General features: G+C 46.0%; 2 protein-coding genes across 3 annotated transcripts; both read right to left on the bottom strand.

The window, feature by feature from the left end:
- Positions 1-7,641: 7,641 nt before the first annotated feature.
- PRND (prion like protein doppel) lies at positions 7,642-8,178 on the bottom strand (the record flags this gene model as incomplete). The annotated part of the gene is made up of 1 exon (XM_080814493.1): positions 7,642-8,178. One exon carries the CDS (start codon positions 8,176-8,178, stop codon positions 7,642-7,644), a length of 537 nt encoding a protein of 178 aa, XP_080670619.1.
- An 18,981-nt stretch (positions 8,179-27,159) lies between these two features.
- On the bottom strand, positions 27,160-43,633 carry PRNP (prion protein (Kanno blood group)). 2 transcript variants are annotated; one of them, XM_080814454.1, is made up of 3 exons: positions 43,599-43,633; positions 41,194-41,291; positions 27,166-29,539 (listed from the first exon to the last, which is right to left on the bottom strand). In XM_080814454.1, exon 3 carries the CDS (start codon positions 29,527-29,529, stop codon positions 28,756-28,758), a length of 774 nt encoding a protein of 257 aa, XP_080670580.1. In that variant the 5' UTR covers positions 29,530-29,539; positions 41,194-41,291; positions 43,599-43,633; the 3' UTR covers positions 27,166-28,755. The 2 variants fall into 2 exon arrangements, with proteins under 2 accessions (XP_080670581.1, XP_080670580.1); XM_080814455.1 differs by lacking the exon at positions 41,194-41,291 and having other exon boundaries at positions 27,160-29,539.
- Between the last annotated feature and the right edge of the window lie 27,979 nt (positions 43,634-71,612).

Below are 71,612 nucleotides of genomic sequence, written 5' to 3'. Positions count from 1 at the left end.
ACCTCAAACTCACTCCGCGCCAGAATTAACCTCTTCGTGCTCCGGGGGGTTCCCGCAGCTCTGGCTGTTGGTGCCCGCTCCCCACCCCGCAGCTACAGCCGGCTTTCTAAAGACTGGCCCGCTGTGGCAGTCACCTTCCCAACACCCTTCAGTCAGTCGGAGCTCTCTCTCACCTTCACCCTCGCCCCTTAAGAGTGCTCCACCAGCGAGCAGTGCCGGCATCACCTGTGAGCTCGTTTCAATGGCACCATCTCTGGCCACCCCAAAACTGCTGAAGAAACATCTGCACTTGCCCAAGATCTCTGAGGAACTCATGTGCCCGCTTGAGACATGCTGTTCTATAGGACACAAGACAGGACACAAGACACAAGGAGGAACTGCTACTGATCTTTCCCCTGACGGTCTCCAGCCTGGCATCACTCCCCCCACACCCCACATCCCTGCAGACTGAATGCCTTGCAGCCCCTGGAATATGCCAAAGTCTTCCCCCCTTCCCTAACATTGCCCCTTCCCACTCTTCTCCCCTGGGGACCCATAACCATCCTTTCAGACTAGCCCTTTCTGGAAAACTGTCTTGCCGGCACTCCTTCATCGCACCCGGCAGGATCAGCAACCTGAAGGAACGACAGTGGCTCATTCACTCATTATGTCCCTGCAGAGTCGCGTGCATGGTCACACACACGTGATAGCATGTCAGTGATGATTTACTGCCACATGATCCTGAACTCCAGCGGCTGCTCCAGGGGCCACAGGTGGGGAGAGAGATCTGGAGGGCAATCTTCAACCTATCTAGAGCCCCCTCCCCCTGCCACTTGAAATGATCTTAGCTGTGATTTGGTAGGTCTATCAACACTGTCGGGGGGATGAATGAATCGTGTAAAGGGACACGGGAAACAACTGAGTTTGCTGTGTGGGGAGTCAGTCACACAGGCTCCCCAGAAGCGACTGCCCACATGTCTTCCACTTCTGGCAGCAACTATGCTGCACAAGCTGCTCAGAATTAGCAAGGTGCGTTAATCATGTTTATTTTCTGGATATCGTGATGTTTTGATATTTGAAAACAAAAACAAACCAACAAACAAAAAACCAAAAAAACCTTTCTGATGGGGGAGAGACTGGAGTCCCAGGGCCTGCCAATTCTTAGATACAGCAAAGGACTCAGCTGGGAGCTTGTCATCAAGATGCGAGGTACTCCATCCAGAGCCATGCTCCTCTGTCCAGGCACTCCTGGAGACAGTTCTCCTCTACTTTTACCTGCCAGTCCAGATACCAGAGACTAGACACCACCACGATAGCCCAAAGCCCAGTGAAACGATTCACTCTAGCTTCACTCTGCCTTGCCTTTCTTGAGGAAACTGCAGGCAAGACTTCTGACCTAGGCTCTCCCTTGTTCCTGCCTCTGCCTCTTGACCGGTCAAGCCACCGAGCTTGACAGGAGGACCCACCGAGCCACCCAGGTGCCCAAAATCCTTTAACTTTGGGTGGGTGGAGGTCCTTCCACCCTTTGGCTATGCCATGTGGGTAAAGTTCTGAGGAAAACCCACCAACCCTTTGCCTCCTGCTCCCCTTTGTTTTTTTTTCCCCCAGGGGAGCAGAGTTGATGGTGGGGTTTTGCTTAGGCACAGGGAGAGATAAAAGACATTTAAGAGATGCTAAAAGGGTTGTGGACACAATTCCAATGTGAGTCTGTGTGTGTGTGTGTGTGTGTGTTTTCCCCGCACGTCCAAGCAATTCTCCAACACCAGCTGGGTGTCCTATAATTCTCTTTTTTCCCAAGTTTTTATTTAAATTCTGGATGTCCTATAATTCAACTCAGTTCTGATACTAGTAATGTCAGACCCCACAGGCTAAGGGCTCAGTCCTCTGAGACTCCCCCCCACCCCCACTCAGACACCCATTCCAAGTCTAGGGTGTCACCTGTGTTTCTGACTGGCTAGCTATAGACAGGAGGTTCCAGTAACCCCTTCTTGGGCTCGATTAATTTATTAGAGTAGCTCACAAAAATCACAGAAACATTTTATTTAATAGATTGTTGGTTTATCATAAAAGAACATAATTCAGGAACAGACAGAGAGAAAAGATGCATAGGACAAGGTATGGGAAAAGGACACGGAGCCTCCATCCTCTTGGAATGCACAACTCTCCCCGAATCTCCACGTGTTCACCAATCTGGAAGCTTCCAGAAGCTTTTTTTGTTTTTTTATGGAGGCTTCATTACCTGGGTGCAACTGATGACTCATTGGCCATTGGTAATTAGTTCAGCTTCTAGTCCCTCTCCTCTCCCCAGAAATCGGGGGAGGCAGTGCTGAAAGCTCCAACCCTCTGGTCTTGGTTGGTTCCCCCAGCAACCAGCCCCCATCCTTAGGTGTGCTCCAGGCCACCTCATTAACATAAACTCATGAAGGGACTGGTGATGAATAACAAGACACCCATTTCACCTTTATGGCTGTGAACCGATTTCAGGAACTGAGGACAAGAGATCTGAGTGTGAGGACAAAAGACGCTACTGCTCGTTTTATTGCTCAGCAAATTCCAGAGTTTGCGGAGTCGTGAGCTAAGAACCACAGATGAAGATCAAACACATAAAAGAAATGTATTTTGCTCATCTAGATGTCTAAATACGTATTTCTTATAAATCACCATGTTGTGGATGCTGTAACTCTGTCATTTTGTTCTTGTCTGCTAAGTGGCCCTGAGTCAAAACACCCGTTAAAACAATTAGAAATCCTATTTATGGATTTGAAAATTCAAGTACAACAGCTGATAGGGGAATTGGCTAACCAGGACCCTATCCTGGACCCTTCCCTCTGCTTAGTCCTTGACACTCACTCCCTTTGGTGTTGAAGGTTGTTTCTTTTTTCTTTTTTCTCTTTTTTTATTTGAAGGTTGTTTCTTGAGCCTGGAGGTCTGGGGAAAACGCCTCACCCTGTTGAATGCTGATGGCATCTCCGATGAACCCGTGTGTAATTCTCTCTCCCAGGCCCCTGCCCTCTCCCGCCTAACCTCCTCCCCCGCCCCTTCCCTCCATCCCGGGAAACCAGCTGTGTTAGGTCTGACTTGTTTCTAACTTCCTCAAGTTCCTCTCTGGCTTTTTGTCAACTTCCTTCCACTCTTGAAAGCTAAGCCCTCTGGAGTTAAAGCAATATGTATTGTTTAAGAAAGGAGTGCTTTCCCACAAAAAGGTTTCCATTCAAATAAGATCTGGAAATTCCAAGGGCTGTCCAGGTGGGGGTGGAGATAAGAAATTCAGACCAGAGTAGGGGAAGCATCTTGAGGAGGCAGTGACACTTAAGCATTCAAAGACAAGCTCTTTGTGGTGGTGATGGGGGGGCGGTGGTCAGCTCTGGACTGGGCGCAGTCACCAGGAAGGTCCCTTTAAAAGGAGAATGGTCACGTACAGGGGATATCTTTCCGTCTGGAGCCTCCCACTTGCCAAGGGAGACCGCTGAGTCTGTTGAGTTGGCTTTGAGTGGTCTGGGATGGGCTTAGAAATGTCCCCCAAACAGAGTACCTTATTCCCATTTTGCTGGCAATGTTAGATTTATTCTCATTGTGCAGGTGTCTGTCATTCCCAGCCACATGTGAGGTTGGTTCCCTTCCCTTACACTGGGGAAGCTGGGTGACCAGCTGTAAGGGGTCTGCTGCCAGCCTGAGGATAGGAGAAGAAGGAGTCATGTGCTGGGTGCGAGGGCATGGTCTCGAGGCAGAATGAGAGACACCCTGCCACTGGCACCCAGCTGGGTCTCCCAGGGGCTTCTGCTCGTCAACGGAGCACTGTCTGAGCTTCCAGCTAGGGCGGCTGGAACTTGTCAGACACCTTAGGGTGTCCCTGACCAGCCATACACAACACATGAAGAAAACATGGTGGAAATGCAAGATGTGACCAAACCGCAAGGTAGGAAGTGGTTCCGGGGGGCGCCTGACCCTGTGGGCCAGCGCCCCAAGCCCATCACTTGTTATCGGGAAGCGTGAGGTAGAGAGTGTAAGTGGTTCAAGACAAGCTCAGGGCCACGCCCCGGGACGAACGTCGCTAGGACCACAAGGTGGGGTTCTAAATGTTGCCAAGTGCATCCTAAGCAAGAAGGGGTGTGAAGGCTCCGGGGAGAGGCTGGCTGGCTGCCGGAACCCTGAAGGGAAGAGCCGGGGGCTACTTGAACACTGCACCTGACGCCCCTGCTCTGGGGCGTGCCCTCCTGGAGCGCATGCGCAGTGGAATACGGGGCATTTACTACGGCTTGATGAAAACGGATAAAAAGGAGAGGAACCGTACCTCACCCCACGCCTCCCTGACTCTCAGGAAGTGCGGAGTTGTGCACATACCCACCCTCCGAAGCCCCAACATACACGGCCCACTTTCCAGGCTTCTCAGCTGGATCTTCTGGGACCCCAAGCCAGGTTTAGGATGGGAATTACCAACAGTTTGGGGATTTTTCAAATGGTCCTGTGGTCAGAAATTACTGGGGAGGATTTGGGTGTGCTGTGTGAGAAGGTGTTCGAGCAGCATTTACAGAAGTGGTGACTTCTTACACTCAAAAGACATAATAAAACCCCTTATAGGTTAGCACCCTCCATGGCAGGTGGGAATGAGCATGGCTCCAGCGATGCGGAAACGTAATATAGTCCCATCCAGAAAAATTTAAATTATTTAAATTTAAACCAGTCCACAGAAACAAAAGACACACATTGCAAGGCTGTATGTATGCGGATGTTTATTGTTTGCAGTGGTGAAAAACTGAGGCACCTGAAGGTGCATCAACAGAGAGTGATGAAATCAACCAGTGTCTGTCTGGACTACGGAGTATTAATTATACAGCAATCTAAAAGGACAAGTTTGCTAACCAGCTAGCTGTTGAGCTGGAAAGAGTTTCATGATGCAGCATTAAGCCACAGAAGCAAATTGCTGAGGGATAAATGTGATATGTACAACAACAATTAAGGTATTTTTAAAAGAAGTAATCAAATTAAAAAAAAAAAAAAAAACAACCACCAACCCTCCCTTATATACCTAAGCACAGTGAAAACATGGAGACTACAGATCAGGCAGGAAGGAGGAGGTGGGTTGGGGGAGGCAAGAATTAAAACATCATAGAAAAATGAAAGCATCGAATAAAGTTCTGTAAAATAAAGAGAATATTTGAAATATAAAAGCAGATCTATAGTATCATTGCTGATATGTACATCTATATATGCAAATGGAGAAGGCCTAGGAGGTAAGAGGGCAGATTGAAAACACTGACTTGATCAGATACTGGGTTGTGGGGGGAATGTGGTGTTCTGGATTTCTATTATAATTTGAATGTCACTTTTACAACAATTACATTTTCAAAAGTCAGCACTTGGAGGGGACAAGAAAGCAGTAGTTGGTGAAGTATTCACCTTTAAAACGACCGTATCTAGAATAATTCAGGCGTCCCTCACAATGTCTTACACGTGGCAGGCACCCAACAACCTTTGGCTAAAGTGAAAAACCAGACTTGAAAAGCCTTCCCTGGACCTCATCGTTCGTAAACAGCAGCCAGGATGTTCAAGCACGTGTAGCCTCAGTTAAAAGCTTCATGAATAAACTTGGCATTTGAATCATCATACACAAATGCCCTTCACACCCCATTTAAATCTGGTTTCTGGAAATGTTAATGAAATGAGAAAAGACAGCAATTACAGAACATGTATTATATCTCGGCCTGTGTTTGCCTAAGAAATGAAGTCATTTTGCTTCTGTGGCTCTGTGTGCTCTTTTGGTTAAACTCAGCAGAGCTGGACTGAAAATTTCAACACCAGCTTACTAGTAAGTCGCTTTTCTTTCTTTTCTTCCTCACTCTCCCTCCCTCCCTTCCTCCCTTCCTTCCTTTCTTTCTCTCTCTCTCTCTCTCTTTCTTTCCCCCCTGTCTTTCTTGCTATTGTTATTGTTTAAGAATTAAAAATAAAAAACTGACATGCAAGAAATAGCCTGTACATAGTCTGTACTTTTATCCTGTGCTCTGCTCAAGAATTCAGCAGGACTGTGGAAGTGGATGGTGAGGGCAGTGCTGGCAGCTGGAGGACTAAAGCCCTCTGGCATCCTCCATCCCACCCTCCTCCAGCACTGATCCCCCAGGCCCCTCGGGTAAGGCCACTTGCTATCCTGGGCTGCCCTGCCCCCAAGTTCTCCACTGACTTTCTCTGTTAAAACCTTCCACAAGTATCCTTGAGAAGAACACTGATAGCAGTGGAGGCTCAGAGTGAGAGGTACCATTATCAACATTCATGCTTTAAAATACTTAGGATACACTGAGAATGCACATCCCTGCCCCCTCTGCAGACTCTCTTTATTTTTTAATTTTTTAAAATTTATTTTTGTTTTTATTTTTTTAGACTCTCTTTAAAGGAGAATTGATAATAGTTGGTAACCGGTGAGTCCAAATATGGTTCAACAATTCCTGGGGGTCCCCAAGAGCACCCCAGAGGGCCTGTGGGGACATCTTAGAGCATTAGATTCATTTTTTGTATTTAAGCCATATATATTTTGCACTATATATTTAACTAATAAGAGGTAGATACCAAGGACCACATCTCTTGCTGATGGTAAGAGTGAATTCTTTGCTAGGTCTCCCTAAAGATACAGTTTCTCTTGAAACTTTTTGGCAAGGAATTATTTTTTTTATAGTGACAAGTGGCTCATAGAAATGACCGCCCTACCCCCAACAGCTGTTAAAAGAACAGCTGGTGATTGGCCAGCGGACCGTGTGAAGGGAGTAGAGTTAAGGATTCTCCCACGCAGGTACAGAAAAAGAGGCACCTAGCGCTAGGGGAACGTTACAAAGCAAATGTGTCCTTTAAAAATATTTTCTCAAATCCAGGTGCTATTTCAGAGAGAGGAACAGCAAACACTTATCCTTCTTGTGAAAGAAATCTTTGAGTAGACACATCCCGCTGTGGAAATGATCTGCTCTGGGAATTTAGCCAGGCAAGATCGCCTTACGCCATGATTTCTGGCCTTTCTCTCTCGCTTTACCTCTATGTTCGTCTTATCCCTTTACTGTGTCTTAGTTTAATTAGAAGAATTAAATACAACCTGCCTGGAGCCAGGTAGCAGGATCCATGGCCATCATCTCAGGTGGAAATCTGGGTTTGGGTTCGGGTTGGGTGAGCCCTAAAGGAATCACAGGGCAGCTCTGGGATTGCACTGAGTGGAAGATCTGGGGTTGGACAAACCAGGATCGCATTCTGGCTCTGCTACTTTCTAGCCTCTTCAACTTTTGGAGCCTCAGTTTCCTTGTCTACACAGTGGGAAGAACCCCTGTCTCTAGGAGGGGTTGGGGATGCTGGGAAGTGTATGGCCCCGTCCCTGGCACGTTCTCTTCTCTGTTCAGCGAACATTTTTCTACTGCAGAATGCGATGTACCAGACACTCCCTGGGGAGCCGAGGAGGCAGGCACTGCCAGGTCGCCCTCGGGAGAGCCCACAGGGGCTCGGTACACACACATTTACCCGATACAGACAGATTCCCCAGGGGAGACTTGCCAGTGTGCCTTGAGGGACTGAAGAATCACAGCTCTTGGGTACCTTTGGGACACACGGGGTTTGGGGCTTAGAGGAGAACTGGGATACCCCAGCCGATGGCTCCCCCTCTCATCCCCGTGGCCAGCCGGCCCACCTGCAAGCTTATTTCACAATAAGCCAAATGAAAACCAGCAGGCAGAGCAGCACAGGCTGGTCCACGCTGACCCGAAGTCCCGCTCCCCTCTCCAACCAAAAATCGCAGTGCTTGATGGAGCAGAGCTCCCTGATCAGCCGCCACAGGACCCGCTGGTAAAGTTTGTTGTCCTGTTTCTCTCGGGACAGCTCCTCCTGGTTCGCCACCTGGGTGGCGTTGATGCAGCCACTCACGAACTTCTCCCTGGTCACGTTGGCCTCTGAGCAGCCGTTGTAGTGGATCCCGTCGGGGAACTGCCAGTAGTTGGCCTCGTAGTACCTGTTGCCCTCTGCTCCCAGGTCGACATCCAGCTTCCGGCCTTGCTTGATGAAGGCTCCGGGGCGGGTCTCCGCCTTGCGCGCCTCGGTGACCTGCGAGGTACTGGGCACGGCCTTCCGGTTCCACTTGATTCGGTGCTTGATGCCTCTGGCCTTGACTGCTGAGAGCTGGCTGAACAGCAGGACACAGACAATGGCCCACCAGCATCCGCCCAGATGCTTCCTCATTGTGCCAGGATCTGCAGGAGCAAAAACCCAGGTGGTTACCTTCCCCCAGGGGGTGGAGGTTGGTGGGGAGGGTTTGAGGGCTCCCCTGCCTCCCTCTCCCGTGCAGGCGATTTTAAGCAAGGAATGCATCCTTGCACCATTCACGTGTTTCCAAAAGTGGAATAGTTTCACTGTGCTCACGTTGCATAGGCTACGTCAATACCCAGGTTCTTGCTTTTGCCTGGAATTACATGCATTCAGGGTGGAGATTTGATTTTCTCTGACAGATAAGATGCTCCAGCTGGCAATTACAAAGCCTTTGAATATGCATGGGAAAATGAGGGAGTAATGACATAATACATATAGGTTTTCTTTGGTGCACCCAAGTCTTTCCAATCAGAGGATCTCTGGAGGAAAATACACAGAAGAGTTGAAACCACAGGCTTCTGAGCACAGACTGTATTGTTAATCTTCCCTCTTTATTCTGTAGCTCTAAGCTAGCTCTGACTCTGGCACATTCTGCAATCCATTCTAAGAAAGCCCCTAGGGGCTTTAGGGTAATGATGAAGAGAGATGGAAACATGGTCAGGAGACCCCTGCCTCCTTCTGTGTCAGGGGTCAAGATGTGCTAGAGAGGTGACTCCCAGTCTCACCCTGGGGACAGAGTGACCCCACCGTCTCCATCACCCAGCACTTACTATGACCAGCCACTGACATTGACTGCCTTAATTCTCACATGGGGTGGTACGTTATTATTTCTCTGGGATGAAAGTTGTCCTGGGGGGGCGGTGCCTGGGTGGCTCAGTTGGTTAAGCTTCTGCCTTCGGCTCAGGTCAAGATCCCAGGGTCCTGGCATAGAGTCCCGCATAGAGATGCTTGCTCAGCGAGGATCTGCTTCTCCCTCTGCCCCTCCTCCCTGCTCACTCTCAAAAAATAAATAAAATCTTAAAAAAAAAAAAAAAGGTGTCCTGGGATTCAGAATGGGGAAGAGCTTTGCCCAAGGCTGCAAAATAGCGGCTGGCAAAGTTGCAACCAGTCTGTCTGACTTGTTCCCATATGCCTACTCGCCATATCCCAAGGCCCTTCTGTTCTTCAGGAGGGGATGGTGCCCGAGTTTTGTGCTTTTTACTCTCTGGGCATGAAGGGCAGCACCAATGGGCCCTAAGCTAAGCAAAGAACAGGCTCCATGAGGAATTTCAGAGGAGATGGGAGGCTGGGGAAGACCGGAGGGTCTGGGGGAGCACAGAGCCTCCTGGGTCAAGGTGGTGCCTGGGCACTCGAAGGGCTGCTGATGACATCAGGGATATCCCCCCTTCCCCCAACCCCCCAGTCTGGTTGTTTGTCACATCTGTCTCCTGAAACCACAATAGCTATTGTGGAAATACATTTCCCAAGGTCAACTGTTCAGGGCATTCCGGCACCTGGAGCTTGGTCGGCATGGATGAGAAACCCCAGTACCACAGTCAGGCTCTGTCCTAGATGAAGTTCCACTGTGAGCCCATCAGTGCCAGGGCTGAAGGGGGTTCAAAAGTCGGCTTGCTTAGTCCCTAACATCCCTTCCCTGCAGAATTCCCAAAGTGATGGGTCCACCTCTGTTAATATGTTCAATTGCGGTGTGACTCTGGTCCTTATGTTGGAAAAAAAGCAAAACACAACCTCCGTGCATGTCCAGTGACCTCTGGATGTCTACAAAGCGGCTTCTGTTGACCTTTCTTTACCTGCAGGCATGGTCTAGTCTCTCACTCAGGGAGGCCATGAGTGTGTCCGGCAGCACCCTGAGCACCCACCTTACACCCCCCCCCTCAGTGACCTCAGACCAGCTTTCGCCAAAGAGATCCAAGCATGAAGCCAATGTTCATTTGTCTCTTAAATAGGGGGCCACCTCTCCATGCCATCAACCCATACTCTTTTAGTAGGGGAAATGTTAAATAAGAATAATAACACAAATTACAGGTGTGTCAAGTTAAAAGAAAAACATAAAAGCATAGTGATCTTGGAAAGTCGTCTTCATAGTCAAGGGCTTGAAAGCAAAAAGAAAATCCCAACCAGCTAACCCTAAAGTAGCATCTTATTGCAAGCACCAAAGCCAGTGGTGCAACACCAGGCTCATGTGTCCCCTGACTCGGGACCCACTCCAGGAGATGGGAGACAGGAAACCGCTGCACGGTTTGCAGCCTGATTAGAAATGAACGACCCTGACCACAGAAAAGGAATCCAGCACGAACTCGGCCTCCCCACGTACCTTGGGCTCTCTCTGGAAGCTTGCCTCTGGAGCTTCAGCAGCACTGTCCGCCAGCACTGCCCTCCCACCTATGTAGGAGCTGCGGGGGAGGGGGCTTTCCTGCTGCTCTCCAAATAGGGCAGCCCTCCCCGCTGGGCAGGACCAATCACGGGTTCCCAGGCACTCCTCTGCCTTGTGGAGAGACCTCATCCCTCTTCACAAATAAACACTGTGTGGAGATCTTGACGAAGTTCAGAGAGTTGCCTTTGATTTCACTTTTTTTCTTTTATGTATGGACGTGTGCATTTACTTATTTACTTCCTACTGACTAGTTTATCACAAAGGACATGACAAAGGAAACAAAGGAACAGCCAGATGAAGAAGTACATTAGGGCAAGGTCTGGAGGGGTCCAGCTGCAGGAGTGCTCAGGGAGTCTGGGGTCACAACCTGCCCCATTGCTCATGAGTTCACCAGCCTGGAAGCTCTCCGGACCCCTCTGTTGCCAGAAACTGGGGACAAGAACCAAATACTCTAACCAAAGATACTCCTATCACCCCTAACACTCAGGAATTTGCAAGGTTTTAGAATCTCTGTGCCGGACACTGGGGACGTTATTATACCACAATGTCACAGCTGGACACATGGATGGAGGCATCTGTCCAGAGTCTGGTTAAGTCTGTTTTAAAGACTGGTGTTTTGAGAGGTGCCTTGTAGAATGGAAATGAGCAGTGTTTGAAGGAAAACGCTTTCCCATCCGTATCCGCAACAGAGGGTGTTGCTGGTATGTGTGCCGTCTGGCACCCACAGACCAGCCTCCACCAGCAAAGGGGCTTTGGCCAGGCAGCCTCTGTGGGAAGGGTTTGGTCCAGAATAGGGTGAGACAGCAGCTGAGCCATGTAGGGGGGTCCCCTCCCAGCAGGGACCCTCAGAGAGCAAGGTACCCCACCTTCTTTGGGGAGGTGGAAAAGCAGGTTCATGTTGTCTAGAGGGACACATGTTGTCTAGAGGGACAGGCTTGGCTGGCACTTTAGGCTGTTGGGTCATGCAGGAATGCTTGAGATGCTGAATTAGTCCAAGTTCAGGAAGTTAAGATCTATGGACACCCACAGGACAGACGCAGATGGAGATGAAACTGACCTGGTTCAAACATGGTGGGGACTGGGAGCGAGGTTCCTCGGACAGGTGGGGGTGCAGGGGTGGAGGGTCTGGGGATGGGGTGTTGGGGTGGGGGAGGCAGCTGGAGAACCAGCCTCTCCTGGCAGGAGGGGCTGTGCATAATTACTCCTTGTACAGAACGGACCTACTCAGATGTCTCTGTTTCAGTTGTTACTGCAATGCGAAATCAAAAGTGAATTCTGGAGGAAAGTACGGAGTGAGATTAGCATGTAAATGGAATGTGATCTTTATCCTGATTGTGAACCTTCGATGTTGGCTGGATTCGCTTCAAGGCCCTTTTGCGAACCAAGCTGAAGTGTCCTCTCCCATAATGACCAGCAGATGGCGCCACGGGTACACAAAGACCTCTCACCCTGGAGGTGGGCACTTCCCCCCTCCACCCCCACCGCTAACCCCTGCAGGAATTTAGGGCCTCCAGTTGGGCCTTTCTGTCTCTTCTGCCTTTACTTTTAAAACGTATTTCCCTTTTTTTTTTTTTAAGTTTCATTTTCTTCTAGAATCAGAGTCTTTTGGTCCTGTGAACACGTAACACACACACACTTCAGCAGTGCAAGCTCCCTATAAACTATTTGCAAAATGCAGAAGAAAAGAAACAAAACAAAAAACAAAAACTGGGGCGCCTGGGTGGCTCAGTGGGTTAAAACCTCTGCCTTCGGCTCAGGTCATGATCTCAGGGTCCTGGGATGGAGCCCCACATTGGGCTCTCTGCTCAGCAGGGAGCCTGCTTCCCTCTCTCTCTGCCTGCCTCTCTGCCTACTTGTGATCTCTCTTTCTGTCAAATAAATAAATAAAATCTTAAACAAAAACAAAAAACAAAATCACCTTCCTATTTCACTATCCAGAGACAAGCATCAGTACAAGGTTCTTAATTAGGCTTGGGGCTGTTTAAGAGCTGGAAAGGGCTTGGAATCCTCTAGGAACTCCTTCACACCATGAGGTCATGGGGCCAGATAGGCTCAAGGTCACCCCACCAGGCGGGCTGTGCTGCCCGTCCTCCCCCACCCCCACCAGTACAGGCCCATTGCCCTGTCCTGAACTCTGTGTACTGTCCACCCTGCCCGTCCACATCTGGTGTGAGCACCACCAGGCCCCTTCATCCTTCTTCTTTCTGTTCTCTTGCCGAGGAGGACTTGGCGCAGAAGGCGGTGGGAGGTTGGTGCAGAGCTGATGAGACTGCAGATTCCTCTTGGCAGCGAACAAAGAGGCACAGAGAAGCATAGAAGACGATGGAAATGTTTAAGAAGATGGGAGGAACTCTGAAAGCTGCAAACAAGGCAAGAAAACGGCTACCCAGCTGCAGAGAGTCCAGAACTCCCCAATTCTGCTGGGCACCGTCTCCCTGCCTACAAACATGAACAAACAAACAGCCAAGGAATCAGTGAGAGAGCCCCAGTCTTTCCAGGAGCTGAGACACCAGGGCCCGGTGAATCGTGTCTTCTGGCGTCGACCGTTACTCGAGGAATATCACTGAGTGTGGATCATCCTTGATCAAACAGAGAGACCGAGACGGATCCCACTGGGCTGGGTGCTCCGTGATGCAAGGGAAGGGACTCCGGAGGATTTTTCTAGAATGAATGAGTGGTAGAAAATTATGTGAATTAAAAAATAAAAAAAAAATTGGCCAGGAAAAGCTGAGGTCTAGCATGCCTGAGTGGGTCATTGTTCTATCAGTTCTTACTTTAATTAGATCTGGAAACTTTGGATAGCATCTATAAATACAGTGGGCATTAAGAGACAAGATGCCAGGCTGAACTGTTCCCAGAAGGGCTAGTGTGTAGGAAGATCCCCCACCGTTTCTTGGCTTCCTGAAGATTTATCAAGTGTCAGTCATGTGTTTGGACCATGCTGTGTCAAAGGAGGGACAGCATAAGCTTGGGGAAGGCAACGAAGGCAGCTCACGGCTTGCCTTAGCTTAGAGAAATAATTGAACTGTGTTTTGGAAAATAATACTAACAAGATAGTTGCGTAGCAGTCTAAAGAGCTGTACTCAGTTGTTTAGTGAAGCCTTCTGTTCACAGGAAGCGGTATCCTGATGGTACAGCATTATGCATTTTTAAAAGCTGGACGCACCCGTGTAACCTGCAACAGAATGAGAAGTCGATCAATGACAGCATGCTCAAAGCCTCTCTGTCTCCCCATTGCATCACTGCCCTCTCGCCTGACTCAGGACACCCTCGCTTACCTTTGCCTGTTGGCATTTCATAGAAACAGAATTATGGAGAACATAGTCTTTTGTGTCTGTCCTGTCCAAATCGGGTCGTGTAGATTCACCCACATTGTGCGGAGCTGTCAATGGCTCATTCCATCATGAGACAACTCCATGATCTTCTTCTTGGTTCCCCTCGTGGTAGGAGTGTGGGTGGTTTCCAGTTTGGGGGTTTTCTGGTTTGGGTTGCTGTGAACATTCAGACATGTGCCTCTTGGTGGAATGTGATCACTTTTCTGTTGGCTGTACACTCTCGGGGGGGCTTGCTGGGTCATAGACTATGTTCAGCTTTTATATTCTTAGAATTTGGATTATGGCTTTGAACAAATTTTAAATAGCACCTTCCTCTATAGCTTGCCCACTATTTTCTTAAGCGCAGTGGGGGGCTCTTCCTTTGGGGGTCCCAGAGCACTGGACATGTAGCGGAATAGTTGCACAGGGCACCCTTGCTGTTCATGTGTTCATTTGAGCTCACAGAAGTCAAAGGACCATGTTCCACTTGCCCCACACATAGCATGGTGCCTAGAATCTAGAAGGAACTGAATTCCCTTTATCCCTTCTTATCTGAGACTTGGTTGCGCAAGGATCACAGCTGCTGGGGTGGGCTGCATGCCAGGTGGCAGGTCCAACCCTCCAAGTCACAGCAGGTCATGATATATAGAGGAAGCAAGAGGAAACCTATTAGGCATAAAGGCAACAGTTTTAGAATTCGCTTTTAAAAAATCAAGGGCAGCACGTGAAGACCTATCATGATGGTAACTGAAAGTCCGCTGGGGTATAATTGTCTAGAAGGGAACAGGAGGTCCCAGAGGAAGCAAATGCTTCTCTTATCAAAGGGTCATTTCCCCTGCAGTTTGCTGCCCTTTCCTGCTCACACCACAGCAGGTGCCAGGTGCTGGGTTGTGTGGAGCTGATGCTGGGGAGGGAGATGTGATGGGAAGGGATGCGTAAGGGTTGGGAGGTGGGGAATCTCGTGGCATACTGGGGACCACTGAAGGGGGTTATTCATCTTGTGTCCCCAAATGTTCGTGGAGTAGGATGTTTGTAAGTGAGAAGAGAGAGTGCCACCAAAGCTTTAGGGCACAGGGAATAGGGTGAGGTCTGTGGTTTAAGGTGGTCCAGAAAGGGGCACCCAAGGAAGGGGGAGAAACTCCAGCCTGGAGACCGCAAGGATGGCAGAGAGTGCCAGCCTTGGCCACCATGTTGAAGTTCCTCACTTGGCTGCCCACCACTTTTCTCACTTGTCTCTGGCGGTTTTTTAGAAGAATAATTAACCGGATAATATGATGTGCCATTTGTCCTCTCTCCACAATACGCAAGAAAGTGTCCAAAACGAGAAAGGCCTGCCCCAGGTGAAAGGGGTTAGCTATTGTGGGGGCGCCTGGGTGGCAGAGTCGGCTGAGTGTCTGACTCTTGGTTTTGGTTCAGGTCTTGATCTCAGGGTGGTGGAATCGAGCCCTGAGTCGGGCTCTGTGTTCTGCATGGAGTCTGCTGTCACGTAAGCTGCCCTCTGTCTTAGAGGATAAATGGTGTATTTAGCAGACAGGGTTCGGGCAGGCAGAAGTTCAGCTGAGAATGGGTTTCCATGTTTCCAAGTATGTGTAAGAGGTATCACGCCTCCCCATCACCACCACTGTTGACGCTTATCACACGTTGCTTGCCAGTGTTGGAAGCACAGAATCCAATAAAAAATCCTTTGCCCTGAAATAGTATAAAGGGCAGTAAGCTAAGATCTAAAAGCTTTGTTGACATCTGGGCGTGTGTTAACATGTTTGCTACCGGCCTGCCAGAAATACTAATGAAGCATTTACTATTGTGAAGGTCACTAGCAGGGGCTGAAGAGGTTCATGCCAGAGCCTGGGTCTGTGACAGAGGAAGGGGAAGGACTGGAGCACTGTCAAGTAGGTTGCACTGGATGGAGAAAAGGAGTGTCTGAGCCATGGAGCCAACCAAACTGGAAGATGTAGGCTGAAGTCACTTCTTGGTACCAATGGCTATAGATCTGGCAGAAAATAGGAATGCAGGAGCTAACATTTTTTTAAAAACGCTATTATCGGAGTATAACATGCATGTAGAAAAGTGCACAACTCAATAAATGTTCACAAACTGAACAATGTTATGTAACCAGCAGGATATTCCAAACCCTCATGGCTCCCCCTGCCTGAAGGGGGCGTCTTGACTTGTCTTGACTTCTAATGACCAGGCTGGTTTCACCCACTTTTGTATTTTATACAAATGAAATCATGCCGTGTGTGGTTGTTTGTAGCTGACTTCTTTCATTCACCATTGTATTTGTGAGATTTCTCAGTACTGTTGTCTGGAGGTGTTAGTTTTCACTTCTCATTCCTGCATGATAGATGGTTGTTATAAATAGACCATAATTTATTTACCTATTTACCTCTCGATGGACACTGGGGTACTCTCTGTTTGAGACTATTATGAATGCAGTTGCTCTAAAAATTCGCCTGTACCTCTGGTGGTGAGCATAAGCTCTCATTTCTGTTGGGCAGATGCTCAGGAGTGGAGATGCTATGCTATGGGCTAGGTGTCTGCTCAGTTTTAGCAGAAACTGGCAGTTCCCCAGAGTTGTTCAACCAACGTAGATTCAGCTGTGGAAGAGGGCTCTGGTGTTCCCCAGACACCTGCTGTATGGTGGCCCTTCTATTGGACACTTCTTTTAATTTTTAAATAAACTGTGACGACAGTTGGGTGACCAGCTGTCTCAATTTGCCAAGGACTAAGGGGCTCCCAGGGCATAGGATTTTTCAGTGCTAACTGCGGCAGTATGTTCTGAGCCAGGACAAAGTGGTCACCTTCCTTCAGATGTGTTGGGATAGCAGATCTTGAAATATCCCTTACACTTACCATCATGAAATTTTGGTCGTTATGAGGTCCACCAGTAGATTTTATTTAGCAAGTCTGAAAAAAACCCTTTTAATTTAATCAGGATTATATTTCAGCATCATTGGTTTCCTCTGTGACCTCTGTAGTTTTACTTTATGTATTTAAAAACATTATTTCGTGCAGGGTCCATAGATTTTGTCAGACTCACAGAAGGATCCATGGGAGGGATAAAGGTTTCAGTTGGGTCTTAATGTGTAAATAAGAATTTGTGTGAAGAGTGGAGAGAGGGAAGGGAAGACATTCTAGGTGGAGGGAGCAGCATGAGAAAAGGGGACAATATGGCAAGGATTTGTGCTGCATATGAATACGCCTTGTAAAATCAGGCTTGGGGAAATGATAGTTGTAAGTCGTGATTGCTGGTGTTTGTGATCATGAAACAGTCTGTTGGCTCAGTGTTTGCAGTGGTATGTACGAGGCAGGGGTTATCAGAATATAGAGGAGGTAGCGATCTTGAGCTGGAAGTCTGTAGAGGTGACTTCCTGGGAGGAAGAGATGAACCCAGTTCTTGAAGGGACACGAAGATGGCTGGAGGTAGCATCCTATTACAGGTATGCAAATGGAAGACTGGCTTGCCATCAAGAGGGCTGGGATGGGAGAAGGGATCAAGGGGGACAGTTGACATCTCTGGTGTTCTGTTGGATTTCTTTCAAAACCCTTTCTTCCCTGCAGGTTTTCCCACGTGACTCAGCTTTATGGTTCAGAGGAAGGGCTAATACTTCCTGAACGATGCATGGACATCCTTGATGTCAAGGGATGGCTGGGGCCTCTTGTCCCTTCACTTTAGCTGCCATAGGGAAGGATTTCAGATTTTCCAAATGGACACAAACCAATGTTCCTCTTCCATCTTTTCTGATTTCCTGACCCCAAGTGGAAGTGACACATAGGTGTGCAATGTCTCACAGAAGAGAAGAATCTGGTAGACATGTGGGAGGGAAAACCAAATGGAAGGGGAGCCAATGGAGGGAAAACCAAAACATCACGTGTGTGATCCAGATGGATTATCTGGTTCATAAAGGCTCTAGTGAGGCCTTTGAACGGACCAAGCAGGTCAATGTAAGTAAGACAGGGATGTAATGTGGACATTCAGAAGCTAAGGTTCACATGAGGGCTTTCATTTCTCAAAACCTAGTCTTGCCAAAGAGTTAGCACACAGCATGGAAAGGCACGTCCTTACTCATCTACATGACTTCCCTTTGTAGTGGAGAAGGATTAGTGGGGGCTATCTCCACTGGGCAGATGCAAAAGTGAGGAGAAAAGTTTCCATTTGGTGGAAGCAAGGTTTTGAAATAGTCTGTATGGGGAGTCATCTGTAATCTGGTAGAAAAGGCAGTCACTAGGCTCATTGCAAAAACCGGTGCGTGAAGCCATTCCCCAGGTCCCTTACTCATTGACTGACTGATTCATTCATTCGTTCATCAAAGATCCATAGCTTTTTCTTGAGGAAAATTTAGTATTTACCACTAAGTAGAGGGTTTGAGTTGATTTTTGTCCATGCACAGTGTCAGCAGGTCTTTTAGGGTAATATATCAAGGAGAGGAAAACAGGTTATAAACTCAAGCACTCTGGCTAAATATTGCTGGGTTCACTTTTTTTTTTTTTTTTAAATAAAAAAGCTCCTTCTTCCGTGAACACTGTTTGGTACTTCATTAGGACACTACTGTTCAAAAGGTCTTGGCCAAATAATTCCCAAACAAAACACCCCAAGGTTGTTTTCAGGCCACTGGTAGCAAAGCTGTATGCAGAACACTGGCCTCTGTGCTCACCTTGGTGAAGGCCAAGAAGATCATATGACATTTTTCAGCTTTCGATGATGAAGGCTTTGATTTTATAGCCAGAAAAGGCTTCAGGCCAAGTATTTATAAGCATGGTGGACCCAAGGCCAGTAGTGCTTCTGTACAGACTGTTTTCCGGAACACCTGTGAGAAAAATGAGTGGGCTGAAATGTTATTAGATTAAATCTCAAAAAAGTGCCTAACCTGCCCCCTACCCTCTCACTGCGTTTTTTATTGTGTGTGTGTGTGTGTGTGTGTGTGTGTGTGTGTGTTTGTGGTAGTAAAATTTATTGAGCAATAGTACAAAGCTCCCAAAGAGGGAGGAGACTAGAGAGGGTTGCCCAAACCACTTCTTAGGCAAGTCATTTGTGCTTAAAAAACAAACCTAAAGAAAAACAGCTTCATTGAGATGTAATTCACATACCATATAATTCGTCATTTCACAGTGTAAATTCAGTGATATTCAGCACAGAGCTGTTCATCAAGTACCTCTCTCTAATTCTAGAATATTTTTATCAAACCAGAGAGAAAACCCGTACCCATCAGCTCTCCCTTCTCAATTCCCCAGCTCTCTCCAACCCCCGGCAACCAATAATCTACTTTCTGTCCCTATAGATTTGCCTATTCCAGAATCATACAATAAAGAGACAGAAAGGGAATCATCATCTTTCCCTTGACATCATGTTTTCAAAGTTCATCCACATGGCAGCATGGATCAGCACTTCATGTAGCCTTTTTATGGTGAATAATATGGTAGGTTCTATACCCTTCACCCTGTAGGATACAAATGCTTTCCCATATGATAGTGTGGTTTTACTAGGGCAGACTAGGAGGTGTGGGATAAAACAGTGTTTCTGTTGTCCAGTTACTCTTCAGGTGAGTATGTCAAAAACAAGATGGCAGCTTTCACTAAGCTTTTCCCATAAGTTGCCCAGACAGACCCAACAGCCCATCCTGGTGTATTCCACGAGTTCATCTCCTGGTGGACTGTGGGGAATGTGGCAGTCTGATCTGGTGGAAATCAGGTGTTTAGCAGAACCACAGTGGACTTCTTCCACGGGTGGCAGGGCAAGATCTTCCTCCTAAAATTCTCAAAGGCAAGAAGGGTCTCTGACAGACTTTATGGGGACAAATCTGGGCTTTACTGCTCCTGTAATCATTCACTCATTCATTATTTTCTTCATTCTTCAAAGGTCCAGAGATGTTTCTTGAAGAAATATTAGCCCTGCCTAATGGCCCTAACGGGAAGCACAAACCCTCCTTCTGGGCCATTCTACAACAGCCTCAGTGTCTGCGTGACACTGTGGAGATAACAAACCCAGTGTGTGTGTGTGTGTGTGAGAGAGAGAGAGAGAGAGAGAGAGAGAGAGAGATTTGCCTCCTGGAAGCAATGTAGAGAAACGGGTCTGCAGAGTGACTGGAGAGGAAGGGCCTCCTCAGAGGGCTGAAATAAAAGGAGATCCAGAGACATGCAGGGGAATGGGGGAAATGTGACATTGGCTAGAAAAAGGAAATACAGTCTCCTTCCTCACTGGGTTCTCTGGTCTGTGAGTCCAGCAACGCAAGGCCAACCAGGACTCAACTGGGAGGGCCTGGAATCTGTGGCATTCTCTTGTGTTAGGGCCCTGGGAGGATGAACTTGGGCCAAACCTGAACGGATGCATTCCATGTGTGGGCAGCCATTGTGAGCAGGGCGATGGGCATGCCTCACATTCTGAATTTGGCGGCACAAGGGGATAACTCTTGCCAGCTATCCCAGGTATCAGTCTCAGTTAATTAACTCGTAATCAGCATAACCCGAAGCCAGGTGTGTTCACAGTGCACTGGTGTGTGGGAGGAACATTACTGGGCTTAGAGTTTTAGATCTTCCTTAAGTAGGAGCCAAATAAACAAATTTGGGTGACCATGAAAGTCTTCATTCTGTGCCAGTCCCGGGGGTGTAGTGGCTGGCTTTCAGGGGCTGTCTCTGGAACAGAAGCATTTCTGAGGTGCCTGGCAATGGGCACTGTGGGGTGGGCACCTTGGCAGTCCTGAGTGGCCCAGTCTGTTGAGGACATACAGGCGATGGTATTTCCATTATGAGAAGTGAGCACGTGAATGTGGGGCCCTCAAAAGACCCTCACAGTCCCGGGAATGCCTTTGGACCATGTTGACGGTGACGTGGACACACGGCTGTGAAAGATGGCATTAAGGGCTGAATTGTGTCCTCACAAAATTTATAGGTTGAGGTCCTAGTCCCTCAAACCTCAGAATGACTGTATTTGGAGGTAGGGCCTTTACAGAGTTAATTTAAAGTTAAATTAAAACAAGGCCATTAGGGTAGACTCTAATCCACCACGACTGGTGTCCTTATGGAAAGAGATCAGGACGCAGACACACAGAGGGAGGACCACATGAGGACACAAGGAGAAGACGGCCGTGTGTAAGCCGAGGAGAGTCAGGAGAGACCAACACCTCTGACACCTGGACCTCAGACTCCTGGCCTCCAGAACTCTGAGGAAAAAAATTTTTTTTTTAAGTCACCCAGTCTGTGCTAATTTGTTACGGCAGCTCTAACAAACTAATAACGCTGGTATAACCAGCAAGAAAGGCGATGAGAATGGGGTCTGAGGGTAATTGGGTCATTTGAGGGTGCTAAGGGATGTAGGTACTGAAAATTGGTATCTTTGTCCAGTACAAAAGTTAAGATAATGAACTCGTTTTTGTTTATTTGTCTGTTGTTTGTTTTTAGAGACAGATGGAGGGAGGAAAGGGGCAGATTTTTTAGGAGAAAAAGTTAAGGAGAAAAAGCCTCCCAGCCCATCAACACACGCTGGTGGCCTCTGGCTTTGGGGGACCTACGCTCTAGGCCTCTAGGGGACCATGGTTTAATTGGAGGGGGACACCATCTGTGCACAACCTTTGGGTCTGGCCCCTCTGAAATAATGCACATACGGGATAGTCAGCAATAGAGGGTATGTTTCAGGGACGAGGCATTTTATTTTTTTTCATTATTTATTTATTTATTTATTTATTTAAAAAAAGATCTTGTTTATTTACTTGACAGAGAGAGATCACAAGTAGGCAGAGAGGCAGGCAGAGAGAGAAGCGAGGGGAAACAGGCTCCCTGCCGAGCAGAGAGCGCGATGGAGGACTCGATCCCAGGACCCTGGGATCATGACCTGAGCCGAAGACAAAGGCTTTAACCCATTGAGCCACCCAGGTGCCCCTTGGGACGAGGCATTTTAGACCTGGCTTGCTTTTCGGATTGCTGACCCTTTTTCCAGGTTCTGCTTGGAGTCAGCTAAGTGCCCTGAAGCTGGAGCTTCAGACAAGTTCCCTGAGGGCGCACCGCCCCCAGGCTGGTACGTGCCAAGAGAGGAATTAAAAGTAACAGTTGCAGACCTCTTTCTTGTTATAAAAGCAATATTTGGGGGCACCTGGGTGGCTCAGTTGGTTAAGTGTCTGTCTTCACCTCAGGGTGTGATCCCCGGGGTCCCGGGATCGAGTCCCACTTCGGGCTCTTGGCTCAGCGGGGAGCCTGCTTCTCCCTCTCCCTCTGCTCTTCTCTCTCTTTCTCTGTGTCAAAGAAATAAATAATATCTTTAAAAAAAAAAAAGAAATATTTGATCACTGTAAATTTTCTGGAAAATACAAGAACAACACAGAGAAAAACAAAGAATCCCCTGTCATCTACCACCCAGTGATAAGCAGTTTAACATTGAGGGTTGTGTATTTCAGGTATTTTTTGGTTTATTTCTATACTTTATTTCTTTGTTTTATAAAAAATGGAGACACTGCCCTTAGAGGTTTGTACTCCAATTTTCACCTAAAATTGCATTCTACATGCTCACGTAAGGCACAGTTCTTCTGAAGGACAAGAGCTGGGGGCAGCCTTCTACCGCACAGAAGCACTGCCATGTAAAAAAAAAAAAATTAACTCTGGCTCACTATTATTTTTTAATCGAATTGATGGGCTATCGTTGGTTCTACAGTTCAGATCTTGGAAGCAAGTGCTGGCAAATTCCCTGGTAGAGGCAAAAAGACTGCTGTCATTTGACTGGTGGGGTCCTACACACTCGAGTACATGTTAACAGGACATTTTGGTGGCACTTGTCACCTTCTAGAGGCTCATCAGAAAGGGGTGTGGGAGCCTGGGTGTACCTGGACCACTTGTATGTGGGGACCTGGGAAGAAGATGAGGAGCAGTTGCCCCGGGGTGGGGGGGGGGGTAACTTGGCTAGAGGCACCAGAAATAAAGTTCCTGGTTGTCCTTTTCGGGGGAACTCGGAACGTCGCAGGACCAGTCCTGGCAGGACTGAGAACTTCAAAACACCTGCACGGCGTAGGGACATTTGTAAAAACTAATGACTTCCTTGCAAAATCCTTCAGTGCCTTTTCCTAGAAGCTCAAGGGCAGGACTGTCCCCCACATTCACAGGCCCTGGAGGAATCAAGAGTCCACAAGGGAAGCCTTCAGCCCACAGCTTCCCTCTTCTCTCCCCACTGGGACCCAGCCAGCACCTGTGAGGGCCTCAGGTTCACGGGTGTGGGCCCCCTGGTGCGTGAGTCCCAGTTCTTGCCGAGCTCCCGCCCCCCACCTGGCTACCTCTGTGATGCGGAGGTGTGCACACCTGGGAGCCACCTGTGGAAGGTGGCGCAGATGAGGTTGTATGAGCCCCAGGGGTTGGCTTGGGGCCAAATATTTGGCAGAGAGTTCCAATACCCTCAGTCCTTGGGACCTAGAGTAGGAGGTGAACTCTGAGTGAAGGCCTACACGGGGACCCTTTAAAGTACAGGTGAGGACAGGGGCCCCACAGCTCCAGTCTGAGGGCTCTGAGAAGCCGGTGTCTCGGGTGGCCTGGGGCGTGCGTGGGACAACGTTGGGCCCTCAGAGGCCTTACTCCCTGCCCCGTTTGGCAAGGCCTGAGTCTGGGGAAGCTCAGTTCTGGCTGGGATGAAGGCTCCCACAAGGGTAGAAAGTGACATGGACCCAGATTCCCGTCCAAAGGCAGAGGACACTTCCTCAGTCTCAGCCCCAGAGGGAGGGCTGGGGAAACAGAACCTGACACCTGACGCTTCTCCAGAAACCTCTCCTGGAGTTCAACTCAGTTACTTTACGTCAATCATTTTAAAATTGATTTTTCCTTTCCTTTTTTTTTTTTTTTTAAAGATTAGTTTAGAGAGAGAACAAAAGCCAGAAGGAGGGTCAGAAGGAGAGGGAGAAACAGACTCCCTGTGGAGCAGGGAACCTGACTTGGGACTCACTGCAGGACTCTGGAATCATGACCTGAGCTGGAGGCAGATGCTTAACCCAGGCACTCTTTTCCTTTCTTGCTTTATTTATTTTTATTTTTTAATTTTTTAATAATTTTCTTTTTTATTTACATATAATTAACATACAGTGTTACATTAGTTTCAGGTGTACAATATAATAATTCAACAATTCTTACACAGCTCAGTGCTCATTGTGATAAGTGTACACTCAATCCTCTTTACCTATTTCACCCATTCCCCCCCCCCCCACCGCCTGCCCTCTGGCAACCATCAGTTTGTTCTCTGTATTTAAGAGTCTTGTTTTTTGTTTGTCTCTTTTTTGTTTGCTTTGTTCCTTAAATTCCATATCTGAATGAAATCATATGGTATTTGTCTTTCTTGGTCTGACTTATTTCACTTAGCATTATACCTTCTAGGTCCATCCATGTTGTTGCAAATGGTAAGGTTCATTCTTTTTTACAGCCGAGTAATAGTCCATTGTATATTACATATGCCACATCTTCTTTATCCATCTACCTATTGATGGACACTTAGGTTCTGTATCTTGGCTGTTGTAAATAATGCTTCAGTAAGTATAGGGGTTTATATATATTTTCAAATTAGTGTTTTTGTTTTCTTTTGGTAAATACCCAGTCATGGGATTACTGGATCATAGGGTAACTCTATTTTTAATTTTTTGAGAAATCTTTGTACTGTTTTCCACAGTGGCTGCCCCAAAATGCATTCCCACCAACAGTGTACCAGCGTTCCATTTTCTCCACATCCTCTCCAACACTTGTTATTTGTTGTCTTTTTGATTCTACCCATTCTGACAAGTGTTAAAGTGCTAACTCATTGTGGTTTTGATTTGCATTTCCCTGATGATGAGTGATGTCGAGCATCTTTTCATGTGCCTGCTAGACATTTGTATGTCTTCTTTGGAAAAATGTCTATTCAGGTCCTTGGCCCATTTTTAATCAGATTATTTGGGGTTTTTTGGTATTCACATGTATGAGTTCTCTATATATTTTGGATATTAATCCTTTATTGGATATAACATTTGCAAATGTCTTCTCCCATTTAGTAGGCTGCCTTGTTTCGTTTTGACGGTTTCCTTTGTTATGTGAAAGCTGTTTATTTTGGTGTGGTCCCTCCCAAAATATTTTTGCTCTTGCTTCTCTTGCCTGAGGAAACACATTCAGAAAAATGTTTCTATGGCCGGTATCAAAGAAATTATTGCCTGTGTTTTCTTCAAGGAGTTTATGGTTTCAGGTCTCACATTTAGGTCTTTAATCCACTTTGAGTTTAGTTTGTGTATCGTGTAAGGCAGTGGTCCAGTTTCATTCTTGTGCACTGAAGCTGTCCAGTTGTCCCAGCACCATTTAATCAATAGACTATCTTTTTGTCATTGTATTTTCTTGCCTCCTTTATTGTAGACTGGCCATATAAGTGCGGTTTATTTCTGGGCTCTCTATTCTATTCTCTCTTTCTCTCTCTTTTTTTAAGATTTTTTTTTATTTATTTGACAGAGATCACAAGTAGAGGCAGGCAGAGAGAGGCGGAGGAAGCAGGCTCCCTGCTAAGCAGAGAGCCCGACCCTGAGATCATGACCTGAGCCGAAGGCAGAGGCTTTAATCCATTGAGCCATTCAGGCACCCCTTTATTCTATTCTCTTGACCTGCATGTCTTTTTTTGTGCCCATTGATACTGTTTTGATTACTAAGAGTTTTAGTAATATATTGACTCGTATACTTATCACAGCATTATTACGTGGATATTTTTGTTATTGCCATTTACTGATGAGAGAGCTATAGCACAGCGAGATTAATAATGTGCCTGAAGTCACAGTGCTAATAAGTGGCAGAACTGGGATTTGATTTCAGATAGTCTCGCTTAGAACCTGTGTGCTAAAACTAGGATGTCATATTGCCTTCCACACTTGGTGACAGCACATTTCTGAGTTTCTAGACAGGCAAGGCAAGACTCTTTGGTACTCTTCCCAAGTGGTAAATTCTTGAGAAAATGATTGGATTGATTGCGATATGAGTAACATTATGTAAGATGATAAAGACTATCAATTGCTATTTTGCACGAGATCCAAATGTGTTCTTCAAAATAATATTTTTCATATCAACCGTCAGTAAAAGAGGTTTTTTAAAAAGATTTATTTATTTTAGAGAGAGAGCATGCACGCAAGCAGGGAGAGGGTCCTTTCTTTTTCAAAAGAGAAAATTCTTCTAGCACAATTCACACGAGTTGGAAGAAACGGTGGGGCTTGGTGGTATCACTCACTTTGGCCTCTGAGTACTTACACTTTGAACATTTGAAGTCTTCTCAGTGGGCTACTCTTGAGAAATTACGATGGTCAGCTAATGAAGCTTATTTTTAAATAATTAGATAAATGGCCCCAAATGAAAATCGTTCTGGAAATTTTTATGTTAAGGATGAAGTCTGAGGTTCACTTATGGATAAGGAATACTTCGGACACTTTGGTGGCCGTTTGTTCTAGCAGTTCGGTGAATGATGGGGTTTCAACAGGTTGACCTCCGTCTTCCCATTTTTAGCACAGAGTTGATGCTCTGATCGCTGCAGAATATTGGTATTTCCTGAGGTATTAACAAATAAGTATGATTTCAACCACTGTCTCTTCTGTGACTACTTCCTGCTGTTGGTAAATTTCAGCTGCAGAAGAAAACCCGCCAAGGAAAATCACGAGCGCCCCTAGGGCTGGTGCCTGACACTCTCAAAGAAGCAGGAAACAAGTGAAGCAGGAGTTGAAGGACTCTGACAAATGAGGGGTCTTTTAGATCTAAAGTGTTGAATTTCAGTCCAAAGGGAGTGACTGTCCCTGGGGCTCCCAGGGTCTGGGAGAGTTTATAGCCTGATATTGGAGTGGGGCAGGGGGCAATCGAGTTGGTACTGGAAAGCTCGTTAACTTGCATTTAGTTAAGAAAACCATCTATTTCAGGGGTGCCTGGGTGACTCAGACCTGAGCCTTCAGCTCAGGTCATAATCCCAGGGTCCTGGGATAGAGCCCTGCATCGGGCTCTCTGATTGGCAGGAAACCTGCTTCTTCCTCTCCCACTCCCCCTGCTTGTGTTCCCTCTCTTGCTCTCTCTCTCTGTCAAATAAATAAATAAAATCTTAAAAAAAGAAAAGAAAAGAAAATCCTCTTTTTCAAAATCTAGGGCAGAAAAAGAGCTTCTAGGGCGGAAGGACTGACTGTCTTCCTCTCTGCAATTAAGTGCCTCTGCCATTTACCCAGTGCCCAGCACATGTAAGATATTTGTGGGAAAAATGAAAAGGCAGCAGGGAGCAGCTGGTGTGTGACTGGGAGCCTGCTAAAGGCAGGACGGGGAGCGGGTGCATGGGCTGCGGGCCACTGCAGGAGCTTGGGGACTGCGAGTGGCGCCTTGCTCCTGTCACTCCCCTCCCCATGGCCTTGCCAACACAGGATGCGGCGGTGAATGTCACTGCAAACACCATGGGACACACTCAGTTCCTGTTTAATTCTAGTCAAGATTTCGAATGTTTATACATTTTTTATACAAGTACATGCCAAGTTACAAATATAGAAAATATAAAGTACATGCATATTTCGAAGACCACATGGGCTCTATCATACAAAACTATTCAGTGCACGTGTAAGCCTGAGGACCACGCAAAAGGGTTTCTACATATTAAGTATTTAGTACCTTCCAAAACCGGTGGTGCATTAGATATATCAGATGTTAACTCCTCTAGCCAAAACTTCTAAGTTTGTCATACACAATATATATAATAATTTTTTTTAACATCAAATACCCGCACAGTGCAAGCCGGGAACATTGCAGAACACTAATTTATCTGCTAGCTGATGATATCAAACAATCCAGACAATAATTTCACCTTACTTAAATAACAGTTAACAGAATTCCTTTTTTCCAACCTGAATGGGTATTTCTGTTACGGGTGACCTAAGGTTTTTTTTTTTTGGATGACCTTCCATTCTTTGATTCAAAAGCTGATTATAGAAACTAGGACTTGACATAATTCTGGTTTCTGACAATTACGAGACAGCAATGAAGAAATGTGATCATTTTTCTTTGTCTACTGATAATTTTCTCCATGATGCAATCTTCCAGGATGGGGGTTATTTTAACAGCTGCACCCTCCTGTGTGTCAAAATCATTCTGGTTTCCAGGTAAGTGAACAAAGATTTGCTCTTGGGGCCTGGAAGGCAGTTCAATTTTTAACTGCCTTAATTATCTATAGTTTAGGTTATGAAAGAAAGGAATGCCACATGTAGGGGCTTTAAATGTCCCAAAAGGAAGGAAACTTGCCTCCAAGGACACTGCTCCCAAGTGTGGAAATTTTTTGTAGCATTTTCGCACTGTTGGTTATGTTCATTCCCTGTACAAACATCCTCTGCCGAGGTCTAGTGTCGCACTGATATTTACGCTGGACACCACGGCTGCTGCATAGCCCACGTCCCAGAATGCAAACCATCGCCCCAGTTCAGTGCTCCCTGGCAGGCCGGGCTTGCGTCCAAGAGCAAAGGGTTTCTAGTTTTGCTTTTTGAATGAGTGTCATGTGGCCTCCTTTCAAATTTGGCAGAAATGCTCTTTGCACAGGGAAGTGCAATCGCGTTCTTTTAGAATGGGTGAGAAAAACTTCCCCAAGTTGCTATGAAGTCACGGCTAAGATGGGACAATAGTGTACTGAGCTCTAGCTGGGGCAGGAGCCAGAGGTTTCCAGGCAAATGTATTTGAAGACTGTTTTGAGAATTGTTTTAGCCTCGATCAGCTGCACTAGACTAAAAAAAAAAAAAAAAAAAAAAAAAAAGCAGCCCTAAGTCAACCAATGATGATTTGCTGTTATTCCCAGCCCTGCACTAGCATTGGCCCCTGAAGGACTCCAACACATGGGGGCTCGAATAAATAGCATCCTGGGTCTGCTCCAGAGCCATCAGGGCCAAGGGGATTAGCCTATGGGGTGATAAAGAGAAGCAGGAATGAGACACCACCACTACAGGGCTGTAGGTAGACACCCCCTCCCCCAACCTGTAAAAGATGAAGACGATGGAGAGAACGGGAAGGCCATCCTCATCCCACTATCAGGAGAATGAGCAGCGAGATGAGGAGGATCACGGGAGGGGGCGAGAAGAGGACGGCGCTCGCCCCCCTCTGGTAGTAAGCCTCAGACTCTCGCTGGTACTGGGTGACACACATCTGCTCCACCACGCGCTCCATGATCTTCATGTCGGTCTCCGTGAAGTTCTCGCCCTTGGTGGTGGTGGTCACCGTGTGCTGCTTGACCGTGATGTTGACGCAGTCGTGCACGAAGTTGTTCTGGTTGCTGTACTGATCCACCGGCTTGTAGTACACTTGGTCGGGGTAGCGGTGCATGTTCTCACGGTAGTAGCGGTCCTCATAGTCGTTGCCAAAATGAATGAGGGGCCTGCTCATGGCGCTCCCCAGCATGTAGCCGCCCAGGCCCCCCACAACCGCCCCGGCTGCCGCGGCTCCCGCCACATGCTTCATGTTGGTTTTGGGCTTACTGGGCTTGCCCCACTGACCGTGGCTGCCACCACCTTGACCCCAGCCACCACCACCATGCGGCTGTCCCCAGCCGCCCCCGTGGGGCTGACCCCAGCCACCCCCATGGGGCTGTCCCCAGCCACCCCCGTGGGGCTGGCCCCAGCCACCACCGCCCTGGGGTGGGTAGCGGTTGCCTCCAGGACTGCCCTGCCCTGGGTATCGGCTCCCCCCGGTGTTCCAGCCTCCTCCAGGCTTCGGCCGCTTCTTGCAGAAGCCGACGTCACTCCATGTGGCCACAAAGAGAACCAGGAGCCAGCTGCCTATGTGGCTTTTCACCATGATGGCTTATCTGCAAAAAACAAAAACAAAAACAAAAACAAAACGAGGAGGCCGTCAGCATCCTATGTTTGAGGCATAAAGAATGAACGCCCAGCAAGGGCATCTGCACATTGGTCACCAAGGCTCCCCGCTCCTACTTCTCCTTTGCGGCACTTAGGACAAAAGTAATTTCAAAGAAAGCATTAAGCCAGCTCTTTCCCCTCTAGGGACAAAGGTGACCTTAAGATCATTTCTGGCTCTACTTCCTAGAAACCTGATAAGAGATGGAATGTCAGCAATGTTGCTTATGGTAAAAATAACTTGATTGATGAACTGCGTCTGGGCTGGGTGAAACCGAAAACATCTGGTGGGTTTGCCAGAGCTTTGCGCATCTTGGGGCAGTGGTTACTGTAACCAGGTATGCCCTTGTGGGGACCCTGGAAGCTGTGCCCAAGGGGCTGTCAAAAGGGACACTTGCTCCTGTGGGGCCTGGGGACTCTACACCCAGGGGAACACTTTATCGTCAATATGGGTCCCATTCCCTTGTACCTGAGCAGCTACGTGTGGGGGCTCGGAGTGGAAACAATTCCCTGGTGGCTGCTGGGTGGACTGCTATGAGGATCTTGGTGTAGCCCCTTCTGGAACCTTCTTTTTTTTTTTTTCTGGAACCTTCTGAGGACTTGGTCGGGGGGCCTATGGAAATCTGGGAGTTAGGAAGTCCCCCAGTTGAGCTCTGCAGGAATTAACTTTGAAAATTGCTGGGGCGCCTGGGTGGCTCACTGGGTTAAGCCTCTGCCTTCAGCTCGGGTCATGATCTCAGGGTCAGGGAGCCTGCTTCCCCTTCTCTCTCTGCCTGCCTTTCTGCCTCCTTGTGCTTGTGATCTCTCTGTCTGTCAAATAATTTAAAAATCTTAAAAAAAAGAAAAGAAAGAAAATTGCTGGCTCCTGTCTTCCTTCATCTGTGGGAATGAATGCCAGTAGGGGGGCCATCTGGTCTGCTGCTCACTTCTCAGGGGCTAGGGCGGTGCCTGGCCCGGCGGGCACACAACAGTTACTTGTTAAGCGACGGGATGAACGCCCTCTGAACATGTAAGTGCCTGCAAGAATTTCCTCAAAGTAATTCTCAATACAGGATTTTTTGGAAACAGGAAACAGCCGGATTTTGCAAGCCCTCTTGTAAATTCATCTTCTATAAAAAGAGCTGCTTAAAGAGGGATAAAAATGCCTGTGTTCACAAGTCACTGAATGAGCTTTGGTTCAGCAGTTAACAGCTTATGAGGGACTTATTTTTTCCTAATATTTGGTACAAAAGAAACACAGGTCTTATAGAAAAGGGCTGGCACAGTTCGGGAATTCATGGACAAATTAAGTTGCCCCGGATAATAATTAATGATCCTTCGCAGAATGTACACTTGTCCAATGAAAAATCTCCTTTCAGATGAAACACCTCATCTACCCTGTTGCTCAGTTCTCAGGGCCCTGATCAAAGACACACAGACATTCAGGGGAAGAAGAATGACGAAATAAGTGAATGATTCTCCTCCCATTTATGCTTCTATCCTTACTGAAAAATCCGGGTGGCCATAGGTAAATAGATATATATTTGAAAGGTACGAAAGCAGGTTCAACTGCTCAGAGTGCGCCAATCAGTCGGGATTTCCGGAGGGTCCCCTGGGTCGGGTCGGAGGGACAGGGTCCTAAGATGGGCCGTTTGGCCTGATCCTTCCTCTCCAGCCCCTGGTACTGGTTTCCGGCAGGCCCTTGTCACGTGCTCAGGGGTTCCAGCTCTCCACCTGCCTGCTGCCCACATTTCCACCCATACACCGCAGGGAACTGGACTGGGAGAGTGCCACCCCAGTCTACTGGGGTTTCACGTCAACAACTACTTCATTCACCCCAATGAGCCAAACCCAGCCAACACCCTATTCTTTTTTTTTTTTTTTTTTGAGTTTGTTTGTTTATTTATTTATTTAAAGTAAACTCCATGCCCCATGTGGGGCTCCAACTCACGACCTCAAGATAGAGAGCCACATGTTCCACCAACCGAGCCACCCAGGTGCACCCCTCCAACCCTCACTCCAGAGTTATTCTTGAATTTCCTCTTTCTCACAGCACACAATGAATCTACCAGCAAATGTTATCAGCTCTACCTTGAAAATAAATCCTCAAACCTGAAACTAGTCACATTTCCCAACACACTTCCTATCCTGGGTGAAGCCTCTGTTGCTTCTCATGGGGGTCTTTTAACAGCCTCCAACCCGCCTCCCTACTATTCCCCAGCCCCCACTGCGTGTTCTCTCCTCAGCAGCCCAGAGGCTCAGACAACCTTTTTTTGAGTAGGTCACACCATGTCTCTTCTCTTCCCCCTCAGGTGGCCCTCCTTTGTGCTCAGGGTAAGACCCCAAGTCCTGACCATGCCACGTGACCTGCCTCCAGCTGCCCACCTCTCTCTGGCCTCCTCCTGGTCCCCACACTTGAGAAGCACTTTCCCATCTTAGGGCCTTTGCACTTGCTGCCCCGGGGGCCTGGAAGGCTCCTCCTCCAGTTACTCATTTGGCTCCAGTCTGCTCTGATGTCAGCTCTGTGGGGCTGCCCATGTCACTCTACCGGAGTCAGCAGCCTGTATCCTATCCCCTTATCCTGCTTCATTTTCCTTCAGAGTGAGGATGCCTACCTGACACCTATATTTTACTATTTGCTTACTGTTTGCCATCTCCACGGGAGTGTGGGCTCCCCCTGGGGCGGGAGTTTCTCTTTGTTCACTGCAGTGCCCTTAGTGCCTAAATGGAGTGCCTGGCCCACAGCCTGATACAATTAAATGCTGAATGAATGGATGAGTGTGGAAACATCTGTAATAAATCATAATAACCAAACTAAAAATTAAACTGTTACAAAAGTGAACCACTCTTTACGAATTTTCAAAGCCCTCTTCTCTGCACTGGCCCGCTGTCCGACATCTCCAGTCCGGTTATAGGAACCCTGAGCTCATGTGCCACCTGCCACAGGAGTCTCTGGCTGGCTGGAGAGGAGAGCTGACCCTGTCGGGGCAGGAGGGAGACCCTGTTGCAAGGGGAGGAAAGTGGAAGCTGGCTTTGAACACACCTGCTCCAAGGCTATAAGTGCTGCGGCTCTGTAAGTTCTGGAGACATGTGAGCAGATGTTGACATCATTTAGGAAAGGAGGCACAGAAGAGGGCCTTGGTCCCTGGGAAGCTGGGCGCAGGAGGTGGAGGGGGCCATGGGGCATTTGGAGTGGAGACAGCGGGTGAGAGAGAATGCCAGCAGGTGGGGGGGGGATCACAGGGGGCTTCCTGGAAGAGGAGCCTCAGTGCGCAGTGGATCGGGAGGCGGGGCCAGGCAGTAAAGGGCCTCATCAGCAAGGTGAGCAGACATCCTGTCTTCCCTGGGACAGTTTACACCTGTTGTGCCTGGTGCTAATATTAATAATGCCCTTTTTGGTCTCAGGAGTGTCCCCATGGGTTACTATAAGTAGCCCAATGCTAAGGCATGTTAAGTCACCTGGACTTGATTATCAAAGTACTAGGAAACCACTGAAGAGTTCTGGGTTCTCTCTGAGAAAGAATGTTGTGGAGGGTGGACTGGGGCCTGTGTGTGGTGTGTGTGTGTGTGTGTGTGTACGTGAGTGGGGAAACTAGCTCCCAGGCTCCTGCAGTAACTAAGCTAGAGATGGTGCCCCTGTCAGGGAAGGACGGTCATGGACGGTCTGATTGGAAGGTAGCCTCTGGAGGGCTTGGTGTCTGAAGAATCAGGGTGGCACCTGGATTTCGGGACTGGGCAGCTGCATGGACGGACACAGAACAGAGGAGGAGGCCTGGAGGGAGATAAATGAAGGGCTTGGCTCTCCCTCCTCACTCTCATCAAGCTATGTATGTGAGACAAGAGAGACCAGGAGGCAAGAGGGCGTCAGAGCCGTGGGCACGCGCTGCTGCTCCATACTTCAGTAAAGCCAAATACTGGAGAAGGTTGGCTCACCACAGAACGGATGAAGACAGCATCATTTTAGAATCGGTTGAGAACAACAAAAGCAACATTTAGTTACGGAAACTATTAAACCCAGCAACTACATTTTGAAGTAGAGAATCATTTCTAAACGTAAGAAGGACTCAAAACTTAACAGGGGACCTTGGAGAATCTCTCTCTGTTTGCGAGGAAATGAGGAAGATCTGGCATCATCGATTGCAAACCTGTCACTCTGCGAGTTTGGCTACTGAGATTCAGAGATGGTAAGTGACACACCTAGGATGACAGTGCTGGTGGGTGCAGTTGCTGGGGACGGAAACAGGGCTCCTGAGCTCCTGTAAGATACTCTCTGTGCGTGGTCGGCTTGTCCCCGATCCTCTGGCACATTTTGAGACCTGAAGGGCAGAGCCGCCAGGCAGAACCGTGCGGGTCGTCGCCCCTTTAGGTTAATGTGGCCTTGGCCATTCGGTATGGCCCCCGCCAGAGGTGCCAGGAGTGGCAGCTTCCCGATGGCTTCAGGGACTGAGACCTGGACCGTGGTGGCACCTCCAGCTCTGAGTCTGACTCTACAGCGACAAGCGTGTGGAATCTGACCCCCAGTGGGAGTGTGATTTCTACAGAACTCTCCCCTCGTTGAAGAAGGACCCCCATATTTATCAGAAAGCTGCCGCCTTCTGTCAGAGAACAGCGCCATCCTCGGAGAGCGAGGAAGCAGCCGTGGCCAAAGAGAAGCAAAAGAAGATGCGGCCTATGTACCTGAAGGGCCGTGGAAGTGGAAGGAAGGCTGTCTTGGAAAGAAGGCAAACTTGGACATGGTGGAGACCTCCGGTCGGAGATTCCAGCAGATCTCGTCAAAAGTTACGGAGAAGAACGGAAACCACTCAAGGAAAGCTTGGGGCCCTGCTGCAGGGTGGAGGGCGGTGAGGGCAAGGACAGTGCCCCGCAGTGGCTCTGGGGTGGCAGCAGACACATGTGAACACCAGGCGGAGAAGGCCCGGGGGGATGCGGACTTGCTGGAGACGCTGAAGGGGTAGAAGGACAGTCACAGCCCTGACACCCGAGAGAACTGGCCCACCTGGAGGAACAATCCAGAGCCGGGGGAGGCGGGTGGCGTTCCCTGAAGGAAACTTACACATACAAGGTCAGAGCCAGAGTGGCTGCGGGATGAGACACCAGAGGGGGAAGGCCCAGAACTCGTGGAAGAAGAGGCAGGTCTTCAAGTCACTCTGCCCAGAGGAGACAGAGACACTCACGGAAGCCACAGGGAAGCCACAGAGAGATGAAGCCAGCCCACAGGGCAGCTGTTGGCACAGAACAGCCCAGCACAGAAAGGGAAGGCTCTGTGTCCCACCTCCACCAGAAGCCAGTCCCCCAGGGGTGGAGGCAGGGCAAGTAGGCACAACTCCTGGGCTCAAAGGTGACAGCTGGTAGACATGAGTTACTCACCAGAGACTACAGGCCTTTGGCCTCAACCCCAAACAGCTGTCCTTCTGCCAGCTGAGGCAGGCAACGGAGGAAGCAACAGGGTCCCAAGAGCAGCCCCTGAGCTCCAGGGAGTAGGCAGGGGCCCTGGGGTTCCTCGCCTCCAGTCAAGCCCCTGGATGCCTCTCCCTCATGCACTATATAGACACCATGTCTGCTGTGGGCAAAGAAGTCTTCCTATCCCACACATGTGGATGTTGAGGCCTCCGTAACAAGCTTGCCCCAGCACCTTACCTCAAGACACACCTTAGACCCATCCCTCAAATGCTGGGCCCAGTCACAGCCACAGTTAAGCTAAATGGCTTTATTAGCCTGCAGGGGCCACTGTTCCCCCTACTACCCCCAAATCTTGGCAAGGTAGGGGCTGTGGGACCCGTGAGGGGCACAGGTGGTCCAGTGCAAGCTACAGTACTTGAGTCAGGCCCTGAGCAGGTGTCCGGGAGCCCTCCCTCCCTGCCCTGTGTGGGAGGCCCGGCTGCCAGGAGACAGGCATAGGGGCTCTGCCCGTCTGAATGGCCCTAGTTCAGAGGTTTCTGGGGCTGATCTCAGCTGTGCTTGTCAAGGGGGTGAGAAAGGGAAGACCCATCAGCTCCAGATTTCAAGCTCCCACACCCACCATGACATAAATAAAAAAATAAATAGCAAAAAACAAAACAAACAAAAAAGAGATTAAGTATTTGACAAAGCTCAATACCTATTTAACACTAAAAAGCCCCCCCTCAAACAAACAAAGAAAGAAACACCCCTCTTAGCAGACTAGCAATAGGAGGAAACTCCCCTAACTTGATAATGGTTATATAACAAAACCAACAAACATCCTTAGTGGATAACCTCTGAATGCTTTAAGACCAGAAATAAGACAAGGATGGGGGCACCTGGGTGCTCAGTGGGTTAAGCCTCTGCCTTCAGCTCAGGTCATGATCTCAGGGTCCTGGGATCGAGCCCTGCATCAGGCTCTCTGCTCGGCAAGGAGCCTGCTTCCCCCACTCTCTCTGCCTGCCTCTCTGCCTACTTGTGATCTCTCTGTCAAATTAATAAATACAATCTTAAAAAAAAAAGAAATAAGATAAGGATGTTCATCGCCACAGGACTGGAGATCCTGTCCAATGTCATAGGCAGAGACAAAGAAATAACCAGGGCCGGAGCCGCAAGGAAAGAGCTGGCCATCATTGTTCGCAATTAAAGTGACCATACACAGAAAACCCAACAGATTTGTCAGAGACGACAAGAGACCCCAGTACAGAGTTCAGCAAGGCTGTGGGATAGAAGACTGGCCTACAAAAACCAACAGCATTTCTCTACACCGGCAATAGTTAAATAGAAAAAAAAATCAAGAAAGAAGATAATCACAGCAGCAAACCAAACTGTAAGGTATCTAGGACTTGACATAACTGAGAAGAAATAAGACTTGAGCAAAAATAACTCCAGTAGGGATGCCCGGGTGGCTCAGTCGTTAAGCGTCTGCCTTCAGCTCAGGTCATGATCCCAGGGTCCTGGGATCGAGTCCCACATCGGGCTCCCTGCTCAGCGGGGAGCCTGCTTCTCCCTCTCCTACTCCCCCTGCTTGTGTTCCTTCTCTTGCTGTGTCTCTGTCAACTAAATAAAAAACTCCAGTAAAGAACACTGAAGATGATCTGAACAAATGGAAAGATACTCCATGGCTTTGACTGGTATGACTTGGTGTTAGAAAGATGTCTGTCAATTACCCCACCCCTTCAACCAATGAACCTGTAATTTCAATCAAATGCCAATCCCAAGTCCACCTGGGTTTTTTTGAGGAGTTCAATAAACTTACAAGGTGAGAGGAATGTCCATGAATAGTAAACTCAGCTTTAAAAAGAAATAGAATAGAGAAGGGAATCTACTGGATCAGACCTTAAATCCTACTACAAAGCCAGAGCAATAAAGACCACACGGTCAAAGTCTAGGAACAGGCCAACCGGCCAAGGAGAGCAGAAAGGCACATTCAGAGATACACACACACACACGTTAGTAGGGGACTTGATATATGATAAAGCAGCCACCACTAATCAATGGAGAAAGGAAGGCTGTTGAGCAGATGCTTCCAGGAAACCAAAGAAAAATAAAACTAGATCCCAAACACCACGTGCAAGAGTGCACTCTAGATGGAATACAGACCAACCTGAGAAAGGGAAAAGCACGTTGTTAGAAGAAGCAGCCACAGGTGAATGCCTGTGTGACCTGGAGACGACTGGTGGGGGCGGGGGGTGGTGGTGCGGATTTTTAAACAAAGGGTACAGACCAAGAGGCAAATAAAAGTTTAATGACGTAAAAGATAAGGATTCTTATTTAATGTTATGAAGGATATTGTGGACAAAATTAAGAGGAGTACATAATGGTAAAAATATTTCTAGTATTGGGGTGCCTGGGTGGCTCAGTTGGTTAAGCGACTGCCTTTGGCTCAGGTCATGATCCCAGAGTCCCTGGATTGAGTCCCACATCGGTCTCCCTGCTCGGTGGGGAGTCTGCTCCTCCCTCTGACTTCTCCCCTCTCATGCTTTCTCTCTCATTCTCTCTCTCAAATAAATAAATAAAATATTAAAAAATATTTCTAGTATTTATGGCCAACAGAAAATTCATTTCCAGAATGTACAAGGAAATCTTAGAAGCAGTAAGAAACAGTAATAGACAAAAATAAACAAAAGGGCCAAAAGATACAAAAACTGATAATTGATAGAAGAGGAAAAGCCAAAAGGGCTTGAGAATATATTAAAAATCACTAAGAATCAGATAAAATGGGACCAAAAAAGGAAGACGTTTCACTTACACTTATCAGTCTAGTCAAAAAGAAAAAAATAACCAAACCAAAACCAGAAGAGAGCTGGATGATGCCAAGAAGGCAGGGTGTGGAAATAAAGGAACCCACGTGACTATCAAAGGAGTGTGGGTGGTATAATTGAACAGAAAGAATGAATATAAATTGAATGATTATTCAACTCAAAAAAGAAGAAACAGAAAGAAAATTTCAAAATAAAGCATCATTATTATAAAGAAATATAGGGATGAAAGTAGAACTTAAATAAAACCCAGAAAAACGAGGGATTTCTAAGTAAAATCAAGTGACTTGAAAAGGCAACACACAAACACCGTCCACTGCTAAGCTCCACGTGGGGAATGGGAAAGGCCAAATAACCTTAGAAAGAGAAGACTTTAAAAGGTAACAACCTTCCAAATGCAAATGTGTTTTATGAATTAAAAATCTGTGTGGGAGGGGCGCCTGTGTGGCTCAATGGGTTGGGCCCCTGCCTTTGGCTCAGGTCATGATCTCAGGGTTCTGGGATCAAGCCCCACATTGGCTTTCTGCTCAGCGGGGAGCCTGCTACCCCTTCTCTCTCTGCCTACTTGTGATCTCTCCCTGTCAAATAAATAAATAAAATCTTAAAAAAAAAAATCTGTGTGGGATGGGTTGCTTTTCTGTTAAAATACACGTCATAAATATTGACTTTAGAATTAATTCAGTCAACAAGTATTTATGGAATAACCAGTATATGCCAGTTTTTAAATAAATAGAAAACTTGAACTGACCAATAACCATAAAAGAAATGGAGGAAAAAGTTGTCCTAAATTACATATTACAGTGTAATATTTATAGTACAATAGAGTATTGATTCATTCAACAAATAATTAAGTGTCCTCTAAAGTTCTAGCATTATGCTAGTATGCTACGGTGCTGGGGACACAATGGTGAGGAAGATATTTAGCTTGGGGGATGATGCCATCTCCTGAAATGACAGAGACTGGTGAAGGCCCCGTTTGGAGAGAAGACCTGGGGCTGTGGTTTGGACACGTTAACTTGGCTACACCTAGGAGATGTTCAAGTAGGAGTATCAACTTAGGCAATTGTTTTAAGAGTCTGGAACTCAGCAGAGATGAATGTGAGGGCATCCTTCCCTGAGAAGCAGTGTCTATAGCCAAGGGGCCAAGGGCCGAGATTGAAACCCCAGCAATTGCGTCCTTAGTCACCCAGCCTCCACCAGTAAGGATGCCAAAATCCAAAAGAAAATACCGCCAAACTGATTTTAACAGTTTAGTAAAAGAAGGATACACTGTGACCAATAAGGATTATTTTAGGAATGCGAAGATGCCTCAATTGGAAATCCACGAATAGGTTAAGATGACAAAATGCTAAGATTCTGTGGAGATACTGAAAAATTTTCAATTAAAATCAACCTCCATTCTTGATTTTTTAAGCTTAAGCTATTAACATTTCTCTAGAACTAGCAGGCAGTCCCTTTCCATCAAGAATTGCCACCGCAAATGCACGGCCTATATCCTATCTTAATGGAAGAAGGAAAGGCATCCCATTAGTGTAATGAACAAGACAAAAATGTAAGTAGGTGCTGTTATTTTTGATTGTTACAGAAGTTTCAGCCAATTACATCTCCTATTTGGAAAATTGGCCCAAAATGTCTTAGAATAAATAAGTGAGCTCATTAGGGTGGCAGTTTTTGCAATCCATATATAAAAACCCAGCAAGTCCCCAAATTAATTATAATTAGTGAGAAGATTTAGCACAGATGCAAACATTCCATCCATAATGTTCCATATTATCATTCCATCTATAATGGCAATAAAAATTTTTTTATAGGATCTAGGATTTAACCTAAAAAGAAATAGGACTTGTAAGAGGAAAGCTAAGGAATTTTACGAGAGACATAAAAAGGAAGACTAGAAAACAAACAAACAAACAAACAAAAAGCCAAAACAAACCAAGCCATCCAATGTTTTTGTTTGGGAAAACCAATACTGAAAGATAGCAATTTATCTTCAAATTATCCATCAAGTCAACACACTTTCAGTCAGAATTCAAAGGGGATTTTAAAGGACATGATGAAATGATACTCAAAATTAAGAAGTCAGGAAAAAAAATCACTGAACAGGAAGAAAACCTAGGGCATGCTCGGCCTGTCAGCTAACAGGATACACTGGAAAGCTACATGAGGCATTGTAAGGATCACATGGCATTGGTGTATGATCAATGGCAGAGCAATGGAACTTGACAGAAGGTACCAGAAAGATCTACAGATTATCACCCTGTTCATCCTATTCCCATTTATACATGAGCTGGCAGGAACTAGCTTAATGGTGGAGTGCCAAGGGCTGAACTTCTAATACTTAGGACACGTTATAACTTGAAACTTAACTGGTTAAATTGGGAACCGGCACCAGCTTCTCCCACCGCCCATAGACCCCAGGAAAATTCCGCCTTTCCAGGGCTAGGTAGAACCTTGTCATGTTTTAATCTTTTTGAGGACACTGCCCCTTAAAGAATGCAAGCTATACAACATTTTGCAGAACATTTGGGGTGTGGGGTCGCACTGGTACCCTGAGGCCCTGGATTGAACAGGGCAAAGGACCGCCAACCTGGTCTGTCATCAGAATGACCAGAAAAGCTTTTTCAAAAGCAACATTGCTGAAGCCTATCCTGGGCCAACGGCCTGTGAGTGTCCAGCAATGGCATCTGGGGATCGATAAAAGCTTCCTAGGGGATCACACTCCTAACCAGGCTTCAGAACTAGGGCCTCAGGAACGCAACACTGAACCACATTTACAATGCTTCTCATGAAAGAGCACACTTCCCTGGAAGTGATCACACGATAGTTCAGCAGTAGTAAGTAGAACACAGCTAAAGAAAAAGGATTAACAAACTGAAGGGAGAAAAACAAATGCTCCCCACTGTAAACGCTGGCAAGCACGGGATTCACTCCAGGATTATTCTACAATATACAGCACCATCCCTGGGTCAGATGCCAGTGCGATGTGAATGCTTAATACACAGCCGTGCACAGCTGATACAGTTGCCTTGGGAGAGGAAATAAGATCCTAAAGGCAGACTAGAACAGGTAAGATAAAACTACAGCTTCAAAAACCTTTCATCTCCTAAAACCTTTTGTCAGCTGGTAAACGGTCACCTTCGGCGTTAATCTGGCACAGAAACGTTACGTGATTATTATTATTTTATTTTTTAAATGGCTGCTTCCTTACGTAATTCAGCCTGATTGTAGGGAAAGCTGTGACCATTTCCTGGCAAAATCAAGGTGATTTTGCAAGGATAATGGAATGGCTAGGAGCTACATGCATAGACCCCAGCGGCCTCCCAAGCAGGGGCCTGTGATTGCGGCCTTTCCAGAGTCTTATTTTCTGTGGCAGTTGGAGACTATTCAACCATCAGAAGGCCAAAGAGATTCCACAGGGTACGTACATCTGTCGTGGCTCCGCTGAGCTGGAGTTGTGTCTCTGAGAAGACAGACTGCTTCAGTGTGGCTGAAACAGCTCTGTTTCTGAATATACTCAGGAATCCTTAAAAACAGCCACAAAAAAAGAAAAAAACTAGAATGAATAAATAAATCTAAGAACTGATTCCTTAAAAGAAAAACCTAATATATACATTACGAAACCACTAATAAATCTGTTCAAGAAGAAAATGAGACAATATTTGAAAAAAATTAGGTCATATAAAAAAACAGCAAACAGGAAATAGAGAAAATGGTGGGTCCGTATCATTTAAAAAATTGAGATATGTGACCTGTTTTAAAAATTGCATTATTTAGTAAAAGCAACATACCAAGAAAAAAAAAGGAACGTGAAAATCACCTCTCACTTCTATTAAAATGCCCATTTTGGGGTGCTTTTCCAAAAATTTAGATTATCCACACATGCATTCACATTTGAGTAAATAGTTTAGAAAAGTGCATTCTGACTTGTCAGTTTTCCCCAGATATCAGAGGCTCCAAAATCATGACTCTTAATGGTCACATACTGCTCCTACCAGTTACTGGGCCATGATTTTCTGAGCTACTGCCCTGCTGTTGTACATTTAGGTTGCTTCCCAGTTGGTTCTAATTTTAGATCATTCTGCACCAATGTGTGCCTGCTTATGGCTTTTTGTTGGTTTGTTTGCTTCCATCGCAGGTAAATGTTTCTTCCATTGCAGGTAAATCCCCAGGGGTTGGGTTTTCTGGGTCACCACTTCTAACTTCTTAGTGCATTGCCAGATTGCTTCACAAAAAAGTGCATGGTACTTCACAATATCCCCCGTGGGTTGTGAACAGGAAAAGAATAAAGGGCTACACACCAATGGTCAGTTTCACCAAAAGTTAATCTTGGCAACACACTGGGAAGTAGGTTTCACTTCCTCTATTTTATGAGTGGACATGAGCAGGATTAGGAAATAGGTGACCTGCGGGAAGTCACAAAATCAAGAGCAGCTCCATCTTTCTGACCCCAACCCCCCACAGCACCCCCAGATAACCGAATATGCAAGTTTCATGGCAACTGTCTCATAGGGGTTGTTACTACTACTGAGATCGTTTTTGTTCATTTAAGAGATGTGAAATGATAATCGGCTTGCTTCCATTTGCATTCTATTCTGCAAATGGTTCATCATTTCACCATTTATCTATTATACCATTTATCTATTATAATCTCGATACTTTCCTTTCACATGTACGAAAAATTTGTGTCAAATACAAAAAGATACAAATCGCATCCTAGCTCTCTGCTTTTTTCCCTTTCCAGCTAAGTTCTTTTTCATTTTAAGAGCTCCTCGGTGGCCACATAGGTTAAACTGTTCATTTTCACCCGTGATTTTTGTTTTTCTTCTTAACGTCTGAGAGAGTTGTTCATTTTTCCAGCAGTCTGATCTTCTGTATTCAACTTTCTGTTCCTATTTTTTTCTGGTAATTTGTAAAAATCTTTACTCCTAGTCCACCCGCAGTTTATCGCAAGGAAAAGGGAAGCACCTCAAATGCTTGGCATGTGGGGAACTGCTTATTAAGCCGTGATGCTCTATGTGAAAGAAAAATACGCAGCCATGAAGATAATCATGATTGGGGCAGGAGACATGTGTCCCCGGGGGCCAGGCACTGACCGGCCCCCAAGAGGGAGAAGGCGGCGGCTCCAGGCCCCAGTCCGCAGAGGCCCGAGGCCCCGCCCACGCCCGCCTGCTCCGGGGCTGCTCCGCCGAGGGCTAGACGGGTGCGGCCGCCTCTCGGGAGGAGTTCCCCGGCAGAGTGGGCCCCCACGCGCCGCGGACTCCTTTCCCGCCGCGGTCCTGGCCCCGGGCGGGCGGCCGCTCTCCCACCCCCACTCCGGCACCCTCGGGGCGTCCCCGTCCTCTGCCTGCTGGCTGGGAGGGCGGCCAACGCGCGGGCGGACGGGAGCCCCGCGACTCCACGGCTCGTCTCCCGGGCGCCGCTCGCGGCCCTCCTTGGTTCCCCAGACGCGTTCGCGGGAGGCGATCGCCCCCTACTTCCCCCGACCTTCGGCCCCTCCGGCAGCGGACCCGCGTGGGGGAGGATCAGACCTCGCGGGACACGGCCATCCCTCCCCACGGGCCGGGCCAGCCGCTCCCCCCGCCCCCAGGCCCAACCAAAAAAGCTAAACCAAGCGGCGTCCCCCCTAAACCGACGCGCACCCTGGGGCAGGCCGGACGCGCCACGCGCCCGTAGGGAAGCCCCCTCCCCTCCTCACCCCCAAGGTCGGCGCCCGGCCCCAGGGCCCCCGGCTCGGGCCCTAGGGCTCCGCGACGCCCCCGCCGCCGCCCAGAGCTCCGGACCCCCGCCCGCGCCCTGCGCTGGGAGTTGAAAAGGCCACCGGGCTGTTTACCTGCCTTCCTAGGAGAGAAGCAGCTCGCCGCGCCCGAGCTGTCAGCGACTGGCGCGGAGGCGAGCGACAAGCCCCGCCCAGGGGGTGGGCCGCGGGCGGGGCAGGGAGGTGGCGGCGCTCGCGGCGGAGGTCTGCGCGCGGACCAATGACCGCGCGGGCTCGGCTCGCAAGCTCCTGCGGACGCAGGCCCACGCGGAAAGGTGCACTCCTCCCAAGCGTGCCCGGGCGTCTGAGTCGGCCAGTGGAAACGTGTCGGGATTCGCTTCAACACTCGCACCGGCTGATACCGCCTCCTGGTGTCATCACTCCCTGACGTTGCTCATTGACTGTAAAATCATCTTTAAAAAGAAATTCGGCCCGAAGCCCCAACTCTCCCGTTACATAATGGAGAAAATGAGACGTTAGGGAATGAGAAGGCAATTTCTGGAACTTTGGTAGCCAGAAATTTCTGAAGAGGAAAAATATTTTTTCTACCTTGGATTGAGCCCAGGGTTCATGAATTTTCACATAAGTTCTTACAAGTGGAGGCCTAGGAAGGACATTGGCCATCACGGTTCTTTCATTGACTCAGTTTCTGCTCCTTATTTTGTGCAAAAGAGATTATTTAGACTAGACCTCACAAATGAGGAAAATGTCCTCCATTTAATGTCCGCTCACGTTACCTGAGGTACCTTGTATAAAACAGAATGGTGTGCTCTGGCCCGTTATTCCTGCTTAGAAATTAGGTAGGGGTTTATAAAGGATGGCCTGGGATGAAGTGATAGAGGGATGGGAACTGGGGTTTGGGGAGCTGTCTAAATTATTACCCAAATCAGGGCACTTGTAAAGTGAAAGGGGCACCAGTATGAATTAAGTGGGCATAAACCAAGATTGTCCTGGGAAAAATGGGACATCTAGTCCCCTTGTTATGAGCAAGGGGGTCCACTAAGCTTGTAAGAAAAGAGGTTTAAAAATATTGAGACACCTGTTGGAAACGGGATTTGGATTACACACCTATATTCCCAGGTGGCTCACTCAAGTGGGAGGGGACCAGTGGGCGGGAAGGGGAAAGCCAGAGAAGAGAGAGAATGTGAAACAGTGCAGGGTGATGTTTATGTGAATGTGGGTGGGCACTTGAAAGGTCAGCTGGGAAGGGGAAATGATAGGTCTGGAAAACATGGATGGCTAGCCCATGGGGTGATTCAGTAAGAGACCGCTGGATTTGGGCCAGTTAGAAAGGAACGTTAGGCAACAATACTGTGGCTGTTTTCTATCCATTCAGTCTTACATAATGATTAGGTTGACAGTACTTTTCAAGCCTTAACTTCTTTCCTTGGAGATGGCTTATTGCCAGGTGAACTGGGGGAGGGGGAGGCAGGGAAGCATCTCCCTGAGTCTTAAGCTGGACCTGAGCCAAGAGTTGGTGACCAGATCAGATGGGGAAAAGGGCAGGCTTCCCCCTGGCAGGAGGGACTCTATAAAGCTTGGTTAGAAGACCCTGAAACTCAGCCTTTTTTTTTTTTTTCCCCCTCAAAAAGATCCTGTGTCTACTGACCAAATGTTCTCCCAGCAGGAGAACTCAAAGCCACAGCATTTCTTGGAGGGATTAGGGAGCCAAAGCGATTGTCTTATGTCCTAATCTGACTGTTGTTGCTATGTAGCAACTACCCCTAAAACTTAGTGATTTATAACCATCGCCATTTACTAATGCCCATGGATGTGCAGGCCAGGGACGTGGACGGGCACAGCAGGGACATGGTTTCTCCTATGATTTCTGGGGCCGCTGTTGGGAAGACTCAGAATCTGATGGAGGTTGGAATCCCTGGAAGGGTCTTTCACTTGCATTCCTGGCACCTGAGCAGAGAAGGCTTGAAGATCACGTGTGCCTATTGGAATGCCTACATGTGGCTTCACCACGTGGCCCGGCTTTCCCCTAGCCTGCTGGTCTCAGGTTTGAAGGACTTCTCACGTGGCTTCTTAGGATGTGAGAGTTCCAGCAACAGCATGGAAGCTGCCTAGCTACTTCCCACCTAGCCTTCCAAGTCACAAACATCACTTCCACTGTGTGCTATTGACCAAAGTAGTCATATATCCAACCAGATTCAAGGGTGGGGGACATAGACCCCCCTTCTCAATGGAAAGATTGTCCAAGAATTTGGGGCCATTTTTTAAAACTGCCATAATGAGGTTGGTGGTCTGGCTTACAGATTCTTTCATTGACCTCATGAACAGCACTGGGGGTAGGGAGCCCACAGGAAGAAGCTTTTGCAAATGGCCCGACATCATTCCTATCCCAGCCTCATTCAGGATTGCCTCCCCCATCACGGCAGCTATCATGCCCCATTATGAACAGGGAAGGTCCTTCTCTGGACTGGTGGGGAATGGAGTTTAAGGGTTGTTCTCTGGGGCTTCCTCTTGTGACCTCTTGGGCACCTGCTGTGCTGAAGTTCACAGCACCGTGAAGTGCTTTGAGAATCTCCCTTTGCACCCATCTCCTGTGTCCTGGCTAGAAGGTATTAGTCAATGTCACATAGATCCTTCTCAGCAAATACAGAGAAGTTAAGGAAGTCAAAGTCTCAGTTTACTTATATGCAAAGGAGAATTATTTTATTCAACAAATACTTTATAGAATGTGTAGTGTGAATTATATAGTGTGAGTCTTTGACCTCAGACACCAGAGGGAATTCAGGAAGTCACATAGAAAGTGACCAGGTCATGCAGGGCCAAAGAGCCCATGACAAGGTGTTTAGATTTTAATCAAATGTGATAGAAGCCCTTGGAGATGGAGCAGGGAAATGACATGACCTGATTTAAGTTCCAAAAAGGCCACTGCGGTTGTTGCGTGGGGCCTGATAGGGCAAAAGTGGAAATGGGTCCTGGCAGGTGGCTTTTGCCATGGTCCAGGGGAGAGAAAATGGTGCTGGATCTAGTGTGGTAGCAGAGGAGATACTTCTACCTGAAATGGGAACGAAACCGCAGAAGACCCAGTTTCACAGGCAACAGGTTTTAGAGAAGTTCCTCCCATTTGGGATGCACTGAATTTGAGATGCCCGTGTCACCCCCAGAGAGGTACACCTGGAGATTCTGGAGCTTGGGTGGGTTGGTGCCAAAGATGTGCATTTGGAAGTTACCAGTATATAGATCATGTTCAAAGTCATGGGCTTGGATGATAACATCAAGGGAGAAAGTGTAGCCAGAGAGAAGAGGCATCAGCTGTGAACGGCCAGCAACCCTTGTGGTTTTCCATCAGCAGTTCTCCGTGGCTTCCGTGTGAGTCACCTGGGCCCCACCCCAAAGATTCTGAGGAGTAGATCTGGGATGGGGTGGTTCCCAGATGCTGCTGCTGAGTCACACTTTGAATTGAAGGAAGAGCAGCGGGCAAGATAGACTGAGAAGGTGCGAGGCAAACCAGGAAGGTCCCAGAAGCGGAGAGCGGAGAGTGTTTCAAGAAGGCAGGAGTCAGCTCCTGACACCAGACAGAGTGGTGACCGCAAAGTGTCACTGAATCTGGTGACATGGAACTTGTTATTGGGGGCTTGATGGGAAAAGTTTCAAGGGAGAGGTGGGGACAGAAAGAAATTAGAGAGGGACTAAGTCACAGGGATGAAAGGCACAGCACAGAGAATATAGTCAATGGTGTCGTGATGGCGGTGTTGGTGACAGATGATGGCTATGCTCGTGGGTGGCACAGCAGAATGTACAGACTTGACAATCAGGCTGTTGTACACTTGAGACTAATGTAATGTATGTCAACTCTGCTTCAATTAAAAAAAAATTTTTTTTTAACTAAAGGTGAGGTGATAGAGACAGACAACTTTTCAGAGAACTTTTACCATGAGGGGAACCGAGCAAAGGGGAGTAGCTAGAGAAGACGGTGAGCATAAAGTGGGTATTTCAAACTCCTCTGTAACCATGAGGGTCCTCTCCAGGACTCGTCTCGAGTCCTCAAAAACCTCGCTCCTTCTCTCTCTCGCTTCTGCCCTCCCCAGGCTGGAGTCACAGGGCAACAGCAATTTGAGGCATTGCGTGAGAAGTCACCAGAAGCAGAGGAGAATGAAGGCCTGTTTATGTGGTCTTCTCTCCTCTTGGGAGTGAAGAGCATTTTCTCTCAAGATGATGGATCACGAATTTGAAGAGGAAACATCATGCTGCTGCCACAGGACAGAGTGGCTCATGTTTCTCCACTCTTGCAACATATTACTTGTTTCCTTGACTGCTAGATTCTAGGGCTTAGGGTTTATAAAAGGCCCTTCCCGCGTTCTGATGGCGCCTCTCCCTGCGTCCCCCTGGGGCTGTGGTCCTGCGGGGTCACTGCCCTGTGGGAACTCTACTCAGGCAGTTCCCTCAGCCCCGAATTCCTTCACCACCCTCTGCTGGGAAGTTCAAGCTTAGAGGGGTTGTCCCCTGGGAAATGTTCCTACATCTTCTCTCCGCGCCCCTCCCTCCCTCATGCTCAGCTGCCTACCGGTATCCAGCCCTGTTTTGATCTGTCCTAGTATTTATCTGTTGGTTTTTAGCAAGGTTGTAAAAATCTTGGGAGGAGAACCTCAGGACCTTGAAGAAGGGAAATCAGTTAAACATTATCCTGACTGAGTGTTACCTTCTCCCAGTTGCTCCGATCACTCTGGTTCCCATTTCCCTTTGGCTCCAACAGAATTTTTGCATCTTTCTGTCCAGCTATGCCTAAGGTAACCCAGCTTCCCAAGCCAATGTTTAGTGTCACCTAGAATCTTTGCCACACTTGGGTCCTTCACTTGTTTTTTTCTGTGTCACAGATCTGACAGAACTCACTGTCTGATTTTGTCAGCATTTCTTTGTCTCCCACCCCAAGCCCGGCTTCTGACTTGTTCCATTGTTCTGGAAACTGGAGCTTTCCTGTGTTTCTACTGGCAGTTCCTTCTCCATTGGTAATCTTTCTCATCACTGGTGAAAATGATTCTAATATCCAATTCCAGTGTGTGTGTGTGTGTTGTGTTGTGTTAAGGGGGGGCTGGTTTCCTCCCACCACAAAGCAATTGTCTAATACTCCCTGGGTGTCCTATAGTTCAACTGCATTTTGATAGTCTTCCTGGAGATCACATCAGATCCCACAGGTTCATGACTCAGTCCTGTAGGAATGACCCCCTCACCCCTACTTCAGAAGCCAGTCTAAGTCCAGTTGTCCCCTGAGCTTCTGACTGTCTGCTACAGACCATGAGACTCAATAATCTCCTCCCTGGGTTCTGTTAATTTACAAGAGTGGTTCACAGAACTCACAGTAACATTTTACTTATGAGATCACAGTTTATTATGAAAGGATACAAATCAGGATCAGCCAGATGGAAGAGATGCATAGGACAAGATATGGGGATGGTGGTGGACTCTCCCACACTTCCATGCACCACTCTCCCCACATCTTCATGAGTTCATCAACCCAGAAGCTCTCTGAACCCAATCCTTTTGGGTTTTTATGGAGGCTTCATTATGTAGGAATGACTGATTAAATCGCTGGCTGTTGGTATTTGATTCAGCCTCCCAGCCTTCTCCTCTTCCCAGAAATCAAGTTGGTTTCATGGTTGCTTCCCCTCCCATCCTTGGGTGCTTTCCAGAAGTCACCTCATTATCATAAACCAAATTGTGGTGATCTGGCTGGTTCTGAAAAGTGAGACACCCAACTTTACATCTATGACTCCAAAGTGATCTCAGGAGTGGAGGACAAGAGACCAAATATTTTTACAAAAGATGCTCCCATTGCTCTTATCACTCAGGAAATTTTAAGGGTTTGGGGGAGCTGTGAGCCAAGAACTGTGAACGAAGACCAAATACATATTTCTCTTAAGTCACAATGTTTCACTAGTGGAGAGTCCTTTTTACGTCGAATCTGCCTAAAGCATTTTCATAGCCAGTTGATACAACCAGGGGGAGGGGGCGCTACCTGGGGAGAGAGTTTCCTCTCAGAATCAAACCCAAAGGGATACTCTTACTCGAGGCAGGTAAAAGCTTTACAATACGCCTCAACACCTGGTAGGACCACTACTGTCCATTTATCCTCTCTTTGCTTCAGAATGTCTCTGGTATTACTCATGTCTCCTTTCAGATTGATCTTATAATTTTGTTGAATTCCAAGAAACTTGTGCTTGGGATTTTTAATTGGAATGGCATTGGGTTTATGAATAAATGTGTGAAGGATTGACATCTTAACATTTGCATCCCGCAGAATTATTGTGTTAGAGCCCTAATCCCCAGCGTGCTGGTTTGAGGAGGTGGGGCCTTTGGGAGGTGATCAGGTCACGAGGCTGGAGCCTCACGAATGGGTTTAGGGCTCTCATGAGAAGAGAAATGAGGGAGAAGATCGTTCTCTCAGCCAAGCAAGGACACGGCAATCAGGCAGCCATCTGTAAATCAGGAAAAGTCCTCACCAGGTACTGGATTGGCTGGGGCTCCGATCGTGAACTTCTCAGCCTCCAGAACTGTGAGAAATAAATTCTGTTGTTGAAGCCACTCAGTCTATAGCATATAACGGCCACAGCGCACTAGGACGTTATGTAAAATGCTTGCTCCCCAATCCAGGAAAATAACATGAGTGTGTTTACTCAGGTGGCTTTGTGGGACTCATTAGAGAATTGTGGCAGACGCAGTTGATTCCTCACCCCATGTCCCTTTGGCACCCTTGAGTTCACCTTTACCAGGCTTCCAGAATGCTGGTAATTTCCCACCGCATGGCCTGCATCCCTCTTTTCTGCTAAAGGTCTTTCTCTGGCACAGCCTCTGATTCAAGCTCCCAGCCTTCTCTTCTCCCCAGAAATCAGGTTGGTTTCATGGTTGCTTCCCCTCCCGTCCTTGGGTGCTTTCCAGAAGTCACCTCATTAACATAAACCAAACTGCAGTGATCTGGCAGCCTGCCCCGCCCCCCCATAGAGCACCCCAAAGTGCGGGGAGCCAGGGATTTGGGACAATCCTCACTAATGGGAGATGTGATTTGGTGGATTGATGCTCCATCTTCCCCATCCTGCAGGTGGATGACCTGAGGTGTGTTCCCACCATCACCAAATGGTCCCCTAGGGGTTGAAGCCCCATTGCCCACAATGGTAATTGCCCACTTTTCCTGGCTTTTGTCCCTTCTCTATCTCATGTTGCCCACTTCCTCACTTTGCTTCCTGGAGTCACTTCCCAAGAAAACCACCCAGGTCTCGGTGTTGATTTTTGGTGGACCCCAAACTAAGATACACTTTTGTAGTTTCCGCACATCTCTTATTGAGAGTTCCTAGTCTGAATGCCCGTGTTGCCTCCACAGGGTACATACAATGGGAAGTTTGGCTACTGAGACCGTCCAACGAGAGAAGACTCGTTGTATTTCTGGAAAGGATACAGTTAACATTTGCATAAACAATTTACTAATAAAAATAAAGCATCACCAAACCCTCCCAAAACATTGCACAACTAAAATGAGAAGCAGGATAAAATATTGAACTGCTTCCCCCCCCATAATTTTTTTTTGTCTTTATTTCTGCCTCATGAGTGTCTGACACTTGTAGAGGGAAGGAAGGAAGGCTATAACTCTGAATAATGTGAGAGCAAGCGCTATTAAGGGAGAGAGTCATTGGAGCATTTTCCGGGAAATATTCAAATCATAATTAAAGGAGAAAGGTAACTATAGCATGTAGTCATAGACAGAAATGACGCTGTGGATGTCCACGACATGGTAGGTATGTGGAAGGCCACATTAAATAGGAGCATGTGGCCCCAGAACCCCACTCTGGATGCAAGACAGAAGGATTTACTTCTAAGACCACAAGAGCCGCTGAAAGGTTTTTTGATGTGATTGCATCGTCCTCAAGATGGGCTTTGCAGGTGCAAGATAGCTGTTGCCAAACAATTTCTAGGGAAAGGAGTGGAGTTGTGGCTAGATCAATGGTGTCATCCCTGGCCTACCCTAGGGTGAGGTCTCCCGTGGGGTAAGGTGGTTATCAGGGGCCCCGAAAGAGGCCTTGTGGGTTGTGTGAGAGCTTCTGGTGCTGATTGCTCAAGTCACTCTGGTGGAAAGTACCCAAAGATCAGAATGAGGCTGGTGAACCCATGACAAGGCGAAGAGGATTTGAATGTCTTTTTCCTTTCCTGAGGCTGCTTTAGGAAATGGTACATAGCAGGGAGTCCAGCATTTTCTGTTTCAAATTTGCTTCTTTGGGTACCCTCTTTGCCAAAGAAGCCCTTGCCTTGTCTTTAAAACATATTCTTGGGCTGATGTCAGTCTTCTACTCTGAGAGCAATATTGTCTCCCCACGTGCAGCTCAGGGAGTTAGCCCTTTGACCAGTGCCTGCCCCTTTTGGGGTTCAATGGGTCCTCATTACTGTAGCTTTAATTTCTGTTTCGCTGTTGCGCTGGGGGAGGGACAGATGTGGGAGGTAAGCCCTGGGGACGGGGGTCTCAGCTTAAGCCTGAGCTGCCCTGGAGCACAGTCCAGTCAGGGGCCTAATACCCTGCTGGGCTGTGCCTGTCAGGAGCCCCCAGGGAGAAGGTTCGTCTGGTAAGTCGACAAGCAAAGTTTGGTCTAGTACAAAGACAATCGTCCTTTGTCTGCCTTGGTTCTGCCCCGGTGGATGAAATTCTGAGTCCAGAGACTTCTAGAACCTCAGCGGTGGTGACTGGCCATCACTGGAGGAGGGCCCGGCTTCTGCAGTCCCCAAGCCTGGGAAAGGTGCCTGATCATCGAATGTACACAATAATACACCTCCTGTATTCCTGAAATCCCTGGTTCGGCAGAAGGTGCTTAGCAGGGAACAAGGTCCTGCATTAGGCAAGGAAGCCAGATGGTTTCCAAATATATCTTGAGTGTTCTAAATTTTTGCTTACATTCAATACCTTCAGCTCTTTACTTGTCTAAGTGGGGGCAATGAACATAAGGAAGCAGTTATATGCCATACTGGGTATTTACCCCCAAGACACAAAAACACTAATTCATACGGGCAGCCCTATGTTTATTGCAGCATTATTAACAAAAGTGAAACTGTGGAAGCATCCCAAGCATCCATTGCTAGATAAATGGATTAAGAAGGTGTGGTTGGGGGGCGCCTGGGTGGCTCAGTGGGTTAAAGCTACTGCCTTCGGCTTGGGTTATGATCCCAGGGTCATGGGATCCAGCCCTGCAGCGGGTTCTCTGCTCAGCAGGGAGCCTGCTTCCTCCCCTCTCTCTGCCTGCCTCTCTGCACACTTGTGATCTCTGTCTGTCAAATAAATAAATAAAATCTTTGAAAAAAAAAAAAAGAAGGTGTGGTGGGAGCTTGGAAAGACAGTAGAGCAGGATTCTAAGCTCACCCCATCCCATGTATATAACTAGGTATCATTTGCATCCCAGTCGATAAACTGGAGAGTGATTTAAATACTAGCAGAACAAATTCCACAACCAAATATAGAGAAGAAGCTGCACCTGAAAGGTTAGGAAGGGCAGAAAGCCAGTGAAAGGGAGGGAGCTGCACCCATGCAGAGGGCAGAGGAATGGGTCCTCACACCAGGAAGCCCACGCAGGGAAGACTGATCTCCATAATATTTCGCTTTGGAAACCAGAGGGGCTGAATTCTGTTTGTTTGTATGACCAGTGGGACTTCAAGGCTGGAGCTTTAAAAGTCAGCTGACTTGGCCCTGGGCGAGCAGGGAGGGCAAGTGATTTCTTGGTTGCCACCCTTAAGGAGATAGCAGCTTTCGTGGAGAGGCAACGTGAAAACGGCAGGGATCACAAACAGGAGACAGATCTGTTCATACTGATTTCAGAGTGTTGGGGGACTCTGAGTGTTGGGGGACTTTCCTGAAAACAAGGGAGCTGGCAGGCAGCATTTTTCGCCCCCTTCTCCCTGCAAAAGCCCAGACACACCTGTAGGAGGCAGGCTGCATAGACACTTGCTACCTAACCTGCTAGCAGTGTGCATTGCCCACAAGTTCTCCTGAGGACTTGCCCACTCCAAGTGTGCTAGCCTCTGGCGCTGGGCTCAGGGCAAATTATGTTAAAGCCACATGCACCCTGCCCAGCCCCTGGGTGCCCAGCCACCGCCATGCTGTGCATGCCATGTCCAGCTGTGGCCCCCAGACACCTTGGTGCCTAGGCCCCAGCTGCACAATGGTTTGTAGGATCCTGCCTGGGACTAGTGTCCCAATTAAAATTTTGCTAATAGCACTACCCTGCCCCCAATTTTCTCTGTTAGCACACCTTCCCAGAGCTGGCCTGCCTGGGTCCCACTAACACCAGGGAGCAGGCACAGCCTACAACAGGCAGAGAGTCAGTGCAGGCAATGGCACTGGAAGAAAAAGTGACTCAGACCCACCCTAATAGGATACTCTTCTGAAGGGCCAGGTTCTGGTGAACAGGGACCACTGCATTGCAGCACCCTCTAGTACCCCTTCTTCATCAAGTCACTACGTTCAAGAGCAGAAGACATAGCTGACTTTCCTAACACAGAGAAACAGACACAGAGAGGCAGACAAAATGAGGAAAGAGAGAAATATGTCCCAGATGAAAGAACAAGATAAAATCACAGCAAGAGATCTAAATGAAATGAAAATAAGTAATATGTCTGATAGAGAATTGAAAGTAATGATCATAAAGATACTCACTGGACTTGAGAAAAGAGGGGAGGACATCAGCGAGACCCTTAACAAAGAGATAAAAAATAACATATCAGAAATGAAGAACCCAATAAATGAAATTAAAAATACACTAGATGGAATAAATAGCAGATTCCAGGGAGTGGAGGAGCGTATTAGTGACCTGGAGGATAGAGGTCAACCATAAGAAAAAATCTGGAAAGACCACACATACATAGAGGTTAAATAAAGTGCTACTAAACAATGAATAGGTTAATGAAGAAATTAAACAGGAAGTTAAAAAGTACATGAAAACAAATAAAAATGAAAACATAACGGTACAAAATCTTTGGATACAGCAAAACTGTTCTAAGAGGGGAGTTTATAGCAATACAGGCCTACCTTAAGAAGCAAGAAAAATCTCGAATAACTAACTAACCTTACACCTAAAGGAACTAGAAAAAGAACAACAAACAAAACCTAAACTGAGCAGAAGGAAGGAAATCATAAAGATTAGAGCAGAAATAAATAATACAGAACAAAAAGTAAAAACCAGTAGAACAGATCAATGAAACCAGGATCTGATTCTTTGAAAAAATCAATAAAATTGATACACCTCTAGCAAGACTCATCAAGAAGAAAAGAGAAAGGACCCCAATAAATAAAATCACAATTGAGAGAGGAGAAATAACAATCAACACTACAAAATACAAATAAATATGAGAATATTATGAAAAACTATATGCCAGCAAATTGGACAACCTAGAAGAAATGGATATGTTTCTAGAAGCATAAAACGTATGAAAACTGAAACAGGAAGAAATATAAAATTTGAACAGACCAATTATCAGCCAAGAAATTGAATCAATAACAAAAAAAGAAAAAAAAAAACCTCTCAAAAAACAGAAGTCCAGGACCATATGACTTCACAGGTGAAAACGTTTAGGGAAGATTTAATTCCTATTCTTCTCAAACTATTCCAAAAAATAGAGAAGGAAGGAAAACTTCCAGTTTTATTCTATGAAGCCAACCTTATCCTGATCCCAAACCAGATAAATACACCACAAAAAAGAGAACTATAAACCAATATCTCTGATGAACATAGACGAAAAAATCCTCTACCAAGTACTAGCAAACAGAATCTGACAATACATTAAAATAAGTCATTCACCATGATCAAGGTGGATTTATTCCTGGGTTGTAAGGGTGGTTCAATATTTGCAAATCAACTAACATGATACATCACATCAGTAAGAGAAAAAAAGAAGAACTATACAATCGGGGCACCTGGGTGACGCAGCTCGGGTCATGATCTCAGGGTCCTGGGATGGAGCCCCGCATTGGGCTCTCTGCTCAGCAGGGAGCCTGCTCCCTGCCCCCCACCCCCTGTCCCACCGCCTGCCTCTCTGCCGACTCATGATCTCTGTCTGTCAAATAAATAAATAAAATCTTAAAAAAAAAAAAGAACTATACGATCACATGTTGGCAAAGATATGGAGAAATAGGAGCCCTCATGCACTGCTGGTGGGAAGGCAAACTGGTGCAGCCACTGTGTAAACAGTGTGGAGGTTCCTCAAAGAGGTTAAAAATAGAAGTGCCCCGGCGCCTGGGTGGCTCAGTGGGTTAAAGCCTCTGCCTTCGGCTCAGGTCATGATCCCAGGGTCCTGGGATCGAGCCCCACATCGGGCTCCCTGCTTGGCAGGGAGCCTGCTTCTCCTTCTCTCTCTCTCTCTGCCTGCCTCTCTGCCTACTAGCGATCTCTGTCTGTCAAATAAATAATAAAATCTTAAAAAAAAAAATAGAAGTGCCGTAGGATCCAGTAATCGCACTACTGGGTATTTACTCAAAGAATACAAAAACACTAGTTGAGAGGGATACATGTACCCTTAGGTTTATAGCAGCATTATCTACAACAGCCAAGATACAGAAGCAGCCTAAGAGTCCATCGATTGATGAATGAAGAAGATGTGATGTGTATGTACAATGGAATATTGTTCAGCCGTATATTGTTCAGCCATTAAAAAAAGAAAAAAAAAGGTATCTCTGCCTGCCTCTCTGCCTGCTTGTGATCTCTGCCTGTCAAATAAATAAATAAAATCTTAAAAAAAGAGAGAGAGAATGAAATCTTGTCATTTGCAACAACATGGATGGAGCTAGAGAGTATAACGTTAAGTGACATAAGTCAGTCAAGGAAAAGCAAGTACCATATGATTTCACTCATATGTGGAATTTAAGAAGCAAATGATCAGAGGAGGGAAAAGGAGACAAACCAAGAAACAGACTCTTAACTACAGAGAACAAACTGATGGTTACCAGAGGGGAGGATGAGGAAGACGGGTGAAAAGGTGAAAAAAAGAGAAGCATTTATAAAGGAAGTGAATTTCCCTTGGGGTTCTCTTCCCCTGCCTCTGCTAACACAAATATAATTTGTTTGTGGTGTAACTACTGTTGAGGTTATTCTCAACTACGTTGTGAAAGGACCTTGCTTTTGATGGGTTCCTGAACATTTGCATGTCATTTGAGATTATGTTTGGAACACAAGTGTTAAAATATGTCAGAAGATGGGGCCCCTGGGTGGCTCAGTGGGTTAAAGCCTCTGCCTTCGGCTCAGGTCATGATCCCAGGGTCCTGGGATTGAGCCCCGCGTCGGGCTCTCTGCTCATCGGGGAGCCTGCTTCCTCCTCTGTGCCTGCTTCTCTGCCTACTTGTGATCTCTGTCTGTCAAGTAAACAAATAAAATCTTTAAAAAAAATAAATAAATAAATAAAATATGTCAGAGGTATTAACTTTTCAAACACTCATTTTGTAAGGCAAGTCCCTCCTTCATATATTCGGAGATCCACATTCTCAGATGTTGGCTTGCAAGGCACATCTTCAAGCACCCTTCACGTCATGTACTCTTTTGCCAGGACTCAGTAGCCACCTCTGTGCCTTCTTCCTGGACTGGAACTTCTTGTTTTGCTTTGAGTATTTCCAGCCTGGGTCAGCTTCCAGGTCAGCTGCTCTGACCATGTTTTTTTCTTTTTTCTTTTTTTTTTCTTCTTTTCCTCAGGACCCACGGCGTGACTTCCTGTTGGTGCCCCATACATTAATATTGTAAGTCTGCGCCCGTGGACCCTCTCCCGAATTACATTCTCTCTCTTGTTTTCAAAAACTTCATGTACTTGTCCTGTGGGATTCTCTTGAGAGGCACATACAGATTTTTGAACTGTTTTAATCTTCTGATGGACGGTTATTTTTTTGAGCAGTACTTTGGGCCAAGACAGAACGGAGACCAGGGCTGGCTTATGAGGCAGAAAGCTAGGCAGGAGTGACTGGAGTTTGGACCTTAGATGTCCTGACAGGGAGCTCCACCTGAGGGACCACCATTCTACCCACTAGCAGTCAGTCTGTGGCGATGACATTCCGGCAGAGGAAGCATGATGTTCTCTGTGCTTGTTGCAATGGTGTAGAAAGAAGCCCCTTGTCCTTATTTGACCTATGTCTCTAGAATAGAAATAATGTTGAGGTATTTTGAATACATCTTGGGAAAGGATATGTGAAGTTGGCTAATTGTTCTATAATCCAGGCCTGTCACTCAAATGTTGCAACCATAGGACCCACCTAAAAGAAAAATTTGAGATAAGCCCACACCTGGGAATTTCTGGGGCCTTTGTGTCTCTTGACTGGCCCACTGCTCCTCTGGAGTGTACTTCGATAAAACCGCTCACTACACTTTCCTTTTGCTGTCCTGTAATTCTTTACTGTGTCAGTGAAAAGAAACAGGACTTCTTTCCTTTTCCATCTCACTCTTGGTAACATAATTGCTTGCCTGGGGCAGCACTGGAAAATGCCGGAAAAATTTTTAAGCAGTGACATTTGGGAAAAACGAAACAAAACAAAACAACCCACACAAAAAAAGCAGTTCATGGCATGTGGTGGAAGGAAAAATTGAAGTGCAAAATGAACAATTTGAAGGTTAAAATGGTTGGAGGTTATGTCAAAACTCATACTGAGTCAGGTTTGTTCTTTTTTTTCTATTGACTAAGTTGAAAGAGACCAACCAGGATTGGCAGTGCTGTCATTTGAAACCATCGGAAGAATTACTCCAACAACCCTGGTTTATACTTGTTCCTGCTTTGCTTCTGATTTTTCTGGTAGGGAGAAGCACCTTGAGGCAGAAAAGAGGAATGTGAACCCTAGGGTGGTCAGGGCCCAGAGGTCCAAAGGTGAGGGAGGCAGGTCGGAAACTCTCCTGTGTGTTAAATACAGTTAGGTCTCCAGACCTATTTAAATCATATCTTGGGGAAGTAAAGACATGGGCAGGAGACTACTGTCATCCCTGTGGCTCAAACCCAATCCTGAACCTCCGCCTTCTTGGCAAGGGTCTGTCTGAGACGACAGGAGGCCCCTACTTAATCTTCCTGGGTCTCGACCATTCCAGATGCTGAGAGTTTATTTCCACAAGTCTTAGAGCCTTTGCCAGTGGAGGGGATGGTGTTGGAACACTACAAATCCACACAATGGCTTTATTCTGTGGCTGGGACCTCCAGGTGATACCAAGTCTTAGAGAACAAGGAGGAGCAGCCCATTCAGCATGGCTCCCGCAGAGGTGGACTGCTGTAAGGAAACAGGAGGTGGAAACAGCTACACTGGGGGCAGCTGGGCCTCGTGCAGCAGAATTTAAAGCAGCTGCTGCCTGGCACCTAGGTGGCTCAGTTGGCTAAGCGTCTGCCTTAGGCTCAGGTCATGATCCCAGGGTTCTGGAATTAAGCCCCACATTGGGCTCCTTGCTGAGCAGGGAGCCTGCTTCTCCCCTACCTGCTGTTCCCCTGCTTGTGCTTGCTCTCAGTCTCTCTCTCTCCCTCACTCTCTTTGTCAAATAAATAAATTAAAGATCTTTAAAAAACAAAACAAAATCGTTACTCCCCAGGGGCTACCCTCTGCTTGCCAGATGGGACACTATTCCATTGATGAATCTTTTAATAAAGACAATTAGATCTTCTAAATGAATCAGTACCTCCCTTTTCCTTTTTTATGATCATAAGTATGAATTAAAATTTTTTCTTGCAAAAGCCATGTTCTCTATATGTCATCGATACAGGAATTAGAATTTTGTATAGAAAACACAAGTATACAGAAAGTAAAACTATTAATAATTTCAGCCCTTTCAAATTACTTTTATGTGTACGTATTTTTACTTACCAAAGTACAATCGTAACTTTTACTAGTTACTACCCCTCCCCACCACTCCATATAAAAATATATATATATGTATTTTTTGAGATTTTTTGACAGAAAGCGTGCAAGCTGGGGGAGCAGTAGAGGGAGAGGGAGAAAGCAGGGTCTCCACTGAGCCCCATGCAGGGCTCAATCCCATGACCCCAGGATCACGATCTAAGCTTATCCAACTATACTATACGGTAACACTGTGTTATGCGGGGCTACTGGGTGGCTCCGTTGGCTAAGCGGCAGACTCTGTTTCCGCTCAGGTCATGATCTTGCGGTGGTGAGATCAAGCCCAGCATCAAGCTCAGTGTGGAGTCAACTTCAGATTCTCTCTCCCTCTCCCTCCAGCTTGTGTGTTCTCTCTCTCTCAAATAAATAAATAAAATCTTTAAAAGACACAAACTAAAAAACCCCCAATATATTATGCAATACCATTTTTACATACAGCACATACATACATACATTTTTAATACAGCACTCTATTATGTCTCGGGGAAGAACGTCCTTGCAGCTAAACAAGTTGCCAGGGGTAGAATGAGCACAAAGGACGAGCACATTCTGAAGCTTCTGGAACGTGCAGCCGGAGAGGTTGTACCAATTCACACGCCCACAAAAGTGGGTTCTGAACTTCCCAGCACGGTATTACATTTTTTCCCCCAATGATTGCCAATTTGATAAGTGAAAATGGCATTCAATTATTTTAATGAATGATTAAAGCTTGTTGATTGCTGTGACATTACGATGTGAAATCTGGCTTTTACAAAGAGCCTCAAGGGACAAAGGGAAGAGGACACATTTCCTAACAAATGCCTAAGTCACTGCCTATTGGTTTCTCGGTCTCTTTTCTTCTTACTTGTTATGAGGAAGCCAGCCACTCCCATTATTGATTTTACATCCTGTGTTTCTTGTAATCCTTATGAATGTTGTGTTCAGCCTGGAATGGTCTAAACATTTTCCCTTCTCAATGAGCCAGAGAGATATGTGGAATTATGATAGAAAGAAGAATAGAAACTATAGAAAGTCAAGAATTTTTTTTTCCTGATCAGACCTCTGTGAGAGACTGTCTTCTTTCTCTCTGAAATTCCTTTTCCTTTTTATGAAATATGTTTTACCTGTATGACATTTCCTCTTTCGATATGGTCTTTATTTGTAAGAAACTGTGTGTGTGTCCGGTATGGCAATCCCGTTGCACCATTTTCTTGACTCCTGCTCTATTTCTTTTTCCTTTAAAGAATAGAAACTAAGAAATTGGAAAGAAAAGGGAATTCTTAAACTTTGGTCCTGAAACAATGGTATTTATGCACACTGCTTTTCTGTTTATTGGCCAGCATTGTTCTATTCCTTCCCAGGAATGAATAATATTTGTGGAATTTGTAAATGTAACTTGTATGTGACAAAAACACAAGACTATTCAGATAGGAAATAATTTCCTGTGTGACACTCTAATGACCATTATAAGAGGGATCCACTTGGAATTTTCTTTCTTTCTTTCGAATTATTTTTCTAATGATGTTGCTGGATTTATTTTAATCAGTTCACATCATCTCCTAGCTTTTCTTGTCCCAGAGACACACATTGGCAAGGGGGTCCTGGGTGATCAGGGAGGCAGTTTTTGCCCAGAAATTGAATTAATCTGGCCCACGTAGCCCTCAAGGCCTTTCTCAGTTGTCACAAAGCACACCATCAAAATGAATCCTAAAATTCATGACAGAACATGAATATGTATGTAGAAGATGACAATTTCAGACCTGACTTCATGAAAGAAATCCTCAGATCAAAATATCAGCATAAACTGTGGTGTTCACCGCTGCATATTCCATCTGGTAGCTATAAGCCACATGACATTTAAATTAGTACAAATTAAACCCAAATTCAGTTTCTCTGTCACACCTGCCGCACAATGTACGTGCTCAGTGGCTCCATGTGGCTCATCCTGGTTGAGTAACTTTGACTCTTGTGAGGGAACTGCAAATAGAAAGTCTCCGGAAGTTAAATGCATTTATGCAATTGCCCAAACACTTGTGAGTGTAGACTTTTGTCCAGGAATAACTCTTAGCAGAATTCCAGTGGGGAAGGAATGCGCATCCCCAAACACTGATGTTGGGTTTTTTCATGAATCTTATTGCAGCCAATGATATGTTCGTGGACACAACATGTCCAGAGACTTGAACTACGCTCGCCTTCTTGCTTTCCTATCTCCATCGTGAGAAGAGCCTTTCTCGAATGGTAGATCTTGGTCCAAAGGAGATGAAACACTTTCGGACTTAACCTGAAGTTAACATCCAAACCTGTTAAACCCACTCTGTCGGTCCAATCCCAGTGGACCTGCAGCTGTATGAGTGAAAAATTGATATTTTGTGTTGTGTGCCACTGAGATTTGGGTGGTTTGTTACACAGCATGATTGTGGATATGCTAACTGATATCGCGCTACTCGCTTACCTTTTTTTGTATAAATTGTTGTCCCTGCTTTGAACATTCTCCCCATCTTTGTCCACCTGTAGAAATCCTGGTGGACTTCCAGTTCCACGTTCAAATATCACATCTGCTGTAAAATCGTCCTGGATTTGTTTTCCTCTACCATATAAATATAGGAAAATACTCTGTTTTCTGTTTTTAGTGCAACATGTGTGTGTATGTATCTTCATGTGGTCACCTGTCACTAACATACCCCTGCCTGCCAAGCACCACCCAGGATAATGAGATACAAACAAAATGTAGCCAGTGTCTTCATATACCTAGTGAACTTTTTTTTTTTTTTTTTTTTACTTCTAGTACGGCATATAACTTTTTTCTTTTTCATTCTGTACTCCAGTGAGGATAAAGATCATATTTTATTCCTCTTCGATCCTTGGGACTATGTTTGCCAGCTTAATAAATTTGAAGGTATTTTGCTTATAATTTGACTTCTCATTTTTACCAAAGTTATGCAAACGAGTTTACAGAATCAAATAGTTCCACAGTATTTTCAAGGAAATGAGCGGGCCTCCAGCTTCCTTTTTCCTAGGAGCAAATACTTTCATCTCCTTTACATATTATTTTTGGTATTATCTCTATATTCCTAATAACATGTCTCCGTTGCTACTCCTTGATTTTTCAATTGTAAATATTACCTCTGACATCCCATTATAGATAATGAAAATTTCTATCTCTTTGCCTTTCCAACCTCCCACATTCGACCTTACTCTACCTGTCCCCTCAGCCCATCATTCCAGTAAAGATATGTTGTAATTTCACATAGATCAATTTCTTAAATTGCCATGATTTGAAAATTTTACACATAATGGAGCCATGTCGCAAACTATGATTATTTTCCCTTCCTGTTCAATCATTTGTTTTCCTAGAGTTTACAATTGCATATTGTTTGCTTATATTTCTTGTATTACCATGAATCCAGCCCCAAACTCTTCTCCAGTGTTCCAAATCTCTCAATGAATTCAGATGCATCTTTTTTTCTTTTAAAGACTCTCACTGAACAGAATTGGGGTGACCTGGGGATCTGATCACTTGCTAAACAGCATTTTGGCTAATCCTTTCTGTGTTAGGCTTCTTCTTCATCACCACTTCCAGAAACTCATGAGTTTCTCACACTTTTGGGGATTCAAAAGCACCAGTAGGGCAGGCTTGCTGTTTTCCCCACTGCAAGCTTGGGACCTGACTTCCTTGGATCAAAGACATTATTTATTCCCCATTCATTCATCTGCTTGCTAATTTCCAAAATGTCGTTCTGGGGTCTTCTCTCCCATTCTCCCTGTATTTGCCTATCTATACTTTTAAGCTGCTGTTTTCACCTGGACACGCCCGATCACGATCACTCTGTCCTCCCCATGCACTTCCCTTGGCTTCTGGAGGGCCACATTCCTAGTCCCTCTCCCTCTCTTACTGCCTCTGCCTCCCTGCTGTCAGGGGATGGGGACAGGTGCCCCAGGACTATAGCCCAAGTCTCTGCTCCTAGTCATTTCATCTAGACTCATGGTTTTAAACAATATCTCTTTGCTGGTGACACCCACATTCACATCTCCAGGCCTGGCTTTTTCCTGTTTGAGTAGATACTAGAAGGAAATGAGAGATAAGCCCCCCAGGCACCTGGGAAAGGCATGTTCCGAGCTCACGAACAGCAGGTGCTGGTGCTGGAGGTGAGGTCTGTTTCATGTATGGAGCCGCAGCTAAAGCGGCCCTTGGCAGGGAGGATGGACAGTTTGGTGTCAGTTTCTGGGTGACACCGTGACTGTGGAGTGGCAAATAGATGGAGGGGGCAAACATTTTAAGTCCCGATGTTTATAGTCATAAATAGAATACCATAAACTATGGGGTTACATTAGCCTTGAACCTCCTCAATTTCCCAGCTGCAGAGATTACGCTGTATACCCGACACAAGGACACAACAAGACAGCTTATAAGGCAGAATATCTTTGACACCCTTTGTGACAAGAGACACATTTGTAAAATCCCATGGTTGGAGAGATGCAATCGTGTCATAAATAAATTTAGGTGTGGATTTGAAGTATGTGTCCGGTGAGAGTTCCACTTCTGGGGTGATGGGAGAGGGGGAGGCAATGAAGGTGTCTTTCAGTGTTAGAAAGTGATCCTTCAGGCAGGGACTTGGGGCTGGGACGAGCAGGAATGAGCAGGCTGCTCTGTGGAGGGAGAGCAACCAAGGCACTTTCTCCTTTCCTTTTCCTCAGGGCCACGGTTCCTCTCTAGACGCCACAGGGCTGTGGCTTGCAGAGGAAAGGTGCCTTCACCTGTGAACACTTTCCATGCAGGCACAGATGGGGCACAGGAGGTGGCCCGAGAGTGACATATTTCTCCCTGACATGTGAGCGCTCATAAAATTATTGTGCAAGAAGAGAGGCTTGAAGATGCTCATTGTCTAAGGCTCCTTTCTCCATCCTCCACAGGGTTGCAACTCAGTCTCTTGTCATGGGAGACCTTTGGACTGCCATTGCCAGGGACGCCCCACCCGTAGGCCTGTTAGAGTCTCTCGCCTGGTTTACGTCACAGCACACAATTCCCAGTTGACTTAAACTGCCCAAAAGAACAGCTCTGTGCATCCTGGCTGCTTCTGAATTCCAGGAGGCTCCCCTGCCTCCTCCTCTCCCCCTGGGAATTCTGAGGAGGTATGGGGTTTGCCTCCTCATCCGGGGGCTCCCCAGCTCTCTCACACAATCTCTCACTCCCACCTTTTCTGCTTGGTCCTTAAGCGGTCTTGGAGCACAGCCATCTGCCACAAAGGAAATACTTAAGAACTCGAGTTTACGTGTTCAAACCCAACAGAGCTACCTAGTTTTGATGTAGAATTATCTCCGCTTTGCCAAAGGAAACTTTTAAGGCACAGATTTATTATGAGTGACCAAGGGGATGATGGTGGGAAGAAGGAAATGAAAGTGGAAATCCCTTGGGAATTAAGGGATAATTTTCCTGGGCATAATTAGACAGGGTCAGAGACATTAGGTCTCTAGATGAAAGAAAGACACATTTGTCACACCTGAATTGTAATCCGAGACTCCTTCTGTCACCAAAGCTCCAAGTTTCCTAAGTTTGGGCTGAGAAGTTAGCGGGGGACCTGTAGCAGCAGCAGCCTCCTCCTATGGGTCTGCACTGTGGGAGACCAGATGGTGAAAACAATGAAATCTGGGGCCAGGGAAGGATCTATTCGACTCAAAGCCATGGGGCCTGCCTGTAGGAAATGGGCATCAAGGGAATGATGTCTACAGGTTCAGTGGAAAAGCCATGTCTGCAAAGAACCAGACCAAAGGAGCGTAGCTTATGTCTTGCTACTCAAACTGTGGTCCGTGGACCAGCAGCATCAGCATCACCTGGGAGCTGCTGGTTAGAAATGCAGAGGAATCTCAGGCCCATTCAGGCCAAATCAACAGTCCATTTTAGCTAGATCTTCGGGTGGTTTGTGGACACACTGAAGTTTGAGAAACACTGTCCGAATTCTTCCAAGTGAAGTGTGGTTGAGTACTTGTTCTACTCAGAGTGTGGTAGGGTCTATATGTTCCTACATCATACGGACCCTGACTGTGGAGATCCAAGCAACCCACAAACAGAGCGTCAGAGAGGTGGGGCTGGGCAGCCTGCATTAGGACGGGCCTCAAAGTTTGGACCAGACACTCCTCAGTTTCCCCTCCAGCACCTGAATTATGCTTCTATGTGGTAACCCTCCCCGTACATGTCTATTTGTGCTAGTGTTTCTCCTGGACAAATTCTTCTAAGTGGGCACATTTCAGAGATTGCCAAATTTCCCAAACAAAAAAGTTCACCCATGTGTGTTCCTGCTAACAGCATCGAGAATGCATATTCTCTACCCTTTTGCCAATATTATCTAACAATCTTCAATTCTGGCATCTGGAAACCCACAAAAATTATATTTAGTGATTTAAATTTACATTATTGGTGAGTTGAGTTTTTCATATTTAGTGGTCATTTGTACTTTTTCCCTATAATATGTTCTGGTACTTTCTTCATTTTTTAATGATGAATTTTCCCTATTATTGATTTGTCCCTATGTTTTGTCTATGGGGAAGTTATTTTTGGCCTCTTTTTTATGTGTGGCAGATATCTCGTTTTGATTTCATTGAAGGCACACACACACATACACCTGTACAGTAATGTTTAGAAATGTAAAACTGTTATGTAGTCATATTTATCGGTCATGTTCTTTGTGACTTCTAGGTTTCATTTTGATGTTTAGGAAAGCTTTCTCTGTTCCTAGTTTGTGAAAAACATGCAATGATGAAAACAGTGCTTTTTGTCTGCATTTTAAAAAATTGAAATCTTTGCTTCATGTAAAATAAATTTGGGTTAAAAGAAAATAGAGTTAAGAATTCACTCTGTTTTCTCCAAATGGTTAACAGATTATCCTTACAGATTTTCTCATGTAACAGATTTTCCTCATTGCTTGGAAATGCCACCTTTAAATAATGTACTGAGTTCTCATATGTACTCGAGTTTATTTCTGCACTTTTTAATTCCATTTATCTGTCTGCCAGTTCCATGCCATTTTCTTCTAAATAATTATTACTGTAGCTTTGCTGTGTCTTTTACTATCAGGAGGGCTGGCCCACCTCTGGGCCAAGGACTTCCTTGGCTCTTCTCCTGTGCATTCTTATAAGCAATAATAATAATAATAAAGCTGATATTTACACACTTTGTATGTGTTAATTAATCTTATGTTTATTATAAGAACTTTTACTGTTTTCATTTTGCACGTGAGGAAACAGGCACCGAGCTAGTGAGTAACTTGCCTGTGTTTTCAGAATGAAACTCAGAATCATTATCTTGCTATTTTGATTGCATTTTAGATAGTTTGTATTAGGAAGGATCAATTTTTTTTACCATGTTACATCTTCCCACCATGAGCAGAAGTAATAACAGTACCTGCTTTATCCGGTTAATGGGAGGATTGCCAGAGACAACGGCCAACAGAGCCTTGTAAGGACCTACACTATAATTTCAAAGTGTTGGCTATTGTTATTACTGATGTTATTATTTATCTACATTGTTTGTGCTTCTCTGATGTTTTATAGTTACTTTATATGGATCATGTACATTTCTAATCAAGAATATGTCCATATATATCCTTTGCAAATACCTTCTCTCATTCAATAGGTTGCATTTTTGTTGTGTGGTTTTTTTTTTTTTGTTTTTTGTTTTTTTTTTTGGTTTCTTTCACAGTGCAAAAGTTTTTTGGTTTGATGTAGTCCCAAGAGTTCATTTTTGCTTTTGTTTTCCTTTCCTCAGGAGACAGATCCAAAAAACGTTGCCAAGGACCATGTCCAAAAGATTAGTGCCTAGATTTTCTTTTAAGAGTTTTATGGTTTCAGGTCTCACATTTAGGTCCTTAGTCCCTTTGAATTTATTTTTGTGTATGGTATAAGAAAGTGGTCCAGTTTCATTCTTTTGCATGTAACTGTCCAGTTTTTCCCAACACTGTTTATTAAAAAGAACTGTCTTTTCCTCATTGTATTTTCTTGCCTCTTTTGTCATAGATTGACTACATAAGTATGGGTTTATGGTAACTACACTTACTGTGAAGAGTTACCCTGTATGTAATGTGTAGAATTGTCAAATCACTACGCTGTACGTTTGAAACTAATATAACATTGTATGTCAACTATACTTAAAAAAAGAATATGTCCATTTTTTTTTTAAAGATTTTATTTATTTATTTGACAGACAGAGATCACAAGTAGGCAGAGAGGCAGGCAGAGAGAGAGGAAGGGAAGCAGGCTCCCTGCCGAGCAGAGAGCCCGATGTGGGGCTCGATCCCAGGACACTGGGATCATGACCCGAACTGAAGGCAGAGGCTTTAACCCACTGAGCCACCCAGGTGCCCCTGTCCATTTTATTTTTAACTGGTTTCCCTTTAATTACAAAAGACTTTTTTTTTTTTAAGATTGTATTTATTTATTTGAGGCAGGTATGAGCAGGGAGAGGAGGGGAAGCGGGAGAGGGAAAAGCAGATTCTCCACTGAGCAGGGAGCCCATAGTGGGAGCTGGGTCCCAGGACCCCGGGATCATGACCTGAGGCTAAGGCAGAAACTTAACAGACTGAGTCACCCAGGCCTCCCAAGCCTTTGGTTTTTGTATGTTAATTTCATAAACTGTCACCTTACTAAGTTCTCAGTCGTTTCTAAAAAATGTTTCAGTGGATGCTTTCAAATTTTTAGAATACAATCATAGCAACCACAAATTATGATACTAGGGTCTCCTTCTCTGTGGACTGTGTTTCTCATTTTGTTCTCTCTTCTAATTGGATTGAGTCAGGCCTTTAGAATCATGGTGAATAAAGTGACAATGGCCATCCTTGCTTTTTCCTACATCTAATTAGGGCGGCTTGTGGGAGGGCATCATTAAGCATGGTGCAATGGGTCATTTTGGGGAAAATACCCATCTTTTACCATTTTACTAAAGATTAAAAAAAAGGAGTGAATATTGGATTTCATAAAATACTATTTTGTTGTTCTTTTATTTATCAACATGGGACTTATGATAAATTTCCAAATATGGAACAAATAACATACTATTGTTTGAATGACCACTGGATTTCATTTGCTAACATTTAACCATTGGAATTGTGTTTCAGTATTCCTCTGAGTGCCTGGGGTGCAGATTTCTTTTTCTGTACTGGCCTTGGCAGGTTTCAGGGTAGGGGTTTTGCTGCAAGAAACTAATTAGCAAGAGAAAGGAATAAGTTCACTCCTGGAGCCAACAGAGCTGGCATTTCTTTGTGTCTTGGACAACTTTCCACACTTCTTTCTTAGTTTTTGGTCTGTTTTCAATCACTGGTTCTTATTTTGTATGTTTGTGCTTCCATTATTTTATTTTATTTATTTTATTTTATATTTTATCTTATTTCATTTCATTTCATTTTATTGATGATTCTTAACCAGAAAATTTGTGTATGTGTGGTAACTCACTAGATTTACTTAGGGTTGATTTCTCAAATTTATTTCTACCTTTTACCATTTTACTGACTTTCTTTGGACTTTTTTTTTTCTTTCTTTTTTTTGGGGGCGTCAGGATCTTACATGGATGCCTAATTTATTTTTATGCTTTCTGTTAGAAACAAAAGCCTTAGGTATAGTCTGCAGATTTTGGTATGTCACAGTTTTATTTCCTAGGTAATATGAGAATGATAAGTTTTTCCTCTATTTTCTTTACTGAGGTGTTTCTTACTCACATACTTCATGACTCACTGATTTTAATTGCAGTTACAGTGAACTTTGCACGTCATCTGTAAACTGCCACTTCCGCCAAGATACAGAAGAGTCTGTAACCCTAATAGATTTCCCTGTTGCACTTTCCCCTAGATTCTCTTCCTCTCCGAACCCTGGTAACCCTGACCTATCACTACACTTTTGACATTCCTAGACTTTCATGGGATTGGAATCACATAGCAGCTACTTTTTTGTTTCTGACTCTTTTCACTTACCATACTGTCTTTGAGATTTATCCATGTAACTATGTTAATATTTCATTCCTTTTTTGCTAAGCAGTGCTGAGAAGGCACAAAATCTGGGAGTTGGAAGCCCAAGAGGGATTGTGAATGTGAAAGGAAATGTCTTACACTACAGAAATTGCATTGGGTTCTTTACTGTGTGGGGTGTAATGCAAACTCCCTTCTGTCTTCCCCCAAAGTCTTCCCTATGATCTATTACTTGCCAAAGCTCTGCAGAGAGCATTTGCTTCTTGATGAGTCAACAAAGTACTGAGTCTAGCTTTGAAATGGGTGTGGGGTGAGGACTGGTAGTACCGGTGAAAACAACACATGGCTCAGTGTTTGGGTGTGTGTTTGTTTTCCTCTACACTTTGCTCTGTGGTCTGTACTTTCTTTGTTTTATCTTTTGTCTTCTCTCTCCTTGTTATTTTGAAGAATGTAAGCCTGGTTTTACTGCCACTAATGGTTGTTTATATATTTTTAAATATCTTTGTTTTAAAATATCTTAAACCTCTTTTAGTTTATCAACTTGATAAACTTTTAGTTTGTCAAGCTTAGTGAAGGAGAGCAGAATATGCTACCCTACTTTGTGCCCCTGGGGTTGAGTTGAAGGCATTCAAGAGTCAGACTCAGGAAATCTTGTTACCTCTTGCTTAACAGCCTGCAAGAATTGAGATAGGAGCCCTATACCTAAAGGAGAACTGTTACAAGAGAACTTTTTGACCTGAAAGACTTACCAACATGTGCTTTTCCCATCTTCCTGTGAACTGCCCTTCACCCCTTTGAAGCCCTTAACCCCCCGTCCCATTCCTAAGCCTCTAATGCCTGACTACCTTTGAGTCTCATGTTTTTGTTGGGTCTCTTGTACATATGAAATTAGATTTGTCTTTCTCCTGTTAATTTATGTTCTATGTCAATTTAATTATTAGACCAGTCAAAGAACCTTCTAGAAGGAAAGAAGGACATTTTACCTGCCCTTACGTTAGAAATAAAAGAATGTATGTTGATGCCTTCTGTGACAAATAATGACAGGCACAATCTTATCCACATTCCCCTTGACACCTCCCCCTTACTTTTATTAAAAAAAAATCATTTTCTTACTTGAGAGAGACAATGCAAGTGGGGGGAGGGGCATAAGGAGAAGAAGACAGAGAATCGTCAAGCAGACTCCCTGCTGAGGGTGGAGCCTGATGCAGGGCTCAATCCCAGAACCCTGAGATCATGACCTGAGACAAAATCAGGAGTCAGATGCTCAACTGACTGAGCCACCCAAGTGCCCCAATCTTACTTTCTTGCTGTCATATTATTGGATTTCAGTAGTGAATTATTATTATCAACTACTTATTTTGACTTATTGTGGAATTGTAACAGTTCACTTGTTTCCAGAGAAGAAACACAGAAGAGATTTTAAGACACTTTTATGTTTGACAGCTGGACATTTTCCTTTAGTGAGTTATGTGGTTCATCATTATTATATCTTTAAGTAAAGTGCTCGCTTCGGCAGCACATATATTATATCTTTAAGTAAAGCTTTCAGGGAAATGTTTGGCATGATAGTATATCTAATTCTTCTGTATTTAAAGATGCCATTCTGCTGCTTTTACTGCAAACAGAATCTTCAGCTGGGTATGGGATTCTTGGGTGTATCTTACTCCCTTCCATTCTCTGAACCCAGGATCTTAATTAGTCAGTTTGGGGCCAGAGTCCCCAGAAGATCTCACCAAAAGTAACACTGATAAGGAGAAAGAGGAAATAGACCATTGGGGTAGCACAGTTCCCACTTGTTCCTTATTAGTGTATGCAAGAATGTGTTTGTTAGGGAAAAAAAGGAGGAGGAAAGTCACCTGTCCATGAGCTACTCGCTCTAAATGAGGTCCCATGTCAGTGACTGCCTCCCATGAAAAGCCTTAGGAATGTTTACTGGTCATCTTTTAGATGAATGTATTGTCTGCCTTTTCTTCCCCTTTGGAACGTGATCACTCACTGGGTAGACTGGAGAGGGGGGCCTACAAGTCTTCACCATGCAAACATTCATTCTACATGACCCCTAGGGTTGAATTATGACTATGCCTTGGTTTCTCCTTAGATGGGGTTTCCTTCTCCACTCTTCATTCTCTTTGTGAATTTTCTTGGGTTTCAAAAAAGGGAAGTAGGTGTACATCCTGACCACTGTCTTTCTGGAAGTTCTCTCTCCCTCTTTTTTCTATTTTTTAGCTGCTATCATTATATCCCATTTTTAAATTTCTGATTTCATATTTTACTTTAACAGGAGAGCCTAGAATTTGCCTTTGTGTCCTCCATCCCCAAGAACAGGGAGCAGCCAATTTG

Source organism: Martes martes, assembly GCF_963455335.1.
Source record: "Martes martes genome assembly, chromosome: 9".
NCBI classification, from domain to species: Eukaryota; Metazoa; Chordata; class Mammalia; order Carnivora; family Mustelidae; genus Martes; species Martes martes.
Note: the sequence above shows the minus strand (reverse complement) of the source record. Positions and strands in the feature narration are given on the sequence as shown.

Bases quoted from the DNA above. Each gene is read 5' to 3' on its own strand.
- PRNP (XM_080814455.1), bottom strand. From the start codon at position 29,529: ATGGTGAAAAGCCACATAGGCAGCTGGCTCCTGGTTCTCTTTGTGGCC.